We start from the raw sequence: 71,463 nt of genomic DNA on the forward strand, positions 1-71,463 counted from the left end.
ACCAGGGGTCAGACCTGAGTCCCTGCGCTGGCAGGAGGATTCTTAATCGCTCTGCAGCCAGGGAAGCTCCATGACCTTTTTGAACCTCAGTTTTCCAGTTAAAAGATGCTGTGAGGATGAAATTAGATATTTTTTAAAAACTCCTTAGTACTCTTGTCTGATACACCCAAATAGTTATTGTCACATTAGCCAGTAATACTTTTTAACAAATATTTAAATGCCTGATACATGTGCCATGTTCTTCTAGATGATCCTGAGTTAGCTAGAGGACTAAGAAGACATGAAATTTATGTCAGATGAGTTTATTTATCTTCCTTGGTTCTTGTCTCATTGCAGCAAAAATTTGGAGCAATGGACCAAAAGGTATAGAACATCAGGCAAGTTACAGCTCAGTTCAGCTCAAGCGGACAGACCTTTTATTAGTAAGATACTCCCAAAGGAGCCCTCCTCATCTTCCCTGTGGATCCCTCTTGGTCCTCTTTTATGTGTCCAGTCTCCTCCTTTTGGACATGCCTGGTGCAGAGTAGGGCTTGTACCCGCCACCAATCAATGAGAGGAATGCAAATGGTCAAACATTCAAGGCCGATTGACAGTTTCAAGTTATATAACAGCAGGCTGTGTTGTTTATGCCTTCCCATGTGTCTTCGCCTAATGCCATCTTATAATTAGATGTAGAATATTCATGAGCCCTTAATGGTCCCCTAACTGCCTAAAGTTACTTGGAGAAGTCCCTATGGTGGTTTTCTGTCCACTGTGTGCCCAGGGCCCATGTGTTGAAAAGTCTCTGTGGTTATTTTGTAGCATCTGTGAGCTCTCATGGGTGTGTCTGGGATGGAGGTCAGAGATCAGTTTGCATCCCTTTCAGCCAGGCCTCCCCTTGTTTATGTCTAACTTCCTAGCTAACATTTACATTTTAAAGAAGACTGTTGACAGTCACTAAATACGCCTTCAATATGCTAAACAACAAAGACCCACCAGCTTCTGAGTCTGTGCCTTGTTTCAGTTTTGAGCCTTAAATACAGTGATTTGAGTTATAAGATCAGTTCCTATCAGTTAGCCACTTGTTACCATGTTGGCTCTTGACTTTGGCTTCCCAAGAGTATTTTGCCAGAGTTCAGTCTTAAAACTTGATAGCAACAACTTGGCCCTATTCTCCTTAACGTTTTTCTCACTCCAGTACCATCACTAAAATTAGCTTATTCATTTGAGCACTTTTAGCACCAGATCTTGATTAAATAGGCCAATTTATTGAAGATTAATCAGAAGAAATAGCATCTCCCTCTGTCCCTTGTTCCCTTGCCTTGGTCCTGGTGGGTCCTGCAGGTGCTCACCAGGGATCATTAAAAAAATAGGATCAGATCTCATGTTTTTGCTAGTGGTAATACCCAGCCTGTGGAAGGGGTTCAGGATTTCTGCACTGCTTTCTCCTGCTCCTGTTGTCAAAAATGGAAGGGAGAGGGCAGCTTCTCAATGGTCAGCACCTCTGCCCCAGGTTGGCACATCGTAACCAGGAGCTGGCTTCTTCCCATGAATTCCCCCACTACTGAGGTTGCCGCAGCAAAAAGTGAAGGCTTATTCTTATTTTTTAAGTTGCTTCTCAGTAAAGAATGGAAAGTTTAGCAAGAGTAGAACCTTCCACATACATGCATACTTATTCATCAAGAAAATACAATCAAATAGAATTTTAAAGTATTAATAACAGAGTCAGAGTGGGGAATGACTCGGTAAGAGTGAAGCCCAGAAGCTGTAATAAAAAATATCCTCATATTCAAGTGAGTCACTGAGAAAATATATTTATAACTGACAGAGTACTATCATTCTTAATACAGAAGAGGTCCTATAAATAAGAAAAAGTCACAGAAAAGGAAATAAAAATGGGTTTTAAACTTGGAAAAATGCTTACACTTACCTATACTAAAAGAAATCAAATTAAAACCATAGTGAAAAAAAAAAAAAAAAACAACAAACAAACCCATAGTGATAGGGAATTCCCTTTTGGTCCAGTGGTTAGGACTCTGCACTTCTAATGCCATGAGCTGGGGTTCCATCCATGGTCTGGAAACTAAGATCCCACAAGCTGTGCAGTGTGGCTGAAAACAAGGAAGTCCATAATGATATACCATTTTTTAAACCCTAGAAATGTAAAAGAATCTAAAAGGTTTGATGAAGCATTTATATTGTCAAAGGTGGCAGAAGCATAAATTGGTACAATATCTAGTAAGGACAGTAAGTTAAAAGTTTACATATCCTAGGAATTTGTCATCTACACATGCTTGCATATTTGTACAATGAAGTTATATATAAGTATATTCAATGAAGCACTGTTTATAATAGCAAAAGATTAGAAAGACCCTAAATGCCCTCTAACATAGAACCAGTTATTATTTATTCTTTTATGGATTCATAAATATCTTTGCAGCTAGCAAAAAACCACATAGGACCTTTTTATATTCTGGTACAAGAATGATCTCCAAGATAGACTTTTAAGTGGTAAAAAGTTGTAAGACAGCACAGATAATAATATGCTATTATTTATGTTTTAAAATGTACATGTACATATGTACACATATATTCTTTCATTTTTATAGAATGTCTCTGGAAATAAATATAAGAGAATAATAGTGGTCGCTTAGGGAAGGAGTCACAAAAAAGGACATAGATCATATACTTCTTGTACCTACTGATTTTTTCCTCTTAACCCTTTATTTTGCATTTATGTTTATATTGATCAGATACAGAGTATTGATATAGAATATTGATATAGGTTGTTATTGAGGACATCATCGATTGGGTTGTCAGAAATTATGTAACAAGTTCATCTTCAGATTCCAAGCCTAAGAAAATGTCTCTCTCCCTCAGAACAACCTCCTGTTACCACACAGTGATAATATATTTCTTATTTTGACTAATAAGAAGCTGAAAGCTACGTGCAATAGTTCCCTATACTCTAAATTTATTTTTTGCATAATTACTGCTTTTCTTTGCTCCTTTATTATACTTTTTATTCTTATATTTGAGTTTTATTAAATCTATACTTTTAACTGTATACCAACATCAAATTCGTAGACTCTAAATGTGAAGAAAGCATTTGGTTGAAATGTAAATATTCTAGTAAGAATGGTTGCCATCTTATTTAGCTGAAAAAGTTTAAAACTTTTAATATTCAAATTTTAATGACTGTAATCTAAGTCCCACCTTCAGAAATCTAAAATTAGTCAAATTCTCACTTATTTATTATATTACTTTAAATAGAAAACATTACAGTTATAGCTTATGAGAGTTGCTGTTATGTGCTCCATATTAGCATTGTGTAAACTTAACTTTTTTTTGAAAAACAGATCATTGCTTCTTGCTGACCTTGACAAAGAAGAAAAGGAAAAAGACTGGTATTATGCTCAACTTCAGAATCTCACTAAAAGAACAGATAGCCTTCCTTTAACTGAAAATGTAAGTAACTTGACAAAATAACTTATTTTTATATCTGAAAGTGTATATAAGTTTATAACTATATAGTTATTTGTAAACTGTAATATGTTTTATCCAACTTCAACATAAATATATAGTCAATGAATTTTGTATGTAGAGATGATAAAACTAAAAGATTCAGGATTCAACTAGGTGTTTTATTATTTGACGTGTTGAATTACCAAAGATACTCTGTAGAAATGTTTACTACCATCTGTCTGTTTTTTGAACTATATTACAGGACTTGTGCCAGATGGTTTTTGCAGTGAAAGTATCTTTGAGATAACCTGAGTCCTATTCTAGTTATTGTAAATGACAGTAGCTGTTGGCACAGATGTTAGAGCTTTTTGCAAGCACTAAAAGTTGTTTGTTTTGCTAATATAACTATGTAAAAAATAACTTAATTCTGTCAGCCTCTCCCTCCCCACCCAAGCTCTCCAAGTCAACTGTTCTATTCATGGGGTGACACGTATAAGAACATTTCTGAAATACATTAATAATTTTAAATAAGACTTTATTTTAACTGTTACCCATAAATTTTAAAACAATTTTTTAGAAATAGGCCAGTTAAAATTAATCTTCAACTCTTAGCTTAGATTTTTCATTTTCTAATAGTTTTGAGAGGACATTATAAAAGAAGAAGTAACAATGAAGGAAAAACCTTTTCCAGAACACGCAGTTAATCACATTCCTGCATGGGTGGGCATTGTCTGGCGGGAGCTAGAACTAGAAACTTCAGTGGTCAGCCTCCTGAGCACAAACTTATCCAGGTTGTGAGAGGGAAAGAATCTCCCTTCCTGACAATGTCGTTAACATCATTTTGGGAGCTAAGGAGACACCACAAGTGAAAGAACAGTTCATAGAGAGTGTGGACGTATGAGGATTAGGAACTCAGTAGGGTTTGAAGGGATCGTTGCTCTTAATATTAAAGCACTGTTTTGCTTAACATTCACTTTGGTAATTAAAATGTACAGTATTTAGAGTCTAGCTGTCTGCATGCAGTTGTGTATGAAACAGTTCAAGAGCAATTGGTTAATACCTGAAACAAAGATCAGTTGTCAGCTCATTCCCATATTAATTTACCATATAGTCAGTCACATTTATTTAAGAGGATATGTAAGACATTATAGACCATTAGGCAACATTAGCAAATGTAAATTGCTTATATTTCATAAATATTTTTAAATTCACAAAATTTTTATTTTATATTGGGAAGGCAGGTTAAGAATGCTTTCATATAGAAATACTTATCAGGTTACCAGGCATTGCTTAAAACATCAAATATAAACCACGTTATTGTAATATAATGTGTCATCTTCAACCTTTTGCGCAAGGGATTTTTGGAAGTGGAGGACAAAAAGTGTAGTTATAACATGACTCACAGCATGGAGACTATTTCAACTGTGTTGCAACACATAATGTGGATATGCCTATAGGAACGCATCCTGCATATGTCGTCTGTATATTGCAAGGGGAAAGGGTGAAAGCTTCTCTAACTTAACCTGACAACACATTTTGGGATTCTTAGGCCTACAGAATGCTCTTCTGAGTCAGACACATACACATGCAGCTTTTGTCTGTCTGTGTGTGTGTGTGTGTGTGTGTGTGTGTGTGTGTGTATGTAGGATCTTAGTTTCTGATCAGGGATCAGACCTTCACCCTTGACAGTGAGTGTGTGGAGTCCTAACCCCTGGACCTCCAGGGAATTGCCCACATGCAGCTTTTTATTGGACTTACAGAGCATGAAGAATCTACAGCACTTCCTTATTCCCTTCGTGGTCTGTTATAACTGTCACTCATTATTTTGTCCAGCTGTTCTTTTAGCCTTGGAGCATGTCTTTGTAAGTTTCTTTGCCTTCTCCTTTTTTCATTTTTTATACCTAGCAGTTACCACAACATCTGGAATTGTAGTTAAGAGGGCTAATAAAGTTTTGAATGCACTAACACCCACTCCATGAAGAAGTACTTTTTTTGGTTTGTTTCAACTTTGGTTCATATTTATATTTTTACCAAAAAGTTTGTGCTATCTTGCAATTTATTTTTATATAAAAGCTTTTCTTTATTCTGTCTTCTTTACTTTACATGTGGGAAAGTTCTCTCTATTTAGTCTCCATGTACATAAGAATCCTGAAGTGAGGTATAAACTTAAGGATGATGGACCTGATCCTTGATTTTTCTATTTTGTCCACATTAATATTCTAATTTTTAACAGTTCAAAGTAGTGCTTCTTCAGGGCAGAAGAATTGTAAGGTAACTGAAAATAGGCTTACCTTAACTGGATAAATATATATATTTTAAAGAGCTAGTACAATTTAATTAAAACTATTTGTGACTGTGGGGCAGTAAAAGTGTTTCAACTCTTCACTTCACATCAGAAAGCCAGGCTGAGCCTAGCAGTGATCATCAAGTTTTAGGACTTCTTAGAGTAAAAAATAACTTTCTTATGATAACTTATGTATTTGTTTATTCATTTTCTTTATGGATACTTATATGCTTTTTTATTTTTACTGATAAACACAAGATATTAACATTTCCATTTTACTTGTGGTTTTAGTTTTCCTTACAAACAGATATGACCAGAAGGCAGTTGGAATACGAGGCAAGGCAAATCAGAGTTGCAATGGAAGAACAACTAGGTAGTTGCCAGGATATGGAAAAACGAGCACAGGTAACATATTTATTATTAAACTATGAAACAGTAGTAGCTAGATTTCTATGAAGAATCTAATGAATTACAGCTCTGTTAACTTTGGTTAAGTTTTATTCTTAAAGATTTTTTAAAGTCTATCTTTACTTTGGCACTAGTTCAAAATAAGAATAGTTTACTATGGCTGCTGGGAAGCATAACCAGTATTCACATAATTCTGCCTTCATATTTCAATTCTCGGATACTGTTCTGCTATGCCTTGGAATTATAAGAGGGAAGAAGAATTCAATTCTGGTCATCTTATTAGTTGCTAGCTAACTTCAGTTATCCTTTGAGATTTTTACTTCTGTGTTTGTGTAATGAAAAAAGGAAAGTCTCATTCGAGGAGAGAAACATATAAAAAGAACCTTGGGAAGAGAAACAAATTGAATGGAGAACATTCTCATGTTTCTACCCTCAACTATGTAAAGAAAGAATATTGGCATAAGAAAGGATTTCTTAAGACATTAGACTAATTATAAAGACTGGTAAAATTCTACTATTTTAAAATTAAGAATTTATCTTATATTAGGTACCTTAAAGAAAATGAAAAGGGGAAAAAGCATGTTTGGGAATTCCCTGTCTGTCCATTTGTTTGGACTCAGTGCTGTTACTGCCAGGCCCTGAGTTCAGTCTGTGGTCAGAGAACTAAGATCCCGCAAGCCAAAATGGCACGGCCAAAAGAAGAAAATAAAAAGGTGAAAAGATAAGTTACATATTGGGAGAAGGTATTTATCACCATATAAGTGGTATGGAATCAAGAATATATAATGAATTTCCAAAGATACTTTAAATTATATGATACAATTAATACAGATTTAGTATTTGTAACAGTTGGTGTTTTCATGAAATTATTTTAAAATACCAGGCAGATTTTGTTTGTTGATAGAAAAACTATGAGAAATTTTACTCTGGTTTATATGAATTTGCGTTTTTAGAATGTGAATTTATGGAATACTGTATACATGTTTTTCTATATCTGTTAATGTGTTTGCTTTTAGAGGTTCTTAAGAAATGAGATGTTGATATGAAAATGTCTGTATTAATGTATAAATATAAATAAGTATATTCCAGACAGCTTACTCTAGAACAGGTTAACTTGAGTTCTTTCTTGGCCATTTTGTCCAGATATGTGCAGATGTATTCATTTTAATTTTGTTCTGGAATATAGTGTTCTTTTGCTAGTTAATATTCTAAGGAATTTTTAGTCCATATTTTATAAATACAGCAAACATTCATTTATTCTGGAAATATATTAAGCTTAGGGCTAAAGAGATATTGTACACAAAGCAAAAATGGAAGTATTTGCAGTACATATGAGGAGTTACTATCCCTAATATACAGGGAGCACCGACAAATCAATTGAAAACAAGACAACCAAAGAGGAAAATAATCAGAAGGTATGAGTAGTCCCATCACAAAAGTACAAGTGGTTAATAAATCATTGTTAAAATATACTTAAACGTCACTAGTTATCAGGGAAAAGTAACATACAATAATGTTGTTTTTTGTTTGTGGTGGTGGTTTCTTGTTTGGTTGGTTAATTTTCTGCCTATCAGGCTGGCAAAAGCTTTAAAGTTTAGTGTCATGTAATACTGGTGAGATTTTGAGAGATTGTAATATGAAGCATCGTTGTCTGCCTGTTGTAAGAATAAACTGGTACAGTCCTGAAGGACTCTGTAGCACTACCTGTCAAAGTTAAAATGTTTGTACCCTCTGACATAGTAATTCTGTAAGACTCTCAGAATATGTCCTCCAGGAATGTCGAGTTAAAGCAGCAAGAATATAAGTATGGATTTTATGCTATTCATCACAACACTGTAAGACAGAGAGAGAGAGACGATTGCAGTGTCCACCATTTGGGTAGTTATTAAATTATTACATTAGTAGTATGCAACTCTTACAAACACTAATAATTAGGTAATGGGAATAATGAAAATAATTGTCCATAGTAATTCTCTCCCTCATAACTCTGCTTGAGTGACTCAGCACGTAAGACTAGAATGGTCAGCTAACGAACATGAAAGTGAATTCCAAGAAGGCCTGAGGCCATGAGAAAAAAATGTGTTACCTCCTTTGCAAGGAAAAGATGGATAAAAATTCCAAGTAAAATAAAAATAGAGTGAAAGTTTTTTTTAAAAACAATTATGTACCAGAAACAGAAGCCAACATTATATTAGATTGAGAAAATAGAGAAATAATTAGATTATTACCTTTGCAGTCATTAACATGGTTTGCCGCTTGCTCTCATCACTATTACTTAACTTTGTTTGGAGGTTCCACTAATTCAGGTAGAAAGAAAACAAATTGTTTAACTACTGCACTATTTTCCAACTAGAAGGGAAGAGAGCAAATAATTGTCATTTGTAAACTACATTGTTGTCTACCTAGAAAAACCATGGTGAAGAGCCAAAAAGTTTTTCAGCTAATGAGAGAACTCAGTAGGGTGGCTGGAGTTAAGATACATTAGGGTTTCTCTATTAGCAATGACTACCATTTGGAAATGGAAATTGGGTAGAATGATCTCTTCATAATGACAGGAAATTTTAAAATACCAAACACAGACCACATGAAGAAAAATATAAAATTGCTAAAGGACACACTATGGGGCCCTAGAAGTAGAAAAGCCTGTGTGGCTCTCTGCATTGTATTTGTGTTATCTGGTTGCAGCGATGCCAGGGATATCACAGAAGAGGGGCCAACTAAGATTGTAAGGTCCTGCAGGGTATGGAGGAGTGAAGTGAGTAGTCAGACCACTCTTGCTGTCTGTACATCCTGTGAATGCCTGCTTCCCCTGCACCCTGCATACAAGCCTGACCTTCCCACACACTTGCCCCTGGCCCCAGCTATTGTCTGTGCTGATCACTGGGGCAGTGAAGGGCATTCCCCCTCTGTGGCTTTCCCTGGTAACTGATGAGCCAGCCTGACATCACTGTGTAACTGGCACTCTCCCCTTCCACCCAAGAGGGAAGCCTGCTGCGTGTCCTGCCTGCCATCCGTCACACATGGTAGGGTATCACTCCAGGACTTTGTTTCAGGTGTGTAAGATCCCCCTTCCATTAAACCACTGATGTCTCTGTTGCTAAAAATAAATAAGATCCCTGGGTGAGAAGATTTTAATATCCTAATAATGTCTTTCTTTAAAAAGTTGATATAGAAATATAATATGATTCTAGTCATAATCTTAATTTTTTTAGAGCCCGGAAAAATGATTTTTAAGTTTGTAAAGTAAGAATTTCCAAAAGTATTTAAGAAAATTATAGTGAGTGAGGATTTGCCTTACCATTTGGTAAAATTTGCTGTAAAGGTGTTGCAGTAATCACAGTATGATATTAATAGCACAGGAATAGACATAGGCAAATAGAACAGAATAGAGACTAGAAAAAGATGTAAGAAAATCTGGAATCTTTTAATGATAGAAGTTGCAAGTTTGGGTGGGGGGGAATGGTAAATAACTCAGTGAGAACATAGATGATAACTGGGAACCTTTCTGGTGGTGGTTGTTTTTTAGTCACTAAGTCGTGTCCGATTCTTTCGTGACCCTGTGAACTGTAGGCCGTCAGCCTTCTCTGTCCATGGGATTTCTCAGGCAAGAATACTGGAATGGGTCGCCATTTCCTTCTCCAGGGGATCTTCCTGACCCAGGGATTGAACCCACATCTCCTTCATTGGCAGGCAGATTCTTTACCACTGAGCCACCAAGGAAGCCCTATCTAGTACATGAAGAGTTACAGGTGAGTTAAATATCTAAATGTAAAAAATAAAATTAATAGAAGAAAATATAGGACAAGAGAGATCTTAATTAAGAATGGAAACTCAAAAGCAATAGGAGGGGACAGGATTTATTTTGTAAAATTTTAAAGCATTCATCCTGCAGGAAAAAAAAAATACGGGAAACTATTTGTGACACATCAAGGGGGAAAGGTTTAATATCCCTGTACTGTAAGAATTCTACAAACTAAGAAGAAAAAGACAACTTTTTATATGGGCAGAGGATGTAATCATTCAGTTTATTGAAAAGAAAATGCAGATGACCAATAAAACACATACAAATGACTGTGGAACAGTTTTGGGGAAATTGAAACAAAATCCACTCTTGCCCATGCCTATTTGAATTAGTCTCTGCCTGTCTCCATTAACAGTTTGGTTATTTATTTATTTGTTTCTTTATTTGTTCAACACAAATTTGGGCTCATAGTATGGTGCTCCCTACTCTCCTCTATGCGTGTAAGAAAAGGTTGGATAAATGTACATCAGCTTATTCATAAGAGCTTTTTCTGGGAGTTGGGGATTGGTAGAACGAAAGTTACTTATCCTTCTGTGCTGCTGTAATGTTTTATAAATACATGGATGACATAGTTCTGTGTAGCTTTACCTGTTTTCTGCTTGACATATATTTAGGTGATTTATAATTTCTCACTGTTGAAACAACTCTGATAAACATACTTATCCATATCCTATAAACGTGCACAAAAGTTTTTCTAGGTCAAGAGTCTTTTTCTTAGAGGGCTGTATGGTAAGTAGCTTAGACTTTGTCAGCCATGTGGTCTGTTGCAACTACTCAACTCTGCCTTTGTAGCAAGAAAGCAACCATAGACAACAGTATATGAGCAAATGAGCATGACTGTGTTTCAGTAAAACATGATTCATAAACAGATGACTGGCAAGCCTTAACTTGCTGACCTCTGCTCTGGTACACATACCTGAAAGCATAATTGCTGGTCCTAAGGTAGGAGTGTTCTGAATAGTGTTGGCCAGATTGCCCTCAAAATGATTTTATCAGTTTGCGTTTCTCCCAGGAGTATATGAGAATTCTGTTTCCTTTGACTCTTGTTTTCTTTTTTTCCTTCAGAAATTGTGAGTCAAACTTTATAATTAACAATCAATGAGCATATGAAACATTATCTTGTCATTTAGTTTATACTTTCATGAGTACTACTGAAGTTGAATATCTTTTCATATATGTATTAGACTTTTAAGATTTTCTTTTTGCTGTTTTTTTCATATTGTTAGATGTCTTATTCATTTATATTTGAGAGATATTTTAATATACTCTTAATACCCATCTGTTATACATGATGTATTTCATAACTGTTCCCTGCCAAATCTGTTACCTACTTTTGCTTAATGATAACAAAAAATTATTTTTTATTGTAATGCTAAATTAGTTATATTGTCGTATTTGTGCTTTCTTCAACCTATTTTTACATCTTTTCCTATCTTTAAATATACCCTATTTTTTTCTAGTAAGTCTAATGTTTTATTTTTCAATTAGATCGTTAATTCATCTCAGATTTGCTATTATATATGTTTTAGAGGTCAGTAAGTCAGTTCAGTTGCTCAGTGATGTCCGACTCTTTGCGACCCCAAGAACCGCAGCACGCCAGGCCTCCCTGTCCATCACCAACTCCCGGAGTCCACCCAAACCCATGTCCATTGAGTCGGTGATGCCATCCAGCCATCTCATCCTCTGTCATCCCCTTCTCCTCCCGCCCTCAATCTTTCCCAGCATCAGGGTCATTTCAAATGACTCATTTCTTCACATCAGGTGGCCAAAGTATTGGAGTTTCAGCTTCAATATCAGTCCTTCCAATGAATACACAGGACTGCTCTCCTTTAGGATGGACTGGTTGGATCTCCTTGCAGTCCAAGGGACTCTCAAGAGTCTTCTCCAGGGAGGTGGGAGAGGGGATCGGGATGGGGAATTAAAAAAAAAAAAAGAGTCTTCTCTTTTGAACACCACAGTTCAAAAGCATCAATTCTTCGGCACTCAACTTTCTTTATAATCCAACAATCCATACATGACCATTGGAAAAACCATAGCCTTGACTAGACGGATGTTTGTTGGCAAAGGAATGTCTCTGCTTTTTAATATGCTGTCTAGGTTGGTCATAACTTTCCTTCTAAGGAGTAAGTGTCTTTTAATTTCATGGCTGCAATCACCATCTGCAGTGATTTTGGAGCCCAAAAAAATAAACTCAGCCACTGTTTCCCCAACTATTTTCCATGAAGTGATGGGACCAGTTGCCATGATCTTAAGTTTTCTGAATGTTAAGCTTTAAGCCAACTTTTTCACTGCCCTCTTTCACTTTCATCAAGAGGCTCTTTAGTTCTTCACTTTCTGCCATAAGGGTGCTGTCATCTGCATATCTGAGGTTATTGATATTTCTCCTGGCAGTCTTGATTCCAGCTTGTGCTTCATCCAGCCCAGCGTTTCTCATGATGTACTCTGCACATTAGTTAATTTTAGCATATGTGCTGCCAAAGCGAGCACTGCACTTTAGTTAAATAAGTAGGGTGACAATATACAGCCTTGACGTACTCCTTTTCCTATTTGGAACCAGTCTGTTGTTCCATGTTCAGTTCTAACTGTTGTTTCCTGACCTGTATACAGGTTTCTCAAGAGGCAGGTCAGGTGGTCTGGTATTCCCATCTCTTTCAGAATTTTCCTCAGTTTGTGGTGATCTACACAGTCAGAGGCTTTGGCATAGTCAATAAAGCAGAAATAGATGATTTTCTGGAACTCTCTTGCTTTCTCGATGTTCCAGCGGATGTTGGCGATTTGATCTCTGGTTCCTCTGCCTTTTCTAAAACCAGCTTGAACATCTGGAAGTTCACAGTTTATGTATTGTTGAAGCCTGGCTTGGAGAATTTTGAGCATTACTTTACCAACGTTTGAGATGAGTGCAATTGTGAGGTAGTTTGAGCATTCTTTGGCATTGCCTTTCTTTGGGATTGGAATGAAAACTGACCTTTTCCAGTCCGATGGCCACTGCTGAGTTTTCCAGATTTGCTGACATATTGAGTGCAGCACTTTCATAGCATCATCTTTTAGTTTTAGAGGTAGGAATCTAATTTTATGTATATATATATATATAAACACTCATGCATATGATTTTTAAATGTGTGTATATAGTATATGTTATATGCAGTATAATTTCTATTCAATAATTATATAATTAGTGATATATACAGACATACAGATACACACAGATAGATATATATTTATGTTGTTAACAGAATTTTCCATTAACATTTATTGGATGCATCTCTGTTTCCCCATGGATTAGTAATGCTGTTTTGGGCATTTGAGAAGTTGTATTTGCTGAATATTTGTGAACTCTGTTCCATTAGTCTGTTTTAGCTTCTCTGGATACCACACTTGTTTTATTTGCTATAATTTTATTAATCTTAAGTCTTGTAGTATGAGTCCTACTTATTTACGTCTGTAAAAATGTGTTTATATTCTGTTTCATTACTCTTTTATTTGAAATTTAGTTATCAGCTTATTTTCTTCAAGGAAAAACCTTATTGACTTTTGATTAGTTATACATTGAATTTATAAATTAATTTCAGGAGAATTTATATCTTTACAGTATGAAGATTGGATCTTGGTTGAAAGATTGGTCTCTGGATTCTAATTCCGTGTCACTTATCAGCACAGTGATCTTGTTTAAACTCTGCCTCAGTTTTCTCATTGGTAAAATGTAGAAAATGATTCCCTGTAAAAAATGTAAGGATTAAATGAGTTAATATGCATAAAACCCTTGGAGTTTAGCAAATTCCAAGTAAATATTAGGTACTGTTACTCGTTTTGTATCTCATTCATTTGGGTCTTATTCTATGCCCTTCAGAAAAGCTTTATAACATTCTTCATAAAACCCTTGTTGTTCAATTGTTAAGTCATGTCCAACTCTTTACAGCCTCATGGTCTACAGCATACCAGACTTCCCTGTCCTTCACTTTCTCCCACAGTTTGCTCAAATTCATGTCCAGTGAGTCTGTGATGCTATCCAAACATCTCATTCTCTGTAGTCCATATTCTTCATGATCCTCTTACACATCTTTTTTTTTTTCATTTATTCCTAGATATCTTAGTTTTTGTTGCTATTGTGAATGGAATTTTCTCTAGTTTACATTACTAAATTTGATGTATCCAGGAGTCTTCCTGAACTCTTTTGTTAGATTGTCTCAGTAGTTTAAGATTTTCTTGGATTTTTTCATTTAGATGTTAAATTGTCTCCAAGTAATGACAGTTTTGTCTTTTCCAGTCCTTTTTTCCCTCTTTGTATTATATAAGAAATGTAATACATCTTTGAATAAAGCAATGATAATTGGTCTTCTTCATCTCACCTTGGCTTTAAAGAGAATTCTGAAATTTCACGATTAAGTATGCTGTTTACTTAAGGTTTTTGGTACCATTTATCACGTTAAGGAATTTACCTTCTATTCCTAATTTCTTGAGAGCTGTCCTGAATTCATACTGAACTATTCAGTTCACTTCTGTTCAGTGGCTCAGTTATGTCGGACTCTGCAACCCCATGGACTGCAGCACACCAGGCCTCCCTGTCCATCACCAGCTCCCGGAGTTTACTCAAGCTCATGTCCATTAAGTCAGTGTTGCCATCCAACCATCTCATCCTCTGCCGTCCCCTTCTCCTCCCGCCTTCAGTCTTTCCAGCATCAGGGTCTTTAAATGAGTCAGTTCTTCGCATCAGGTGGCCAAAGTCTTGGAGTTGAATCTTCAGCGTCAGTCCTTCCAATGAATATTCAGGACTGATTTCCTTTAGGATGGACTGGTTGGATCTCCTTGCAGTCCAAGGGACTCTCAAGAGTCTTCTCCAACACCACAGTTCAAAAGCATCTATGCTTCGGCACTCAGCTTTCTTTAAGTCCTACTCTCATATCCATGCATGACTACTGGAAAAGCCATAGCTTTGACTAGACGGGCCTTTGTTGGAAAAGTGATGTTTCTGCTTTTTAATGTGCTGTCTAGGTGGGTCATAAATTTTCTTCCAAGGAGCAAGCGTCTTTCCTTTCACGGCTGCAGTCACCATCTGCAGTGATTTTGGAGTCCCAAAAAATAAAGTCTGTCACTGTTTCCATTGTTTCCCCCATCTATTTGCCATGAAGTGATGGGACCAGATGCCATGATCTTAATTTTGATGTTGAGTTTAAAGCCAACTGTCTCGCTCTCCTCTTTCACTTTTATTAACAGGCTTTTTAGTTCTTCTTCACTTTGTGCCATAAGGGTGGTGTCATCTGCATATCTGAGGTTATTGATATTTCTCCCAGCAGTCTTGATTCCAGCTTGTGCTTCATCCAGCCCAGCATTTCTCATGATGTACACTGCACATTAGTTAAATAAGCAGGGTGACAATATACAGCCTTGACGTACTCCTTTTCCTATTTGGAACCAGTCTGTTGTTCCATGTCCAGTTCTAACTGTTGCTTCCTGACCTGTATACAGATTTCTCAAGAGGCAGATCAGGTGGTCTGGTATTCCCGTCTCTTTCAGAATTTTCCACAGTTTGTTGTGATCCACACAGTCAAAGGCTTTGGCATAGTCAATAAAGCAGAAATAAATGTTTTTTTTCTGGAACTCTCTTGCTTTTTTGATGAGTCAGCAGGCATTGGCAATTTGATCTCTGGTTCCTCTGCCTTTTCTAAATCCAGTTTGAACATCTGGAAGTTCATGGTTCACATACTGTTGAAGTCTGGTTTGGAGAATTTTGAGCATTACCTTGCTAGCATGTGAGATGAGTGCAATTGTGTGGTAGTTTGAGCATTCTTCAGCATTGCCTTTCTTTGGGATTGGAATGAAAACTGACCCTTTCCAGTCCTGCAGTCATTGCTGAGTTTTCCAAATTTGCTACCATATTGAGTGCAACACTTGCATAGCATCGTCTTTGAGGATTTGAAATAGCTTAACTGGAATTCCATCACCTCCACTAGCTTTGTTCGTAATGATGCTTCCTAGGGCCCACTTGACTTCGCATTCCAGGATGTCTGCTCTAGGTGAGTGATCATATCATTTTGATCATCTGGTTTGTGAAGATCTTTTTGTACAGTTCTTCTGTGTATTCTTGCCACCTCTTCTTAATACATTCTGCCTCTGTTGGTCCATACCATTTCTGTCCTTTATTGTGCCCATCTTTGCATGAAATATTCCCTTGGTATCTCTAATTTTCTTGACGAAATCTCATCTTTCCCTTTCTGTTGTTTTCCTCTATTTCTTTGCATTGGTCACTAAGGAAGGCTTTCTTATCTCTCCTTGCTATTCATTGGAACTCTGCATTCAAATGAGTGTATCTTTCCTTTTCTCCTTTGCCTTTCACTTCTCTTCACAGCTATTTGTAAGGCCTTCTCAGACAACCATTTTGCCTTTTTGCATTTCTTTTTCTTGGGGATGGTCTTGCTCCCTGTCTCCTGTATAATGTCACGAACCTCCGTCCATAGTTCCTCAGGCAGTCTTGTCTATCAGATCTAATCTCTTGAATCTATTTCTCACTTCCACTGCATCGTCATAAGGGATTTGATTTAGGTCATATCTGATTGGTCTGGTAGTTTTTCCCTACTTTCTTCAGTTTAAGTCTGAATTTGGCAATAAGGAGTTCATGATCTAAGCCACAGTCAGCTTCCGGTCTTGTTTTTGCTGACTCTATAGAGCTTCTCCATCTTTGGATGCAAAGAATATAATTAGTCTGATTTCAGTGTGGACCGTCTGGTGAAAACCATGTGTAGAGTCTTCTCTTGTGTTACTGGAAGAGGGTGTTTGCTATGACCAGTGTGTTCTCTTGGCAAAACTCTATTAGCCTTTGCCCTGCTTCATTCTGTACTCCAAGGCCAAGTTTGCCTGTTACTCCAGGTGTTTCTTGACTTCCTACTTTGCATTCTAGTCCCATGTAATGAAAAGGACATCTTTTTTTGGGTGTTAGTTCTAGAAGGTCTTGTAGGTCTTCACAGAACCATTCAACTTCAGCTTCCTCAGCATTACCGGTCGGGGCACAAGCTTGGATTACCATGATACTGAATGGTTTGCCTTGGAAATGAACAGAGATCATTCTGTCATTTTTGAGACTGCACCCAAGCATTTCGAGTGCTTTTGTTGACTTATGACATTTCTTCTAAGGGATTCTTTCCCACAGTAGTAATAATGGTCATCTGAATGAAATTCACCCATTCCAATCCATTTTAGTTTGCTGATTCCTAAAATATTGACGTTCACTCTTGCCATCTCCTGTTTGACCACTTCCAGTTTGCCTTGATTCATGGACCTAGCATTCCTATGCAGTATTGCTCTATCAGCATTGGACTTTGCTTCCGTCACCATCACATCCACAACTGAATGTTGTTTTTGCTTGGCTCCATCTCGTCAGTCTTTGTGGAGTTATTTCCAGGAGCATAGTGGGCACCTACCAACCCAGGGAGTGCATCTTTCAGTGCCCTGTCTTTTTGCATTTTCATGTTGTTGTTGGGGTTCTCAAGGCAAGAATAGTGAAGTGGTTTGCCTTTCCCTTCTCCAATGGGCCATGTTTTGTCAGAACTCTCCACCATGACCCATCCATCTTGGTTGACCCTACAAGGCATGCTCATAGTTAGATTGAGTTAGACAAGGCTGTGGTCCATGTGATCAGTTTGGTTAGTTTTCTGTGATTGTGGTTTTGAGTCTGTTTGCCCTCTGATGGATCAGGATAAGAGGCTTATGAAGCTTCCTGATGGGAGAGACTGACTGAGGGGGAAACTGGGTCTTGTTCTGTTTGGCGGGGCCATGCTCTGTGAACCTTTAATCCAATCCTCTGTTGAAGGGCAGGGCTATGTTCCCTCCCTGTTATTTATCTGAGGCCAAAGTATGGTGGAGGTAGTGAAGATAATGGCGACCTCCCTCAAAAGGTCACATGCCTGCACTGCTACATCCAGTGCCCCTGACCCTGCAGCAGGCCACCGCCGACCCCTGCCTCTGCCAGAGACTCCTGGACACTCATGGGCAAGTCTGGGTCAGTCTCTTGTGGGGTCACTGCTCCTTTCTCCTGGGTCCTAGTGCACACGAGGTTCTATTTGTGCCCTCCCAGAGTCTGTTTCCCCAGTCCTGTGTGAGTTCTGGCAGCTCTATGTTGGGTTAATGGTGACCTCCTCTGAGACAGCTTATGCCATACTCAGGTCTACTGTACTCAGAGCCCCTGCCTCTGCAGCAGTCCACTGCTGACCCACATGTTCACAGGAGACACCCAAACACAGTTCTGTCTCCGTCTCTGTGGAGTCTCTGGGTCCTGGTGCACATAAAGTTTGTTTGAGCCCTCTGAGTGTCTCTGGCGAGTATGGGGTTTGATTCTACATGGTATTTCAATATATATATCAAACTATATTACTAAATAATTTTTATATCAGTTTTTCAAAAGTCATACCATGTCTATATGCCTGAACAATTAAGCATGTTGCATTTTATTTAATTTCATAAATATTCAAGATTGTCATACAGAGAATGGAAAGAAGTGCTACTGACTTCTTCCATTTTATGTTGAGTAACGAAAGCACAAATGTTATTGTGGAAGCAGTCATCAAGGTGCAGACTTGATTACAGGGTCTAGTGACCTAATAGCAATACAGAAATACAGTTCTGTGAAGAGGAATGTTAGGTATATTTTCCTGTTTTCACCCTCTAAATATTAAAAATTTTGACTTGGGACTTTATTGGTGAGGGGGAGCTGGTTATATAGAGAGAGGAAAACAATGAAATATTATGAAACTAATAAGTGTAGATAGTTTTGTTGTTTCTGTAATGCCAGGATGTATTTGGTGTCTGATGTAGAAGTAATCACTCATCTCTGCAGAATCTTTAGAGAGCTACTAAAAGTATTTCTTCTTCAGCATGTTTTCATGGTGAAAATTGGACATGGTAAAATGTCTTAAATAGAAAATATTATTTACCTTCAGTTCAGTTCAGTCGCTCAGTCATGTCCAACTCTTTGCGACCCCATGAATCACAGATCACCAGGCCTTCCTGTCCATCACCAGCTCCTGGAGTTTACCCACATTCATGTCCAGCGAGTCGGTGATGCCATCCAGCCATCTCATCCTCTGTCATCCCCTTCTCCTCCTGCCCCCAATTCCTCCCAACATCAGGGTCTTTTCCAGTGAGTCAACTCTTCGCATGAGGTGGCAAAAGTATTGGAGTTTCAGCTTCAGCATCAGTCCTTCAATGAATATTCAGGACTGATCTCCTTTAGGATGGACTGGTTGGATCTCCTTGCAGTCCAAGGGACTCTCGAGTCTGCTCCAGTACCACAGTTCAAAAGCATCAATTCTTCGGTGCTCAGCTTTCTTCACAGTTCAACTCTCACATCCATACACGACCACTGGAAAAACCATAAGCTTGACTAGACGGACCTTTGTTGACAAAGTAATGTCTCTGCTTTTTAATATGCTATCTAGGTTGGTCATAACTTTCCTTCCAAGGAGTGAGCATCTTTTAATTTCATGGCTGCAATCACCATCTGCAGTGATTTTGGAGCCCAGGAAAATAAAGTCAGCCACTGTTTTCACTGTTTCCCCATCTATTTGCCATGAAGTAATGGGACCAGATGCCATGATCTTAGTTTTCTGAATGTTGAGCTTTAAGCCAACTTTTTCACTCTCCTCTTCCACTTTCATCAAGAGGCTCTTTAGTTCTTCACTTTCTGCCGTAAGGGTGGTGTCATCTCCGTGTCTGAGGTTATTGATATTTCTCCCAGCAATCTGGATTCCCGCTTGTGATTCTTCAAGCCCAGCATTTCTCATGATGTACTCTTCATATAAGTTAAATAAGCACAGTGACAATATACAGCCTTGATGTACTCCTTTTCCTATTTGGAGCCAGTCTGTTGTTCCATGTTCAGTTCTAACTGTTGTTTCCTGACCTACATATAGGTTTCTCAAGAGGTGGGTCAGGTGGCCTGGTGTGACCATCTGTTTCAGAATTTTCCACAGTTTTTTGTGATCCACACGGTCAGAGGCTTTGGCATAGTCAATAAAGCAGAAATAGATGTTTTTCTGGAACTCTCTTGCTTTCTCGATGTTCCAGCGGATGTTGGCAGGTTGATCTCTGGTTCCTCTGCCTTTTCTGAAACCAGCTGGAACATCTGGAAGTTCACAGTTTATGTATTACTGAAGCCTGGCTTGGAGAATTTTGAGCATTACTTTACTAGCGTGAGAGAGGAGTGTGATTATTTACCTTAAGTTCACTATTTTCAGAATTGTGATAGAGAATTAGCATAGTTGTAGTGATACAACTGAGGGACTGAGAGAGGAAGTTTTCTTTTTTGGTGAGCACATCTGTTTTGAACTTTTCCAAAAAACAGCAACAATAATGATTCCTACTATGGCAATAAAATCATAAGGACATTGTATTTAAACAAAACTATGTATGATTCAAGGGTAAGTTTTGTATGTAAGCTTTTTAGCTGTATATACTTAAAGCTATTCGTTATAATACTTTAATTATCTATTGAAGTATACATGCTCAAAAATCTTTCATTGATGGGTGCATAATCATAAAAAGTTTGCAAATCACTCCATCTATTTTCTGACACTTTTTCCTCATTGAAACAATTACTCTTACAATAGAGTTTCTTATACCAATGTTACAGTGTCAACTATGGAATTCTGGCAGTTGATGATAAAATATTGGCAGTACTTATTTTTAAAACATTTCCCACATTTTTCACTTCCACATTGTTTGATCTGTAGTTACTGCTTTGTGTTCACTTGAAGATCTCAGTATATGGGGGAAGCAATAACTCCTACCATCATTGTGATCTTTAGTGTTTGGAGTAATGTTTAGCTGAAGTATTTGGGAAAGCTAACTCTGAAAGGTACTGCTGACCTGTAATAGGAATAACTTTAGGGAAGATTGTTCTTATTGTTTACGTACTGGTGCTTCTTAAAAAAAACTCAGATGCTCTTTCTCTTTACAGGATGCCATACTTTACATAAACTCATTATACTGTACTGACATCTGAATTAATATAAAAGTTTAAATTCAGATGTAATTTTCTTTTTGAAAGTTTTTGAGAACAGCTTTTATATAGCAGTTTCACACTGTTATGTATCATGTGTTGTTCAGTTGCTCAGTCATGTCCAGGTCTTTGCTACTCTGTGAACTGCAGCATTGCCAGGCTTTCCTGTCCTTCACTGTCTCCCTGAGTTTGCTCAAACTCATGTCCATTGAAATCCATGATACCATCTAACCATCTTATCCTCTGTTGTCCCCTTCTCCTTCTGCCTTCAATGTTTCTCAGCATCAAGATCTTTTCCAGTGAGTTGGCTCTTCGCATCAGGTGGCCACAGTATTGGAGCTTCAGTTTCAGCATTAGTCCTTCCAGTGAATATTCAGGACTTTAGGATGGGCTGGTTGGATCTCCTTGCGGTCCACTGGACTCTCAAGAGTCTTCTCCAACACCACAGTTCAGAAGCATCAGTTCTTCAGCCCTCACCTTTCTTTATGGTCCAAGTAGATACATAACTTGCATTTGTGCAGTTTTCCTAAATTTAGGGATCTGTTTTATAAAGTTAGATATGTTAAAAAGTTGAACTGATGCACTGATGTCCTCAGTATATGAATATGTATATGTATATGTATCTAATTCTCACATAAGAATGACTTGGCATAGAAAAAAGAATGATTTGATATAATCCTACTTTTAAATGGTAACCATAGAATGGTTAATGTTAAATTAATATTAAAAACTAATGTTTTTTTTTAATAAAAATAGATCTAACTTGGTTACTTATTTTATTTTAGCGAAGAATAACCAGAATTCAACAAATAGAAAAGGACATACTTCGTATACGACAGCTTTTACAGTCCCAAGCAACTGAAGGTTAGTGAATTGTCTCTTTTGTTTGTAGTTATAATGATAGGTGGTTGTTCTAAGAAAAGAAAATATGTATAATTAGCATGGCGTCATTGAAATAGATGCTCTAGAGAATTGAGACACTTGATAAGCTTTTTCATTAAATTAAGTATAGATTTCAAAAATCTATACTAGTATGATTTCTTCATAACTTTTATGCAATTAAAGCTTATAGAGCCATAAATAGATACCTTACTTCAGTTATCTGTTTACATATAATTTGGCTACTAACAGTTTGTAAATAAGCTATCTCCTTGTGTAATCCATAGTAAAAGTTGATCATATACATTTATCTGTGCTTACTTTACAAACTTCATTAAAATGACAGTAAAAGGGTAAAATGAAAAAGCACAAATACCAGGGAAGGTGACAATAAAATTTGGAGAACTGCAAAGCAGATAAACAAATAATTCTTCTAGATTATGGTAGAGAGCTGACCCCAGAGTGAGCAGTAGGAGGTCACAAAGCAACTCATTTTACACTGTGGAGTCCTGAAAGTTTCCAGAGTTGGTTACACTAGGTACTTCTGGAAATGAGGATTAAAAAGGGGGTTAAAACCATATTTGTCAGCTCTTCAGCTGAAATTTGGTTTTGATCACTACACAGAAGGATGGGGTATAAAAAACCATCCCTTCAGCTATCTGTTTATAGCCCCTGAATTTGGGCACTTGTCACTTTGTTTATGGGTAAATAAAAAGAAAACCTACATGGAACTTAAATGAACTATTGCTGAATAAGGAAAAATAGCATGTGGGAGGCTCAGAGAAAATAAAGTATTTCTTCTTAAGTCAACTACAGGATGACCTGTCTCTCTGCAATAAGAGCAAAAAGTGTTGAATAAAAGTCCTCATTGAACAATACAGAATTGTTGCTAGGAAAAATTGGCTCAGTATTTGGGGATATACCAATGCAAAGTTTCTAATATGCAGCCAGATTGAGACTCACATTCCAGATCATACAGGAAAAAAGAAGAGAATGCAAAGAATGAAATATCAACCTAGTGCTTTTTTCTAACTATAATTACTAAAAACATGATGAAGTGCTTGTTGATATTTTAAAATGTTTATGAGATACAAAATAGTATGTACACTTTGATCCCATTTTTTAATATGCACAAACAGTCTTTCAGAAATAATATGAAAAGGCAGGTAACCACTGCTAATACCTCCTTGTTTTCTTAGTTTGGCCAGTTTTGTAATGTTTTTATAGTAGCTGCACAGCTTTTAGAGTGAGAGAAAACTTTTGTATGCGAAACAAATCTGACGTGTCCTTTCATCACCAGCATGCTTCCCAAGTAGCTCGATGGTAAAGAATCCGCCTGCCAGCCCAGGAGACGCAGGTTCTATCACTGGGTCGGGAAGATTCCCTGGAGAACGAAATGGCAACCCACCCCAGTAGTCTTCCCTAGTAAATCCAGTAGAAAGAGACACCTGGTGGACTACCGTCCATGGGGTTGCAAAAGAGTCGGACATGACTTGGCAAGTAAACCACAGCAACAGCACTTACTGCCAGCCCTGAGAATCTGACCGGATAATGAACAGTTCTGTTTGGAGGCAGAAACTTAGTGCAAGCCCATTTACACACAGAGAAGACAACTAATTCTAATGTCAAAAAGTATAATTTTGAAAACAGTGTCTTTTAAGACTCTGGTCATGCATGCCTTGCTTTTTAAATCTCTTAGAAGCTTTGGCTTCAGTACATTTGAATTTGAAATATGTAGAAACATGTACTTGCTAAGTAGTCAAGTTCAGTGTAATAGTCATATTGCTAAAAGTAGTTTAATCTGGATGTTTTAAGTCAGTATGAACCAAATATTTGTAATATACAGACTGTGTCCTTTTTGCAATATTAACTCTTCAGTACTGTTTTTTTCTTTCCAAAATAAAACAAAACTATCTCTTTACTCCTTTTTCAATGTCATTGGCATTGCTGTATGTGGCATTCTGGTTATTATGGCCCCTTTGGGTTTCCAGGGTAGTTTATCTGTGGTGTTTTGTTTTTTTTTCCCCTTGATCAAAATTACTATACTCTATTTTTAAAACTGTTTTTAGAGAGGCAACTTTTGTTTTTTATTGAGCAGCACTGCATTTATATTTTCTTTTTATATATATTTTTTCTGCTTTGAGTGTTTGCTGTTGTTTTTCTAGCTTCTTTAGTTATAGTCAGCTTTTATTCACCATCTTTCTTGTATTATGATTTTTACTGTTTGGCTGCATCAACAGGGTTGTTTTTTTTTTTAATTTCTAAATCAATATTTACACTTATTTTTTCTACTTGATTGACTCTTTCATGTGTGTTAAATAGCCTTCTTTGCTGTTAGTATTGCTGCACGGGGCTTCTTTTAGTCATCATTTGCCTGGTATAATATACTCACTGTCAGTACATTTCCAAACGTTACCAACATTCTGGCCTCTAGAAATTCCTAAGAAAAATTGTCATTTGTTAATAATAGTTCTCATTATCAGTACAATTATAAGTTTATTGCAGGTTGGGGGCTTGTTTGTGTTTTTTTATCTGTTCAAGATTTCATTTATATCATTGGATTTGGGACCAACTGTCTACCACCATAACCTAGTCTATTCTTGTTTCTTTTTGTTATAAAAATGGCCATATTTTTCATAGCCTTAAGTCGTTACATTTATTCAGTGAATATAAACTAAAAGAAGGTATCATGTCTTATTTAAGAAAGAAAGGTTTTTAATTTTACTGTTTGCTGTTTCTTTATTACTATCAGAAGGAGAAGCTAGAAAATGGAGAAAACTGGGGATCAGATACTCATAAATTAGTTCACATACAGTACTGAGAAGAAAAGATGTCTGCCAAATAATTTCTCCACCATGAAGCATCTTATAACACTATCTTTGCCCTACCTGCTAACAATTCTGGTTTAAGATCTAGATGCAGGATATAACTCAGATGATATAACTATTGCACTTGATTCAAATCTCAGAAGTTCCAAGAGGGTACATGAGGCAACCAGTCCTACCACTTTCTTTTGTATTCTATAGGTTATTTACTGACAACTGTATACCATTTGGGGGGGAGGGGCCCCAAAAGATGGGAGCTATAAGGAAAATTGTGGCATGATTTAATAGTCTCTAGAAAATAGCCAATGAGAAATAGTTTTTAAAATCCCATGCAGAGTACTCTTATAACTCATTAATAAAGAGACAACCCAACTTACAAATGGGCTAAAGATTTGAATACACATTTCACCAGAAAAATTCATAGGAATGGCTAATAAGCACATGAAAATAGGCTCGACATCATTGGATGTTAAGGAAGTCAAGTTAAAACCACAATGCTATATCACTCTATACTCACTAGGATGGCTGTAATCATGAGGAAAACAATAAGCATTGGTACGGATGTGGATAAATAGAAGCTGTCATATGTTGCTGATGGGAATGTAAAATGGTTCAGCCACTTGGAAAAGTTTGGCAGTTATCTAAAGTATTAAAGGTATAGTTACCATATGACCCAGCAATTCCACTTCTAGCTATCTAAGAGAAATGAGCACATATGTCCACACAGAGACTTTAATTTGAATATTCATGGAAGTATTATTCACAGTAGCCCAAAAGTAGAAAAATGCAAAAGTGTATCAACTGGTAAATCAATAAATAAAATGTATACCGTTACAATGTAATACTACTCGGCAATTAAAAGGAACAAATTGTTGACACACACTATAACTGAGGTGAACCTCAAAAACATTATACTGAGTAAAAGTAGCTAGACATGTAAGTCCGTATATTCCATTTACAATAAACGTACAGAAAAGACGAGTTTACAGAGCAGAGTCATAGTTACTTGGAGCTGTGAGTGGGAATGGGGATTACCTATAAATGAGCATGAAGGATCTTTTTAGAATGATGAAAATGGTCTAAAACTGAAATATAGTGATTCTTGGTAAGTTTATTCAATGTCATTGAGTTGTACACTTAAAGTGGGTGAATTGTCTTAAAGGCATTTTAAATCCAACGTAACCAAAGCACAACTAATGATGGTCTCCTCCTAAGTCCTCCTTGTGACCCCCACATCCTCCAAATCCTCCTTCTCCTTTAGTATTATCTGTCTCCATGAATGGTACCACCATTATTCAGCTGTGTGAGCTAAGAAACAGAAGAGTAGTTTGTGACCCCAGATCTCTTCTTCCACTCACTGTATCCAGTCTGTCATGCAGTCCTTCAGGTTGACCTCTGTCTCCAAGCATCAGTGCTTCCCTGGGTGTAAAGGACTGTCATCTCCCACTTACTTTAATATTTAGTCTGCAAGTTGATCTCTTGTGTTTCCCATCTTCTTAGACCATTCAAAATTTGAGTTTAAACGATCAGAATACATGCACCTTTTTCCTTTAGAGTATTGGTTATGTGGGGGCATGAGTGCCATCTGAGAATCACACTAAAATTCAACAAAATCATTAAGTTCCTTTTTTTAACCATCTCTCTGTTCTACTCTTCACACTGTAATTCTTTGATATCCTAGAGCAAACCACGTTTCTCCCATCACAGCTCCTTTGCATATGGTCTCTATTTCCCTAAATTTTTGCATGTGGTCTCTGTTTCCTTCATCCTCTGCCATATCCCGTTTCCTAGAACTCCTGTTTATATTTTAGATCTCAGTCCAAACAATACTTCCTAAGAGAGCACTTCCCCCGACTCCCACAATGTCTGATGTCCCTCTGTTATATATCCTTATAAGCAACTTGTGCTCTTTTTTCAGAGTGCTTGTCGAAGTGTTTAACTTTACTGTTGTTTCTTTCATTATTTGATAGCATCCCTGACTAGACTAAATCTGGAAGAGTGCGTTGAACGATGCCTGGGTTTGTCAGTACTGTGTTCTCCAGCCCTATTGCAAGTAACTGACATAGCACATACTCAATAATTACTTTTATATTGACATCTTCAGTGATGTCAGTGTCAAATCTTTGTAGATTTAGTGCTCGTTGATTCATTTTTTCTCTTCACTGACTTTGTATTCTCTGCTTTAGATGATTTTGTTGAATTTTATGGTATCACTTTCCCAAGGTACTGTTTTTTCTTGTTTCTGAATTATTGGGACTACTTCTCTTTTGCCTATGTATAACTTACACTTGTTTATTGATGGAAATAGTATATGTAAATTATTTTAAAGTCACATTTTAAATGGTCTAGGAAAGCTTTATGTTTAAATAAATTCCAGTGGAAGCCATTTTGTAACATAGTTTTCCATTATTATGTCACAATTTTTAATGTGTAATTTTTAATTTTGCCTATAATGTTCCTAGAGGAGGCACACTGGTAATTGTTTCTATAAAAGATACTTGATTATTTTCTTTCTTTGATTCTGTGGTGATAGTTTTCAAAGTGACTGCTTTGTACTAGATATAATCTGTCTTGAAATTACTGCTTTTACTGGATATAATCTTGCCCTTTCACTTTACCTAACAGATGGTGGTTACATTAGAAAAGGTTTTGGTTTTATTCATATTAGAATCTAAGAGCTTATCTGTTGGTTTCATATTACTTTTATTAGCAGATGTATATAAAAATATATGTGTGTGTAAGTATAAATATACTTACATAGAAGGTATTTATAAGCTATAGTAACTGCTATATTTGCAGCTCTATTAAATACCAGAACCATGTGACCTTGCGGAAAAGACAGTTATTTGCTCTAGTTGGGTTATGTCCCCGATAGTGATGTGAGCACAGCTGGTGGAGGATGGTGTTTCTGTGGGTCTCAGAAAACCCTTTGTCTTGTGCAGCCCTAGTGTTCGAGGGACACACTTCACTTTGCTGTGACCGAGACAGGCAGCTGACAGCCCGCTGGAGGCTATGGAGTGCAGCTCCGTGCTTTTGTGAACCTGTGTCATTGAGGCCTTCAGAGCTTTAGAGCAAGAAAGAAGGAAAGCTGTGGGCTGAGAAAGCATGCACCGTTTTTGTATGTATTGATGTTAACTCCATATTAACAGAGGTCATCTCAGAGCAAGCATGAAGCTGGCTCACATGAAGCCGAACGGCAGAATGATGGTCAAGGAGTGGCAGAAATCAACATGGCAACTGCGGGTAGCAGTCAGGTAAATAGATTATTTTATTAATTTCTTTTCTAGTTAACTATTTAAATATTTTAAAAGAAATACTGAGTGAGATGATTCTCACATGACCTGTTTCCTTCCTAAATGGATATCTCCAGAAGAATTCAGTACTAAAATGCTATGTCATTTTTCTTTATTATATTTAACTATGAAGCTTTCAAATTTCCAAGTATATTTTATAGCTCTAAAGTATGTGTCTCTGTTTTAGCCTAAAATGATTAATGTGAGTAGAGTTTCTTTGAAAAATAAATACTAAGCTGCATTTTGGTCATATGTGATTTGACCTAGTTATTACTGCTTGCATTGAATAGATTTGCTCTTTCTCTGTGGCATTCTAAGATATTTTTGTGTTTTTTAAAAAAATCATAAAGAGTTAATATTTTCATCTTCAGTTGTATTCCAGGATTATAGAAACCTAGCATTTAAATAAACAATTCTAATGCCCATTAAAATAAAAGTAAATAAATACCCTAGTCATATTTACTATTATCATCTTTAGGAAAATTATGGAAGACAATTTTTTAAAATGTAGAACATTATCTTGTTGTGCTGCCATCAGTTTTCTATTAGAGTTTGATTGGAATGTATCCTAATGAGTATTTTTCTTTGGAGTGTTCTGTATTCTCCACATTTTTTCAAGCAATATTTTATGTTTTAAATGAATGATTTTTTAAAATACAGTTTCAACTAAGTTGATTTTAAGGAAATTTTCTTACTGTTGATATAAAATATTCCTTTAGTGCCTATAGATTACTTTTAATGATACTATTTATTTGTTCTATTAGTTCATTAAAATTTAAAGCTTAAAATGTCTCATACTTAATTTAAATATTTAAATTTACCACATTTAAACAAAAATATACTTCATTTTAATATTACTGGTCCACATTGTACTGGATAATACTCTACAGATGGTAAATTAGGGCAAAAAAAATTATATTCCAATAGTACATTTGGGTTCTTTGTCTACTACTTAGGGAGTTCTCTGGGATTATCATGTGTTCCTACACATATGTAGAAAGAAGTTCTGTCTTCTTGACAAAAATCTTTTTTTTTTTGCTTTAGGATTAAGACCCACTATTAATACTTTGGGGTCATATTTCAATTATTATATCCTTTAAAGCCTCACCTAGCCAATAAGCTCAATATTTATTTTTTTAATTGAATTCTTATCTCATTTCTTATATCAGAATTTAACTCTGAATATATTAGATTTAATGTCAAAGATGAAAACTTTAAAAAACAGTTTACTTACTTACCTATGTTGTGTCTTAGTCGTGGCATGTGAGATCTTCTTCCCTGCGGCATGCGGGATCTCCTGTTACGCCGTGCAGGCCCAGAAGTCGTGGCCCTCGGACTTAGTTGCCTTGCAGTATGTGGGATCTTAGTTCCCAGACCAGGGGTCAAACTCGCATCCCCTGCATTAGAATGCAGATTCTTAATCACTGAATCACCAGGGAAGTCCCCCAAGTGAAAACTGTTAGAAATATTAAAAGTTAAGGAAATGAGCATAGAGTTTTTATAATCATGAAGTGAGTAGGAAACCATAAAAGAACCATAGGCTTCATTTAAAAATGTAAGACTTTAGTGTGCGATAAAATCATAACAAACTTACAAGACAAAAACCAAAATCACATTAATGACGCTACAGCTACGTCCAGATCTTAATGTAGATAAGAGGTGTGTCTGTGAGACTGTGATCCAGTTATGCCAAAATCCCTTTACCTGTCAGACTCTTGGGGTTTGTTCATTTCTTTTGTTATTTGCTCCAGAGACAAAACAGTTGACACTAACAAAACTGAAAATAATCTCTTTGACTTTCTCAGAATCACAGTAATATGATCCATCAAGCTCCTGCCCTAGTGCCCTTGGGGAAGGAAGTTCATTGTACCTCACCTGGTTTCCTGCCCACAGCCACTCTGCCAGAATGATCTTTCACGAGTAAATCACCCTCTTGGTAAAATCCTTTGTTGGCATCCATTGATTCTCAGAAAAAGACAAGCCTTACTACGACCTGTATAACCTGGCTCCTGCCTAAACTTGCCAGCGGTCTGTCACCCTTTGCTCTCAGCACGCCTGCCACGCTGGCCCTTCAGGACTTCCCCTTGACGGCTTCCTCTGCTGCAGCCTGCACACCATCTGCCCGTTCCCTCTTGTGCCTTCTCATCCCACTTCACTCAGTTAACAGCAGTTTGTGTGTGTCTGAACTTTAGCGTGATTTCTCTCAAGAGGCTTGAACTGTTCACATCCCATTACAGGCTGTCCTCGCTTGTTCTTCTCACCTTGAAGACCACATTTGCAGTTTTATATTTATTTATGTGGTTATTTCTGTTCTCCCTACTAAATTGTAAGCTCCAGAAAGACAAAGATTCTTTCCAGTTTTATTCATTTTTATATCCCCACAGTCCCTGATAAATAAATAGTAGATAATAGCAATGAATATATGTAGGTTGGAAGGGATAACTAACATCCCTTCTAGAAAGAGGGATTTTTGATCTGTGATTAATCTCCCTTGAATGTTAAATGAAAAGAGAAAGCTAGAAATAAATTATATGGGCTAGATCCCTACTTGCTTAGTATATAACTTTATGTGTAATTCATTTATGAATCGATCTCAGCTTTTCCATTTAATGTTTAGAACCAGATCTCTAGTGAGACAACCGGTAAGTAGTGATGAAGTTCAAACAAGACTGGGAAAGAGATGAAATGGTAGGAGAACCTTTTCCACTGCCAATAATATGTTTTTAAGCCTGTTATTATGGAAAATTTCAAATATATACAGAGGCAAACAGAGTAATAGAGTAATCTGCAGGTACCCTATATACTTTGTCCTCTGATTTTATTTTTGGAAAAGATCCCAGACATCATCATTTTTTGCTTAAATATTAAATACTTCACTGTGTATTTGCAGAATATAACATTTTTTTAATTGAAATGTAGTTGATTCCTAACATTGTTAGTTTCAGGTATACAGCAAAGTGATTCAGTTATATTGTATTTTTCCAATTCTTTTCCATTTTAGGTTATTACAAGATATTGAATAAAATTCCCTAGGGCTTCCCAGGTGGTGCTAGTGGTAAAGAACTTGCCTGCCAGTGCAGGAGACAAAAGAGCTGCGGGTTTGATCCCTGGGTTGGGTAGATCTCGAGGGCATGGCAACCCACTTCAGTGTTGTTGCTTAGAGAATCCCACGGACAGAGGAGCCTGGCGGGCTATGGTCCATAGGGTCACAAAGAGTTGGATGTGACTGAAGCGACTTAGCATGCACACATGCACATACTATAAAGTAAATCCTTGTTTATTTTATATATATCAAAGTGTATGTATCTGTTAATCCCATACTCCTAATTTATCCCTCCTCCCATTTCCCCTTTAATAACTATAAGTTTGTTTTCTGTGTCTAAGAATACTTTCTTTTAAATTGAAAATACAGTTGATTTACATTATTGTGTTAGTTTTAGCTCTACAGCAAAGTGATTCAGTAACATATACATATTTTTTGGATTATTTATATCTGTTGATCCCATACCTTTAATTTGTCCTTCTCTGTCATCTGTGGTAACCGTAAGTTTGTTTTCTGTGTCTGTGAGTCTATTTCTGTTTTGTGTGTAGATATAGTTGTATTATTTTTTAGACTGTACATATAAGTGATCTCATATAATGTCTGTCTTTGTCTGACTCCCTCACTTAGTATGGCATTCTCTAGCTCCATCCATGGTGCTGCAAGTGGCAGTATTTCATTCTTTTTTGTGACTTCTTAAACCATTGTATCTTCTTAAAACCATCATCTGTTGATGGGTACTTGGGTTCTTTCCATGTCTTGGTTAATATAAATAGTGTTGCTGTGAACATTTGGGTGCATTTATCTTTTCAGATTAGAGTTTTCATCCTTTTTGGATTTATGCCCAGGAGTGAGATTGCTGGATCATGTGGTAACTCTATTTTTAGTTTTTTAAGAAACCTCCATACCGGTTTTCATTGTGGCTGTACCAATTTATATTCCCACGAACAGTGTAGAAGGATTTCCTTTTCTCCACATGCTCTCCAGACTTTTTGCTTTGATGGTGGCCATTTTTAATTTGAATTTCTCAGTAATCAGTGATGTTGAGCATCTTTTCATGATTTGTTGGCTATCTGTATGCCTTTTGAAGGAATGTCTGTTTAGGTCTTCTGTCCATCCTTTGATTTTTGTTGCTTTTATTTTTTATTTTTATTTTTTTGATACTGAGTTGTATGAGCTGTTTGTACATTTTGGATATTGACTGTCAATCAAATATTTTCTCCCAGTCTGTAGGCTGTGTTTCTGTTTTGTTGATAGTTTTCTTTACTGGAAAAAAATCTTTTAAGTTTGACTAGGTCCCGTTTATTTATTTTTGCTTTTATTTGTTTTCCCTTGGGAGACTGATCTAAGAAAATATTGCTATAATTTGAGACTATGAGACTATTTTGCCTATGTTTTCTTCCAGAAGTTTTATGGTATCATGTCTTATACTTATGTCTTTAAAACAATTTGAGGGATTTTGGGGGCTTGTTTGTTTATGGTGTGAGGGTGTGTGCTGACTTCACTGATTTACATGTAGCTGTCCAGCTTTCCTAGTGTCACTGGCTGAAAAGACCGTCTCTTCTCCGTTGTGTGTTCTTATCTCCTTTGTCAAGGATTAACTGACTGTAGGTATGTGGGTTTACTTCTGGGTTCTCTATCCTGTTCTTTTGGTCTGTGTGTCTATCTGTCATGTTTCTGTACAAATGCCATGCTGTTTTGATTACTGTAGCTTGGTAGTATTGTCCGAAGTCCCAAAGCACTCTGCAGATTTAATGCAATTCCTGTCAAGATGCCTATGACATTTTTCACAGAACTAGAACAAATAATACTAAAATTTCTATGGAACTACAAAAGGCCCAGAATTGCTAAAGCAGTCCTGCAGCCAGAGGACACCTAGAATACATAACTATTATGCCATTATTACACTCCCAAAGAAACTAACAGTAGTTCCTCGGTAGCATCAGATTTCAAATTTGCAGTTGCTTCGTAAATGTCATAATTTTTAAATTTATTTGACACAAGGGCCAGATAAAGTTCATGCACAGAGATTGGTTAGTGTGTCTTTGAAGTTTCTTTTAATCTATAGATTTCTTCTTTGTCTCTTAGATTTTTGCTGTATATTTATTGAATAACCAAAGTTATTTGTCTTCTCAAGTTTTCCATAGTCTGAATTTTGCTAGGAACATCTGCATGGTGAAGTTTGATCTTTCTCTCTGTCTTCTGTATTCCCTGTAAATTGGTGTTGGGTCTAGCAATGTGATCAGATTTGGTCTCAGGCCCTCATTCTATGCCTGAGACTTTCATAGGTAGCATAGTGGTCTTCCACCAGAAAGCACATAACATCTTTTTGTGATATTCACAGCATTTATACTTAATGTCTACCTTTATTAATTCACTAAGGGTTGTAGAATTAGCTGTAGTACTTTAATAAAGAGAAACTTCTCATCTACTGTTGGGCCACTTCCGTGTACCATCTGTATGAAAAAAGGCAAGGTGAGGAGGGTGCTTGCTTCTTTTGCTTCTTCTCCCTCTTACACAGTTTCACAGAGAGTTGGAGACTGTTGCTACCTTTATGGTGAACTTCTTAGAGTCACTTTGTTTTGTTTTGTTTTCTCAGAAAAATACTGTTTTTTGAGTCCCTTCCTAAAGTGAGCAAGTAGATAATAGAAGAGGGATTTGTACCCAGCAAGTGTAGTTGAAATTGACTGTGTCCCAGCTGTACTGATTGAACTGCCAGGCATAGTCCTTCTTGGGCCCCTCGGCACACATTTGAGTGCCTCTGATGGCAGTGGATATTGAAAGGTGGATAAAGGAGGACCAGAAGATAGAGAAGTGCTTGATTCTAATGTGTGTTGAAAAGGAGATGCAGGTCAGAAGCAACAGTTAGAACCAGACATGAAACAACAGACTGGTTAAAAATCTAGAAAGGAGAACATCAAGGCTGTATATTGTCACCCTGCTTATTTAACTTATATGCAGAGTACATCATGAGAAATGCCAGGCTAGGAGACTCACAAGCTGGAATCAGGATTGTTGGAAGGAATATCAGCAACCTCAGATATGCAGATGATACCACTCTAATGGCTGAAAGTGAAGAGGAACTAAAGAACCGCTTGATGAGGGTGAAAGAGGAGAGTGAAAAGGCTGGCTTAAAATTTTTTGAAAGAACAGCATGTATATTATCTATGGTGAAACGGACCACCAGCCCAGGTGGGATACATGAGTCAGGTGCTCGGGCCTGGTGCACTGGGAGGACCCTGAGGAGTCGGGTGGGGAGGGAGGTGGGAGGGGGGATCGGGATGGGGAATACATGTAACTATATGGCTGATTCATGTCAATGTATGACAAAACCCACTGAAATGTTGTAAAGTGATTGGCCTCCAACTAATAAAATAATATTAAAAAAAAAAAAAAATTCAACATTCAAAGAATGAAGATCATGGCATCCTGTCTTATCATTTCATGGCAAGTCGATGGGAAAAGTGGGAACAGTGGCAGATGTTATTTTCTTGGGTTCCAGAATCACTGCGAATGGTGACTGCAGCCATGAAATTAAAAGACACTTGCTCCTTGGGTGAAAAGCTATGACCAACCTAGACAGCATATTAAAAAGCAGAGGCGTCACTTTGCTGACAAAGGTTCATATAGTCAAAGCTATGGTTTTTCTAGTAGTCATATACGGATGAGAGATTTGGACTGTAAAGAAGGCTGAGCAGTGAAGAATTGATGCTTTTGAACTGTGGTGTTGGAGAGGACTCTTGAGAGTCCCATGGACTACAGGGAGATCAAACCAGTCAATAGTAAATGAAATCAACCCTGAATATTCATTGGAAGAACTGATCCGGAAGCTCCAATACTTTGGCCACCTGATGCAAAGAGGCAAGTCATTGAAAAAGACCCTGATGCTGGGAAAGATTGAGCGCAAGAGGAGAAGGGGGCAAAGGAGGATGAGATTGTTGGATGGCATCACCAACTCAAAGGACATGAGTTTGAGTAAACTCCAGGAGATAGTGAAGGACAGCTTGGCATGCTGCAGTCCATGGGGTCACAGAGAGTCAGACTTGGCTTAGCGACCGAACAACGATAACCATTTCTTACAGGTTACTGCTTCTCTGGTCCCTCTGAAGGATGTTGGTGCAGACTTAATCATAATAAAAAGGCCCAGGAAAGATTCTCAAGACTCAAGTTCTGGCTTATAGGTAGTATGGGTATGGGAATGTTCTCTTGGAATCTCCTTATAATAAATCCATCTAGGTTTCTAGCTAGAGAGTTTGGGAGAGCAGAGTGGAGAGTGTCCCAAAATCAAGAATCTATATAGAAAGATACTAAGTCTGAAGCTTAAAGGTGATTGATGTCTACACTGAAATGAATGTCAGAGCATGTTTCATCGTAGACATGGGTTTTTCCTTGCTTTGTAATGTAACCTCTTGTTTCTCTTCTGTTTCAAACAATATGTTAGTTATCTATTGCTGCCTGACAAATTTAGCAGCTTAAATCAGCAACCATTTATTGTCTTTGTAGGTCAGGAATCCTGGTGCAGCTTAGCTGAGTGCCTCTGGTTCAGGGTCTCTCATAGGCTGCAGTCGCCATGTTGGCTGGGGCCACAGTCATTTCAAGATTTGATGATGGGAGGATCTGCTTCTAAACTCACCATATGACTGTTAGCAGGCCTGAGATGTCCAGGCTGTCGGCCAGTGGTATCATTTCTTGCCACCAAGGCCTCTGCAAAGAGCAGTTCATAGTGTAGTATCTGGCAATCCCTCAGAGAAGAACAAGAGAGGGTGTCCAGGATGGAAGCCACAGTTTTTGTAAACTTATCTTGAAAGTGACTTCTCATCATATCTATAGCAGTCTGTTCGCTAAAAGCCTTACACAAAATCTGGCCTACACTTAACCACAGGAGTAGTTCACAAGGTGGTGAATTCTAGAAGACAAGGCTCCTTACGGGTTGTGTTACATCCTCACTACCAGAAACAGTCAAAGTATTTAGATATCCTTAAAGACAGTATGCTTGCTTCAGCATAAGGAGTCATTCATTTCCTCCTGTAGATCAAAAGCAGCCCTTTGCCAAAATTTCCTTAAAAGTCTCCCACCTGCTCTCTTTATCTTGAGTCTTGGTCCCTCAACTCCATCCTCCTTATTGCAATCAGAAGAAGCTCTTAATCTCCAAGTGAGTCAGTTTCTCTGTGTCTCTCTCTCTCTCTCTCTCTCTCTCTCTCTCTCACAGGCACACACACACGTACACATTCTTTGTGACCTGTGCTTAGGGCCTCTGCCTCATCTGAGCTGCTGTGTGGCTGACCCTCCTCTTTTTTAAGGAGACACCTCTCTGTCGTTCACAGTCAGACAGCCCTTTACTCTACAATCCCGAGCTGAGTGCCCGCCACTCCTGTCTGCACACCTGCGCTCGTCACGGCACTGTGTGTTTACATGTTGAGCAACCTGTCCAGGCTCCATATGCAGCGAGGGTGGGGGTGTCTTACTCACTTACATTCCTACAGACTAGCATTGCACCAAGAAAGGACAGAAATGGTATGGACATAACAAGCAGAAGATGCTAAGAAGAGGTGGCAAGAATACACAGAAGAAGTGCACAAAAAAGACCTTCATGACCCAGATGACCACGATGGTGTGGTCACTCACCTAGAGCCAGACATCCTGGAGTGTGAAGTCTAGTGGGCCTTGGGAAGCATTTCATCACTCAATGGGGCTTTCTTCCAGCCAGTGTATATTTAGCTGAATATGGTTTCATGCCTTTTGATTTGGGAAAGAATATTACTCTTAGAATGTCTTCAGTGTTTGGTTTCTTCTACATTGTACTTTGTCTTTTACAACAGTTTTTTTTTTTTTCCTCCTTCAGTCTTTCTAAAATTCTACTCAAGTTTATAGATAAAAATACTCATTTTGAGCAGTTATAAATGTTCACACTTTAATGGTATATTTAGCTATTTACCCTAAAGACAGTTCATTTGGAGTATCTTAGCATGAAGCTAGCTATATTTATCTATAATCTAAATTATACTGTCTATAATTTGCTTAATTTCTAGGGGTCAAGTACACGAATAGATCATGAAACAGCCAGTGTTTTGAGCTCTAGTAGCACACATTAAGCTCCTTGAAGGCTGACCAGTCATCTGGGAACCAAGGTAACGGATTATAGAGTCTTGTCGCTAGAACTCTGAGTGCTCTACTAAAACATTCTTCATGCTTCTTTTAATTTTGGCTTAAGTATTCTTTTGTTTCCATCATCGCAGTCTCTTAAAGAAATGACAGCCAGGTCTCTGCAAGCATCCTGAGGTGCAGCCCACAGCTGGCTCGCCCCCCTGAGCTCTCCCCTCCCCGTGACTTTCTGCCTGGCTGCCCTGGCTGCAGTGGTGCAGCCCTCCACTTCCCACCCTGCTGCACAGTGACCCTCAGGGTCCTCGCCAGCCTGCAGAGCTCTTCTTGGGCTTTCCTTCTTTACAGAGCGTTTTCTGACCCAGGGCCCTCGCGCCTGCCCATGCAGTCTGTGTCTGCCTCCTTTGAAGCACTACATTTGGAGCACGGGGACTATTTTTTAAACAGTATATTTTCCATTACATCTAAATACTTCCTTGTTTTCATAGCATATTCTACATACTCTTTCTTTACTTTAGTAATATAATGGCTCTGAGGAAAAGCATTACATAACTAATGTCGATATAAGAAATGAATTTTAGAGTAGCAGTGATATTATTAATATAAAACTTAATCCTTTTAGTAACTCACAATAGTTACTACCTGGGATCACTAATATGCCAGTAACTGCTAAGACTTGTACGTAAACTATCTCTGATCTTTTCCAAAACCCTTTGAATGTATTATTCTTGCCCCTCTTTTAAGTGAGAATACTAAAGCCAAAAAGATGGTAATTAAATTAGAATTCCACCCCAGTCTGTCCAACATGAGTAGTTTTTACTGTAAAGAAAACCTTTAATATATAAGAGTACTATTGCTTGAAAACTGGCAGCTTGAATACCATTTCCTTTTGGAGTGATTTTTGCATGATAATATTAAGACCTTACTACATTTTTGAATGCCAGCTACTGTCCTGTATACATGTGTGACTTTAGTTAATCTTCACAAAGAAAACCCTATTAGGTAAATTACTCTGTTTGGCAGCTGAGACAGCTGGACCTCAGAGAACTCTGGTAACTTGCTTGTGTCACACAGCTCACTTGCAAATAGTAGGACATTACCAGAAGAGTCTCAAGGTGGCTAAAGTTGCCCCTGGTTTGGAACCACTAATTTATAGATATGATGCATTTCTATAATAGCCTCAACTTTCACACAGTAGCTCTTGCTTTTAAAAAATGCGGTTGATCACAGGACAGGATGACTGGGTGCTATTTCCTGTTTCTGATCTGCTTCTGAGTAAATTCTTGGAATTTACAGGAAGGGAGTAATGATGCTTACCAGCTGCTTAAAAAAAAATTAAATAAGAATATTGACTTTGTATCTCTATATGATCAGGGATCATCCCTATATGATCCCTTTATGACAAAATACTTTTACATGTATAAGGGAGATATCATAATTTTAACAATATTATAATCTGGTGACGGTTAGCAATTGCTTAGAACCAGTACTTATTTAGTAAATAGTAATTGCTAAAAAACATTTTCTCTTTACTGATTATGGTTGTAGATTTTAAAAAGTAAAATTTTTAATTGTGTAAAGAATTTTAGATAAACCACATTTCTTGCTCTGTATGTGTTGGTAGGTGTGTGTGTGTGTGGTGGGTGGGGGAGATGTGAGAAAGAGAAAAATCAGTTGACTGTCTTTCATTATGATAACAGATTTTCACCCACTGATCCAGATAATAGCAGTTTAGGTATGCAAGAACCTACTGTCTCCTTATGACTATATACTACCACTACTAATATTTACTCATAAAGAAGATGGTGATAATGATTATAGCAATATGGATTTTGAAATAACGCTCATTACTTCATCCTGGAAAGAGATTTTTGTTTTTGTTTCTGTTTTTGTTTGAGTTACAGCTAATATCCCATTCATCACTTCATTGGTGTTGGCTTCTGGCTATTAAAGTCATAATTTTGTTTCTAAACTCATTTGGCCCACAGGTGGAAATGGTGTATTCATTGTTGTCAATGCTTGGTACTCATGATAAGGATGATATGTCGTGAACTTTGCTAGCTATGTCTAGCTCCCAAGACAGCTGTATATCCATGCGACAGTCTGGATGTCTTCCTCTCCTCATCCAGCTTTTACATGGCAATGACAAAGACTCTGTGTTGTTGAGCAATTCCTGGGGCGGTAAAGAGGCTCTGGCCAGGGCCAGTGCAGCACTCCACAACATCATTCACTCACAGCCTGATGACAAGAGAGGCAGGCGTGAAATCCGAGTCCTTCATCTTTTGGAACAGATACGAGCTTACTGTGAAACCTGTTGGGAGTGGCAAGAAGCCCATGAACAAGGCATGGACCAGGACAAAAATCCAAGTATGTTCCATATGGTGCATGTGACAAAGCAAATGTAAAAGTTTTTGAAATGAAAAGTTTTTTAATTAGGACGGTGTCTTTATGAATCAGAGTGGGAAATTCATATTAGCCACCTGCACCGCTCACATAGTTTAAAGCTTAATTTCTCTATTTCCCTAGGAAAAAAAGTTAGCAAAGGGAAATGTTGTGTGCACTACAGTACAACCAGAAAATAACAGAAAATCAAAGTAGACTTAAACAGTCATAGCATAGTTGATCTAGAAAGAACTTGAGCGATTATGTTCTCCTTCTCTTGAGATTAAGCTCAGGAAAGTGACTTTACGTAAGTTCCTTCAGCTGTGAGTGACCAAGCCATTCTCTTATATTTGCATATCGCTTTACTCAGTGGATGCAGAGCTGTGTTATATCTGTTATTTGATCCTTAGAACAGCCTTGTGAAGTAGGAAGAGAAGATATTATCATCTTCATTTTACAGATGAAGAGACTGAGGTTCAGAGAGGCCAAAAGACTTGCCTGTGGCTTCACAGGTAGTGGGTGGGGGATCCAGGGCCAGAGGCCAGACCCCCTGACCCTCAGCCCAGTGTCCTTCCCACTTCACTGCCTGTCTTCAGGCCTTGGGGCCCCAGCTGCTGGGGTGATCAGCCACCCAGCTCTTTTCTCAGGGAGAAACCCTCTCCCCCAGGAGCAGGGATCATGGGAGTTGGGACCCTTGAGGAGATAAGTTACTTCATTCCTATAGGAAGAACCAAAAGCAGTAAGTATATAAGGGAAGACCTCCTTTCACCTGGTAAGAACCCACACATAGACATACACACAGCAAAGGACTATCGAGTCAGTATCTTGATTGGGGGAGCAGGAGAAAGACTGATGATGAGAACTTGATCTATAAAGATTTAGTAGATTTCTCTTAGGGTTAGGTATAAAGGTGAATTTATTTAAAATTAAAAAATTTTCAACAGTAAGAATATAGCAGAAATGTCCTTTCTGTTTGTCCTAGGGCTAGGGAGAATTAATAAGTTGCTTTACTGGGAGAACATTATCTTTCTGGATTGTTTTCTTTGGCTGTCCACAATTATGTAATGACTTGTATTGTGTGCTCTTAATACCTGTTCTCAGACAAGTTAAATAGAATAAATACTATTACTTCTGAAAAATAGACTTGGTGTTTCAATTTTTATTTCAAGTAACAGTTTTGAAACTTTATGTATAGCACTAAATGTGTAAGTACATTTTCTTAGACACTTTTCCTTTAAATTTTTATTTACTATCTGGTGTCTATATAATAAACTTTCTCTACTAGAGTTGCACTAGGTTTCTCTATACATTTCTATACAGCCATGTGCCTTTCAGCTTTGAAAATATAAATTATAAATAAATAGTTTTATACCAAAATGTTTTTATTATTTCAAATAACCAGTATAATTTTTAAGTTATTAGTTGAATTATAGCATAAACCTACATGGGAGTTAGTCCAGCAGACTTGGTGAAAGGCTGGTGAGGGGTAAACATTTTTACAGAACCAAGGAAAGCCCTTTACCTGTATTTTCCTTTCCATGTGTATAGTAGTTATTCATCTCTTCAGCAAATACTTGTTGATTCACTAAGCTACCATGCATGAGAAGTATATCTGCAAACTCAGTATTTTTTAGGTATAATAAACATCACTACTTTGAGAAAAGAAAGCATTATGGTTTATGTCAACTTTATTTTTCAGTGCCAGCTCCTGTTGAACATCAGATCTGTCCTGCTGTGTGTGTTCTAATGAAACTTTCATTTGATGAAGAGCATAGACATGCAATGAATGAACTCGGTAAGATAAAAATGTTTCTTAATGCCATAGAAGAATCCTGAAGATTTTTTGTCATTGTTGAATTAGGATATAAGGTCACTAACTTCTATTACCATCTGTTTCTTCCTTGTAGCAAGTGACTGGTTTCAAGAGAAGACAATGTCCTAAGTGACAGAAACTGCTACCCTTTTATAGCCTAACTTGGGTTTTTAAAATCTTAGCCAGAGATGGGTGAAAATAATTAAATAAATGGGCCACTCCTGCCAATATTGTCAAGGTAGACTCTGGGTGACAGTTGGTGGGAGGGTAATTTGAATCGTTTTGAGATGTGATGATGTGGAGCTTTGTAATTATTTTTGAACTCAGTCACTTCTGATGGACACAGGAAGGAATTATTATTAAGATTCTCATTTATCTTCATGGTCATCCGTACTTTACTGGATTTTCATGATAAGCAGTGTGTTTGGTATCTCTGAAACTCGTCAATAATGGAAAAAGCATTATTCTCTAATTTATGTTAGAAAGCATTCCATTAATTTTGGAAGGATTACTCTCAGTATGTATTCTCACATACTCTGAACCTTACAGAACCTGCCTCTGTGGCCCCCATTTTTCATGTGATGGTTTCTCTTTGGTTTCTAGGTTCATTTTGCACATGTGGTATTTGTAAGTTGCATCATGCTGAGCCATCTCATGTGAACCTGGATAGCTGTAGTCGTGCCACAAGCAAGAAGCACGCACTGAGTCTCCATCTTGGTGTAGCTGTGCCCTTGCTTTCTGTGCTCTTTATGTTACCTTTCATTCCAGGCCCCGCTTTGCATCTCTGCCACCCTTACCATTTTCATTCATCATTTATCTTAAAAGTGACAAAGTTGTGAGTTTCTTAAGACGCAGAGAACCTGAACGGCTGAGAATGAGAGCTGTCCCCTTGAGACCGTCATTTTGGGAGGCTGTGTGTACTTGGTCTCCGCCGGCCCCCAGCTGCACGTTTCTCCCCACAGGCCCTAGCCCACTTGATTCTCTTCCCTTGCTCCCCAGGTTCCTGTGAAATTGAGTATGCACTTGTGAGTTCTCCCCTCCTCAATACAATCCAGCATTGGTGAAATTTCAAGTTTGGGTGGTTTTTTTGGTTTTTTTTAACACTCATAATAATGAGAAAAATAATGAACAAACAGGAAAACTAATCCAGTTTTAAGCTCCCACAAATGTTTTCTCTAAATGTCCCTGTGTTCCAATGAACTGTAGACTAGGACTGACCCACATTAATCATCTGAATTTCCAAGTGAAATCTAGACTCAGTATTTGTTCCTCTTCCTTCTTCAGGTAGGAAGGCTACCCGGGGCATTTCATCCCAGGAGCTATGGCAGGGGCTTTCAGGTGAGGAGCAGGATGGGGCCTATGGGGGTGTTACTGTGGGGATGTAGCCACAGGGGATTACCTTCTCACTCCTAGCCTCTGACTTTGCGTTGGAGCCAAAGAAGAAACTAGGTGTGTAGACTGTGGATAGATGCAGTCAGGTAGCACAAGGGATCTGACAGTGAGGGATAGGAGGAAAGAAGTCCCAAGTAGATGAAGAAAAATTCCTAAGCCCAGTCAGCTAGGACTGTCTTTTGTAGATGCAAGAAAATTCTACAACCATTAGGGTCATTTAAGTTTGCAACTATTAGTGTTGCAAGTTTTAGACTATAATACCAGGAATGTACACATTTATTAATTTCCAACTCTGTCCTAGAAACTGTGCTAGGCACTAGATAACAAAATGAAATCCAGTAAGTGGCCCAGGTGATTCTTATGGGACTAAAAATGCCAAAGCTTCTCTCTTTCTGGCCTCTTAAAAAATACAAAGTCTTTTACACTAAATTTCATTCTGCTCAACAAAATAAATTATATGCTCTTGTTCAAGTTATTTGCTTATATCCTTACCCGATTAATAGAGTCTCTGGTGCTAAATATTCAGTTTTTGTTTTACTAGATACAGAAACCTCCACCATAAACTCCTAGTTCTATTAAAACAGACACTGGCCCTGCCTATATTTCTAGATACTTTAAACAATTTTTACAATCTTTTTCTATTAAACATATTATAAGTGTTCCTTATAATCCACAGACACGAGACATAGTCGAACGAGCACCTCACACACTAAAGTTACAAATAAAAAGAACTTAAAGAAAGGGGAATACACAGGAACACTGCTGTCTTCCTTATCCAGAGCAGACTTTACTAGATTCCAACATAAGATATTTTCTCAACCCATCACTATTGTTAATACAGCTTTATTCGTTTTAAAGTTTTTAAACCTGCCACAGGGAAATATTTTAACCAGGGCAGAAAGGCATTTCGAGGAACTGAAGGACACGTCTCTTCCCCTGCCCATTTGGTACCAAGACGGGTTAATGAAACAATGGAAATCTGGGAAACTAATCTTACAGGGAAAAGGATATGCTTGTATTTCCCCAGGTGGATCCAACAAACTTTTTCCTCGGAAAATTCGACCCAAGGGGGCCCCCGACATTCAAAATGGAAACAACAAAAGCTCCAAGAGGAAGACGTTCCAATACAGGCCATGGCTGCGCTAAAGATCTCCAGAAAGCACCACCCTCAGTGACATCTGTAAGGCATAGTTCCGGCCAGGCAGAAAAGGAGAGCCGACCTCAACAGAAGTAGGTTGCCTTTGTTCAGGCAAGGAGGGGCGACAGTCGGCCTAACGACAAGGCTGAGCACCGAGAGGGATCAGGGAGGCTTCATACTTATAGGGAGGTTTGTGGAAGCAATAAGGGAAACGTCAATCAGGCGGGATATTTTAAGTATTCTTTTGTTGAGATGACACTCTATAGTTGGGCAGAGGGTGATAAGTCTTCTGGGCGGGTGTAGGGGGTGGTAGGTTTCCGGACAGGGGGTGATAAGTCCCAGATAGATGCAACTGGCCTGGAGCATCAGGATGGAACTAAAATTATGCTTTGTTTTCTCCAAAGTTAGATGATTCAGCAAGGGGCCTTTGAGACTGTTGCTCTCTTTTCTAGGCCCAAAAGACTCCTTCATTCCAGACCCTGAAATCATAAAAAAAAGGGGGCGGGGGGGAGAAGGGCGCCTTATCTCTCTGGCTACTTCCTGCCGGATGGTGCGACGGTTTTGGGTCTGGAATGGAGGATCGTCCTAGGGCCCACAGTCTCCTTTTTTCTGAGCTTGAGGTGAGGCTCTCGAGAAGAAGAAAACAGTCTTGACCTGATCTCAAGAGATGGCCCGAATCCGTTCTTGGAGAAACCTTTGAAAGAGATTAAAGAGACAGGGTCCAGATAAGAGGAATAGAATGATAAATACTAATGGCCCCAGAAAGGGAGCAGCCAAGGGAGGATCTGTGGGAACAGGTTTTGGGGAATGTAAAGGTTTTCTAACTCTTTCTGCGGCATTCAATTCTGTCTCTAAGTTCTCTGACTCGACCCTGGACTATCCCCGTTTCATTAGCAAAATAGCAGCAGTCCTCTCCTAGGAAAAGGCAGGTCCCTCCCTTTTCTGCAGTGAGAAGGTCCAGGGCTCGCCTATTTTGTAGGGCCACAGAAGCCAATGAGTTAATTTGTTTTGGGATTGAAACGAAGGACTCTACTACCTGCTCCATGTCTTCATTAAGTTCTTGGGACAGCTTGTAATAGAAATGGGCAGAGGTCGAGATGCCTCCCATCCCGGTGCCTTAGGGCTGCTGCTATCTATGCCAGTCCCAACCAGGAGGCGGGGGGGGGGGGGGGGGGGGGCGATGACAGCTCATCTTTTTCTGTGGGAAAGTTCCCCTTGGGGGGTAAACTCTTTGTTCTAGCTCTCCCTCTTCGAGGAATGTTAGGCCTGGGGTCAGGAAGACCAAGATGCAGGGTCCAGGGGGGTCTAAGGGGAGGCATGAATATGCATAGGTCCCACAGAGAATGAAGATTCCTGGATTGGTGCAATTATTTGTGCTGTTCCAGAGAACCCAAGTGGAACAGAAGGAGGGAGTGGAGTTTGTAAGACCAGTGCAGTTGGGACTAGAGTAGTCAATACAGGTTAGGTTTGAAGAGGCTGAGAGTAAGGACATTGTCAGAGACTGGCCCAATGAGTTGTGTAGTTTTCTGTTGGGAAGGGGAAGTACAGTTGCCCTGTGACAGCCAGGTTGAGGGTAAGGGAATGGCTCTGTGTGGTGAGGGAGAGAGTGACATGCATATCCAACACTGGGATGTGTGTGGTGTGTACTGGAAGAATTGAAAGGAAGAGTTGAGAAGGCGGGGAAGGTGTTGGTTGCCAGAGGTAGGTTTTAGGAGAGGCCGTAATTGGGAAAGGAGGTCTAGGTGTTTGTAAGGCTCAGGGGTCAACTGTAACCGGGAAATTATGTTCTTTGTAACTTGTTCTTGTTTCTTTTCCCGATTTTGATCTAGTACCCCACCCCCGTCTGAGTACCCCCAGTGGGTAATGGGATAGAAACATATGTTTCTTCCATTTGGCTTATGGCAGGTACTCATGAAACTCCCTCTCTTTTGTACTTTGACAGTGAGTAGGGATTTGGACTTCCCGCCCCTGAGGTTCATGTCATGGTGCATGGTTTTGGAGCTGTATTGTAACATGAGGAATGTACGTAGGAATAAATGTCTGAGCAGGGGCAGGGAGTAGCCAGGAGGCTGGGGAGTGCAGCAAGGATAAGGAGCAGGGGAGTCATGGGGCTGTTAGTTAGACAGTACAGAGGAAATAGCACCCTAGGAGTAGAACCCAGCTAGCAATGTAGGCGATACCCACGGAAAGATGAAGAATAGGTGGCCAGTCCTGAGGGGAGACAGTTACTAGGCCTACAGCAAGGATTAAGATTAGGAGTGCAGCTATAGTTAGAGAGACAGGGAGAGGTCAGTCAGGGTGAGGGGCAGAAGGCCCCAAGTTGGTGGTGATTTGAATCTGAGGAGGAACAGTGCTCATTAGGATGTAGAATGATGTAGAGAATGAGAGTAAAGAAATCAATTTCGTCTGGAGTCAGGTTGTAGAAGGTTCCCTGGAGCCACAGTTGAGACACCAGTGCAGTCAGGTCTTTGAAGGAAGTTCCTGTTGGGGCGCTGATCCAGAGGTCTTGTAGTAGTTGGGTCAGGAGCAGTTGTAGGTTGAAGAGAGTCCAGGTCATTCAGTGTCCTCTCCGATAGTTGGCAGGGGTTGTCGCTGGGTGAATTTTAAGGAGGTGGGTGCTGTGCGGGAGACCTGATAGGTGTCATTTAAGGAGGGCAGCGCAGGATTGGAGGTGACCCATTTTAGACGAGAGAGGTGTACCCAGGAGGCGACCTTTTTGAGTTTAGCTGCAGTTGGGGCAAGGAGGATGACTTTGAATGGTCCCTGCCACTGTGGGGTTAGGTCACCCTGGGGATGATCAGACAGATAGACCATGTCCCCAATTTGTAAAGGGGGCAGGGAGGCTTGGGGGTCAGGGGCAGGCAGATTGTGACTGATGTATTTCCAGAGGGCATTGCGGAGTTGCGTCAGCAGAGGGGGGAGTGTAGGAAGCTTGGTATGGGAGGAGGCTCAGGGGGGAGTCCAGGAGGGAGCATGGGCCTTCCATACATCACCTCAAAGGGGCTCAGCCCCAGGGGCTTTCTGGGCAAAGCCTGTATTCTGAGGAAAACAATTGGTAAAAGTTTACTCCAATTCAGATGTACCTCGAGGGTTAGTTTGGTAAGGGTTTTTTTGATTGTTCTACTCACCCTTTCTACCTTTCCTGAGGACCGGGGAGGGTATGGAATGTGAAATTTCCAGGGTGTCTGTAAGAATTGAGGAAGTTGTTGGGTGCCCTTGGATGTAAATTCTGGGCCATTATCAGACTGTAGGGATGAAGGCAGGCCAAACCTGGGGATAATTTCTGTGAGGAGGATTTGGGCCACTGTGTGGGCTCTTTTGTCTGTAGTGGGAAATGCTTCTACCCATCCCGAAAAGGTGTCCCGCAGGAGGCTCCGAGGACCGCGGCCCCGGGCCAAAGCGACACACCTCCGGAGCCACGTGAACCCTGAGTAGCAAACGGGATGGTGGGGGGCGGTGGGGGGGGAGCGGTGCGGCGCCGCTCGCTGCCCCACCCAGCTCCCGCAGGCTCGCAAGGCCGCTCAGGTTCCCAGAAGCGCCCCGGGCCGGGCCAGGCGGGTGCTGGCTGGGGGTGGCGGTGTGCGGGGCTGGGGCGGCGTCGGCTGCTCTCCGAGCTGCAGGGCCTGGCCGGCCGGAGTCCAGTCACGGGTCGTGCGCCTGGCTCAAGTGCAGCGCGCGCCCCCCGTGGAGAGCTGCGGTTCAAGGCCCGACCAGCAGGTCAGAACAAAAAGGGAGGTGCAATGCAGGGCTCTTAGGGCGCCTGGCAGCTGCCTCGGTCTAAGGACATACCACCCTGAACGTGCCCTGTCTCCTCTGATCTGGGAAGCTGAGCAGGTTCGGGCCTGGTTAGTACTTGGATGGGAGACCGCCTAGTAGTTAGACAGTTTTTTGATTTTTCTGAATGCTTACTTCAGAAAGTTAGAATTGGATGACTGTAAACAATAAAACGAATAATATTTTCATAATGTTAAGAATACAGAGTTGGATATTCTTTTTCCTGTTCTACCACAGCTAACTGGAAGTCAGTTGTAGTAAGTGTATATATATATATATATATATATGTATGTATAATTTTTCTTCTTCTCTATATGAATTTGCAAAGAGGTTTCTCTTAAAATACTGTGTTAATGTGCTATACATTTACCCCAGACTCTGTCTTCAAGTTGGTTCTGCCTAAGACTCATATTCAGACTTGACAAACTGGTATGTTTACTCATGCAAATGTTCTCTTAAGTTATGTGAATGAAAGTGTATTTGCTAGAAAACCTGCCTTTCTTCAAGATTCATGTCAATCATTTTGTGGCCGGAGACAACTCACCCGGTGCTTAGGTTTTCGCAGAGTACATGTTGTAGGTGAGGGGCCTGGTGCTATTCTCTTCAGTTTTGAGACATTTCCTTTCTCTAATTAACAGACTGCTGGTAGTTATATGACATCTGGCCAAAGACTAGCAGGGGGACACTCTTTCCGCCCCCTTCTGATGCCTATGTCAGAGGCTTTCTCTATCTCCTTTATACTTTAATAAAACCTTATTACGAATAAGTCTCGATTTGAGAACACATTACCAACATATACTGGTTTCCAAATAACTTTTCTAAAATACTGTAGAAAAATTTCATATCATTATCCTTCTGGTAAGCTGTGAAATTTCTTCAAAAACACTAGATTTATTATTTCTCGCATTATCAACTCACAGCCTATACCACAAGCTGAGGTTTTTTTATATAAATGGGACTAAAAAACGCCGAAGCTTCTTTCTGGTCTGTTGAAAAATACAAGTCTTTTACACTAAATTTCATTCTGCTCAATGAAATAAATTATATGCTCTTATTCAAGTTATTTGCCTATATCCTTACCCCATTAATATAGTCTCTGATTCTAAATATTGAGTTTTTGTATTCCTAGATACAGAAACCTCCACCATAAACTCCTAGTTCTGTTAAAACAGACACTGGCCCTGCCTATATTTCTAGATACTTTAAACAATTTTTGCAGTATTTTTCTATTAAGAAAAAACGCCTCAGGGTGGTCCTCTCTCAGGGTCCTTGCCCCTGAGCCTGGGGGCCAGCGAGGGGCTCCACACTCCCAGGCCAAGGCAGAACCACATGCACACGTCTGTTCCTGCCCCCTGCACCGTCAGAGAGCTCGGGTGAGCCAGAGTCTGTCAGGCAGCTCCTGGGCAAGCCCAGCAGCACCGCCTGTTGCCGGGAGCCAACACATGAGACCCTACCCCTAAAAAGGCCATAGGGGAGAAATCCTGACAGGCAAGGCGAATCAGGTTTTCAGGGGTTTCGAAAAAGTCAGCTCACGAAACCCTACCCCTAACAAGGCCATGAGGGAGAAAACCTGACGGGCAAGACGAATCAGGTTTTCAGGGGTTTTCGAAAAGGCTAGTTCACAAGATCCCACCCATGACAAGGTCACGAGGAGAAAGCCTGACAGGCAAGGCAGATCAGGTTTTCAGGAATTTTGAAAAGCTGCCCCCGGCTCTAACCTTAAAGATGATATCTGTCTTTCTGATGCCTGCCTCAATGGACTACTCCCTAATTTCTCTGACACAGACAGGAAGGCCTTCCCCAATCTCTTCCCAAATAAGAATCAATTTAGAACTTTAATCAATAAGTTTCCCAGGTGGTAGTTTTTTATGAGATTATTCAGGGTGAAAGGAGTGTTTTAATTCAAACACCTCTGCTGGTAGTTTTGTTAGCCAAATGCATTTATGCGCTTGGTACTAATATGCATGATTGCTTATAATATCCTAATCATAAAATAGCATGAAGAACCTGATTCTATAAAAGCCCTAATAGACATAGAGCCCTTTTAAGGGGTAAAGGAGTCCTATTAGAAAACATAAGAAAATTATTCTATAGGTGGTTATTGGGTTGTGATTTGCTTGCTGTGTTTTGCTTGCTGTATTTTTGCCTTTAATGTGCTAAGGTTGTGTTATAAAAACCATTGTTAATATAGTTAAAGATCTAGACAAATAAGAACTTAGCCCTAGTGTGGTAACAATGAGACAGTTGTTAATTGTTAGCCAGGAATACTAGGCAGAAGCTGCCTCACTGAAGCCGCAGAGTCTGTATGGGGTAAACTTCTTAGATAAACGCAACTGACAACTTTTGCAGTAAGATTAATTTTTGTATTAACAAGAATATAATTCTACTCTGTACTGTTTCCCTATGACCCTGTTACCTTTCAGTTAAGGTCACCATAAAAACGGAAAATAGGTTTACAATCACTTGACCTGCATAAAATGTTAATAGCCTCAAGGCCAGAAGATCATGTGCTAAAAATTTCTATAGCATTAGAAAGCAAAAAAATCCTGCTTTTCCTAAAATTCAAAATGATGTAATGCTAATCCTGTGAAATCATGAGTAAACATCTTGTACCTTAAAAACATTCTGTGAAAGGGTATAAAACCGGTTGTCAGAAAGTAAAACACAGACTTGGGCCTATCAAGGCTAGTCTCACGTCTCTCTCTCTCTCTCGCCGACGCCGTTCATCCTGAGGGTACCCACTGGATCATGTCGAGGCTGGATCCCGGCAAGTGGCACCACGAACAGGGAACCCGAAGGTAAGCCCCCCCCCCATTGTTCAGTTTTCAGGACGGCTAGGACCCCACTAGGGTGCTGCAGGGCCCCCTGCATAAGATAGGTAGGGTGAGGAAAGTGGGTAGGCTTTAGGTTTCTTCTTTAAAACCCTACTAGGGCGCTACAGGCCCCCCTACATAAGAAAGGTAGGGTAAGAAAAGTGGGTACGTTTCAGTTTCCTTCTTCTCTAAATTAAGCCTCTTCCTTTTTTCTCTTTTTTTCTTCTTCTAATTAGCAACAAAAATGGGTAACAGTGAGTTAAAAGAAAGACAACTTTTTATTGGAATCATAATGCAACTTCTTAACTACAGAGGAATTAAAGTTAAAAAGACCAGTGTTCAGTCCTTTTCCCCCTTTGTCCAAGAGCAATGTCCTTGTTTTCCAGAAGACAGCAGTTCTCCTGGGTTCCCTTACCCTCCTGCCCTCCACCCCGGTGCTCTTTCCAATGAGATCTCTTGCTTTCTCAGCACATGTGTCTCCTCCGACAATTCATTTATAAGAGCTCAGTTACGGGCCCTAGAAGGGGTCCCCTTCCTGCAACTGGTGGGAACTCTTCTTCCCTGAGACTGACATCCTGACCACTCAGGGTACTCAGAGGCCAGCTTGCCTGCCAATGGACCAGACCCAGCGGCCGCAACTGGGGCCCTTTTGTCCCTGGTCTCCTCCTGACACAGACAACTGGCCAGAGTGCCCCGACTAGTAAGGAACAAGAGACTTTATTGACCTCTTTCCCCTTCCCTCTCTCTGTCCTCTCCTTAGCCCTTCCTATCCCTCCCGTTTTTCTAATCCCCCAGTAATTTGGTCGAAGGGCCTCAGCTTGAGCTGAGGATTGGAGACTGATCACCTCCTCTTGGCAGAGAACTCGAATTCCGGTAGGGCCGAGTTCCAGTCCTCCCTTCTCTGGATGCCTGGGTACCTGCAGGTGGCAGGAGACGTCTGTAAGGCCACCCTTTTTGCCCCCCCCCCCCTTTTCCGCCTCCTCCTCCTTCTCCTTTCCTCCTTAAAATCTTTGAAGACATCTGAAGTTCTGTGTCTATCTAGAAGGTTTTCTGAGAGACTGTATTCTTGTATTTAAGGGAGTGTCTGATGAGGACTGCCAGGTTTATATGTGTGTGTTTTAACTCTGTGTTCTGTGTTGTGATTTATGATGGCTATTTTGCTTTTTGTTAGAACTTGATTTTCTTTCCCTGTGCCTTGAGACCAGGGAACACTTATCTAGACCATCTCTAACTCCTGAGACTGAGAGAAAAAGGGGAAAAGCCTTTAAAAATTTTTATTTATTTCAACTTTTTTATAAACTAGTAAATTTTATATTATAATATCTAATTCATCACCAAACTTAAAATATGAAGCTAGATCTCGCACTGTGTCTGTCTAAATATGTCTTGGTATATCTTTGTCTTTGGGTAGTATTTTTTAGGTTAATTTGTAAAAGAGCTCTATTTAATTGGCTTAAAAAAAAAGGTAAGTGCTTACAAATCAAATAATTCTAAATTAAACAATAAATTCCAGGTTCAGGTAAACTAAAAAATATTCAATATTAAATACCTGATATTAATGTTTGTTTGTTGACCTATCTAATATAGACATGTCTTAGAGTAATTAACATCTAGTAAAATATTTTCATTATGCCTAGGTTTATTATAAGTTAAATGTTGTTATACTGTAATATCTGTTACAAGTTTGTCAGCAAGGAAAGTACCTCAAGTAAGAAACTTAAAAAAAAAGAAGGTAAGTGAGATATGAGCTTTTAAACTTTATTAAGATTAAAAATATCTGTCTAAAACAGTTTCTCTAGGTTTTGGTAACCTAAATTTCTAAAGTTGTGCTAAACTAATAGCAGAAGTTTATTAAATAGCTTGGTCATTTCCAAATAAAATAAGATTCTGAAACATTCATTACTGAATATTAACTTACAGAGAAACTAAAGATTTTAGACTATTAATAAATAATGTTTGATGCCATCCTGAGATGTTCATTAGAAATTTTTTAGAAATTATCACTGGTATTTATGTTCACCAATCTATAGAGTGCTAATATAAAGGTAAATTCTTGGTTGCTTAAAGAAAGTAGGATGTGTGTGTTCAGTAAAAAAGGTATAAAAAATAGTTACATTTTACGAAGGGAAAAGAAAGTAAGTCTGACTTACAGGTGGCTGTTTCAGGATGGGAGAACAAAGTAATGGGTACAAAAAGTGTTAAGAAGGCTTGATGGAAAGTACACTCCAAGGGAAGAGTTTTGTGCATAAATACAAGTTTTCTTGAGACGTTGAACTGCCTTTGATAATGGATTTTAAGTTTCTTTACCTCTAAAGTGGTCTGTTCTATGTTTACCTTTAAAATCTTTTTTACTTTGGCTAAGTAAATATATTATTTCACAGTGATCTATATGATTCTACCTGACAGAGTACTATAAACCCTTTTGATATTTATTGACAAAACTGCCTAAATAACTTGACTTCTAGCTGACTTTGGGATGCTTCAGAGGGCCCCTGAGACATCCCAAAGAGCTATTAAACTACCTGAGTTCATTTGACCTGTTAAATTGCATGGGAATTACTGTTGGAGGAGTGATAAATCTTCAGGTTATATTGTATGGTTGATGTTACTTATATAGATATCCTAGAAATTATGTGAAATTCATGAAAATCTGATATGTCCTGGTAAAATATTGTCAGTTATAATTTTAGCTATCACGTTAAAGTGTTAGAAGTCACAGCAATGACCAGGCTACAATTTAATTAGATTTTAAACATGCCTTGTATGGTTTCACTCTCATGCCTTTTAAAAAAATACTGCTAGTTCTTCAAGATTTATAAAAAGACTTTTCTAAGATTAACTAAAACAATTTGTTTGTTTGCTATCCAGTAAATTGGTAACAGACTGGAATTTAGTCTACTCTCTATGTTAAGAGAAAAAAGTTTTCTTAGAATGAATCTTTCAATAAATAAGTGTTATTTAAGATTATGGTACATATAAAAGCTCATTCTGCTTCTACCAAAAATAACCCCTCACTGTTAGACTTGTGCTATCTTAATGTCTTAAAACTGACAACACCCCTGCTTACACTTCTAAACCTTTTCAAGCTTGAATATTGGGGCAACGACATTAAACCCATTCATACCCTTCGTCCCGTCACAGAACTCATCAGAGCAACCCCAAGCAGTGCAGGACTGGACCTCTGTTCCACCGTCACAACAATACTAACACCTGACTCCACCGCTGTGAAAGTTCCCACTGGTGTTCATGGCCCTTTGCCTAGAGAAACGATGGGACTATTAATAGGCAGGAGCCCCACATCCTTACATGGGATCACAGTGATTCCAGAAGTCATAGACTCAGACTATACTGGTGAAATTCAAATAATGGTGTCTCCCCCCACTAAGACTATTCAAATCTATAAAGGACAGAAAATAGCTCAGTTGCTGATGCTACCTTGTCATGCTGACACAAGAAAAGCAGCTTCAGCTGCCAAGTGTTGGGACAGGGGGTCTAATTCAAGTGATTATGCCTTTTGGGTTACACAAGTTACTCAAAAAAGACCTATGAAGACAATTCTAGTTAATGGTAAAAAGGTGACTGGCCTGCTAGACACGGGAGCAGACGTTTCCTGTATTGCGGGCAGTGACTGGCCCAGTGCTTGGCCAACTCAAACCACAGCTAATGAGTTGGTTGGCATTGGTAGAGCACCTTCAGTGACAAAGAGCTCACAAATTTTACTTTGGTATGTAGGTAAAGACTGCCAGGGACATTTTCAACCTTATGTAATTCCTTCATTGGGAGAGATATTTTTGCTCAGATGGGAGTTTTGCTGTATTGCCCAGATGAAGAGGTGGCTGCACAGATGTCGCAGATAAGTTATAATCCTTTTATGGGTCTGAGTAAAGATCAAGAGAGACAAATTGAGCCAGTTGTCCCAAAAATAAGAAGAGAGAGACAAGGCTTAAGATATCCAAATTTATAAGAGAGGCCATTGTTCTCGCTGCTGACCCCATAGTCTGGAAATCTCCTGATCCGGTGTGGGTGGAACAATGGCCCTTAAATTCAGAAAAACTTTCAGCAGCACGACAGTTAGTGAGAGAACAATTAAAGGCTGGACATATAGAGTCTTCAAATAGTCCATGGAACATGCCAGTTTTTGTAATAAAAAAAAAATCGGGGAAATGGAGACTCTTGCAAGATCTAAGAGCAATAAATGCCACTATGTAAGATATGGGAGCCTTACAGCCTGGCCTTCCCTCCCCTGTGGCTGTTCCCCAAGGCTACAATGTTATAGTGATTGATCTTCAAGATTGCTTCTTTACTATTCCCTTAGACCCTCAAGATAAAAAGAGATTTGCCTTTAGTCTTCCCTCAGAAAATTTTAGACAACCTCATCAGAGATTTCAATGGAAGGTTCTTCCCCAGGGTATGAAAAATAGTCCCACATTGTGTCAAAAGTTTGTGGACGCTGCCCTACAAGGTATCAGGGAGAAACATCGGGATGTCTATCTAGTCCACTATATGGATGATATATTGCTAGCACACCCGGATAGGGTTTATTTACAGTAAGTTTTGATTAAATTGCAAGAGACTTTGAATCGCTGGGGCCTAAAAGTGGCCCCTGAAAAAATCCAAGTGAATATGCCTATAACATATGTGAGAAGAATCCTAAATAATGAAACAGTTACTCATGTACCTTTGCAGCTTAGAAAAGATAATTTGGTTACTTTAGATGATTATCAAAAGTTGTTAGGGGATATAAATTGGATTCGGCCCTTTTTAAAGTTGACTACTTCTGATCTTAAGCCTTTCTTTGACATTCTTCAAGGGGATCCAGACCCCACCTCTGCTAGAATGCTGACACCTGCAGCCAGGGAAGCCTTAATGAAGGTAGAAGAAGCTTTAGATAAAAATTATATTAAGAGACTTGATTATAGTATGGCATGGCAATTTATAGTGTTGCCCACAGCTGTGGCCCCTACAGGGGTGCTTTGGCAAGAGGGTCCCCTAGAATGGTTGCATTTACCTGTCACGGCCAAAAAGGTTGTGGCCTGTTATCCAGGACTAGTGGCTACTTTAATAATTAAAGGGAGACATAGAAGCATTGAAATGTTTGGAAAAGAACCATCTGAAATCATAGTGCCTTATAATAAAGAGCAACTAAATGCCCTTCTATCATTAAATGAAGACTGGCCGATTGTCATTGGTAATTATCCAGGACAAATTTTACACCATTTACTTGCTAGTCCTTTATTAAATTTCCTCTCACGACATCCGGTGATATTTCAAGAAAGGTGTCAAGTTTCCCCTATCGAGGGGGCAATGTTGGTGTTTACAGATGGGTCTTCTAATGGAAAGGCTGCTATTGTCACCCAGACTTCAAAAAGGGTTTTAAATACTGGGGAAACATCAGCCCAGAAAGCAGAATTAACAGCCGTGATAGAGGTGTTCAAAGAGTTTTTAGACCAGGCTTTTAATTTATTTTCTGACTCACAGTATGTAGTTAGGTTGTTCCCTCAAATTGAAACGGCTGTTTTACCGGAAAATAAAACCACAATTTTTATATTGTTATCTACCCTTCAACAGCAAATTTGGAAAAGGTCAAAACAATTCTATGTTGGACATATAAGAGCTCATTCTAATTTACCTGGACCCCTCCATACGTTTAACCAAGAGGCAGATTTGCTAACCCGAACCATAGTGGCCAGTGATTTTGAAGATGCTAAAGCCTCACATGCTATGCATCATCAAAATGCAACTGCCCTTCAATACCAGTTCCACATTCCTAGGGAATCTGCACTCGAGATTGTTAGAACATGTCAACTTTGCCCTACTTCAGTTCCCGCTTTGCTTTTTGGGGTAAATCCCCGTGGCTTACTACCTAATGTGCTTTGGCAGATGGATGTAACACATGTTCCTTCTTTTGGAAAACTATCCTTTGTGTATGTTACTGTAGATACCTTCTCCCATGTCATTGTGGCTACTGCCAGAATGGGAGAAGCCTATAAAGATGTAGTTCAACATCTTTTTGCCTGTTTTTCCTATTTAGGAATGCCAAAATCAATTAAGACAGACAATGCTCCAGTTTATACATCTAAGTCCTTTAAAAATTTCTGTGCCCAATTCGGTATATCCCACTCTACAGGAATTCCTTACAATCCCCAGGGACAAGCAATTGTAGAAAGGGCACATCAGACACTTAAAACACAAATTTCTAAATTACAAGAAGGGCAGTTCAAATACAGTTCTCCACACCACGTTTTGCAGCACGCCCTCTTTGTGCTCAATAACCTTAACGCTGATCAAGCCGGTTTAACAGCTATGTTCCGTCACTGGAACCCAGAACAAAAAGATATGAAACCTTTAGTAAAGTGGAAAGACCTCCTTTCCGGACTATGGAAGGGACCTGATCCCTTGCTAACCAGTGGGCGAGGGTATGCTTGTATTTTCCCACAGGGTGCTGACTCGCCAATTTAGATCCCAGACAGACTGATTTGCCATGTCGAAGTCCCCCAGACCTCCGGTTCCCTCGCAGCCTCAGCCACAAAAGAGGAAGAGCACTCCTCTGCCCTCGCCTCGGTCACTCACCCGGGAAGTCCAGCAGACTTGGAAATGACCGGCAACAGAGATCCCGGAGGAACCAACGGCGGATCCACCCACTAAACAGATGTCATGGCTTTGCATGAAAGATGGCGCCCAACCTCCTACTCCTTCACGTCGCAGAAGACCACCAGGACGTCCTGCGCGGACAACTCAACAAGCCTCCATACCCACATGGGGACAAATTAAGTCACTCTGTCATCAAGCACAGGGAATAGCTTCCCTGCAGGGATCTTCAGCCTCTCCTGAAAGGGTTTTTATTGCTATGCTTGCTTTACTGTCTTCTCAGGCAAGTGCTACCTCCTCTACTTCAGAAAAATACTGGGCATATTTCCCTGGTCCCCTGACCTTCCAAGTAGTTACTTGGAACAGCGACCCTATACGGGTCAACACAGACCAGCCTCATCTCTTGGGAGGATCCTATAGTTCTTATGATAAAGATCATTATCCCATCAATTTTAACTATACTTTTAGGGGATTAACAGATGACCTTCCCCTTTGCTTTAACTTCCCCCATAGTCATACAAGTGATCTCATCACTCCCTCTAAGGAGGGACGTGTTGGAGCCTCCAAAACAATTCTGACAGATTCTCCAGCATCAAAATTTTCAGACAATACAGGAGATCGGCTGGTTTGGATATTACAGGCTCATATGCCTGGGGTCCTTGACCCCTATAAATCTTTGTTCCTTAATGCTCCACCAAAATATCCAAATTGTATTGATGTTGCTCCGTCAGATGTCATATGGAAAACTATAGACAACCGCCTGGGATACCCAGTATGGAAATCTTGTACTTATAATTCAAACATAGATTATAGAATACCGGGAGGTGGAAACTATTCGGTACAAGACTGGAGCAATCCAAATCCAAGTCAGAATCTAGGAGCTGTCAGTAGGCTTAGCAATTAAAATAATGATTCCCTCCCTTGGCCATTGGTGCCCAGCAGATGGCATTATAATCAATTTGTTCCCCCCATGTTGTCCTATACAACTAAGGGTAAAACTTTTTGACAGCCAGAAATTTGGAGAGCCCTTGCTGCCACCTCCATTGTTACTTTAACTCGACCAGAAAACAATTCCACCTATTCTGTGCTGGCTTGTTTACCCTCCCCTTAGGTTTTTTTGTTTACTAATGATTCAAAAAGACTTCATATACAAATGAATCATTCAGGTGGACCAAATATAGTCTACTGTGAACAATGCATGCTTTCATCCTGTTTAACCCCTCAATGTAATATTTGTTCTTTTGTGGTACTGCAACGTCCACCTTATCTTATGGTGCCTGTCAGAGTGAACGCCTATTGGTATGACAATTGTGGTTTAGCCGTTCTGCAACACCTACAAGATTTAATGTGTTCCCAATGGTTTGTAGGACTACTTATTCTAGGGATTTCAGCTTTGATAACAGCAATTACCTCTGTCACTGTGGCAGCGATATCCTTGACTCAACAAGTACATACCACTCAATATGTCAATGATATTTCAAAAAATGTTTCCTTAACTCTAGCTATGCAAGAGATTATAGATAGGAAATTAGAAGTAAAAATAGATGCCCTGGAAGAAGCAGTCATGCATATTGGAACTGAGTTACAGGCTTTAAGGGTAAAGTTAGCGTTATCCTGTCACGCTGATTATCGGTAGATCTGTGTAATGCCCCCCAAAAGTAAATGATATGGATTACAATGGAGAAAAGATTAAAAATCATATTTCGGGTATATGGAATAGCTCCAGCATTACTTTAGATCTTGGAGAGCTTCACGGTCAGATAAAAACATTAGAACATTCCCGCCTGGACTTTATTACTACAGGAGCTGCTAACGATATTTTTCACAACTTTTCTAACTTTATTACTGAAAAAAATATCCTATCAACTATTTTCAGTTATGCAGCTGTAGCAGCACTAGTTTTACTATTCATTATAATCCTTCCTTGCATCGTCAGAACTCTCCGGCAGAGCACTCAAAAGCTTGCGACTCAGATCCATCTGGCTGTCTTAAAAAGTAAAAAAAGGGCGAGATGCCGGGAGCCAACACATGAGACCCTACCCCTAAAAAGGCCATAGGGGAGAAAACCTGATGGGCAAGGCGAATCAGGTTTTCAGGGGTTTCGAAAAAGTCAGTTCACGAAACCCTACCCCTAACAAGGCCGTAAGGGAGATAACCTGACAGGCAAGGCGAATCAGGTTTTCAGGGGTTTCGAAAAAGTCAGCTCACGAAACCCTACCCCTAACAAGGCCGTAAGGGAGAAAACCTGACGGGCAAGACGAATCAGGTTTTCAGGGGATTTTGAAAAGGCTAGCTCACGAGATCCCACCCATGACAAGGTCACGAGGAGAAAGCCTGACAGGCAAGGCAGATCAGGTTTTCAGGAATTTTGAAAAGCTGCCCCCGGCTCTAACCTTAAAGATGATATCTGTCTTTCTGATGCCTGCCTCAATGAACTACTCCCTAATTTCTCTGACACAGACAGGAAGGCCTTCCCCAATCTCTTCCCAAATAAGAATCAATTTAGAACTTTAATCAATAAGTTTCCCAGGTGGTAGTTTTTTATGAGATTATTCAGGGTGAAAGGAGTGTTTTAATTCAAACACCTCTGCTGGTAGTTTTGTTAGCCAAATGCATTTATGCGCTTGGTACTAATATGCATGATTGCTTATAATATCCTAATCATAAAATAGCATGAAGAACCTGATTCTATAAAAGCCCTAATAGACATAGAGCCCTTTTAAGGGGTAAAGGAGTCCTATTAGAAAACATAAGAAAATTATTCTATAGGTGGTTATTGGGTTGTGATTTGCTTGCTGTGTTTTGCTTGCTGTATTTTTGCCTTTAATGTGCTAAGGTTGTGTTATAAAAACCATTGTTAATATAGTTAAAGATCTAGACAAATAAGAACTTAGCCCTAGTGTGGTACCAATGAGACGGTTGTTAATTGTCAGTCAGGAGTACTAGGGCAGAAGCTGCCTCACTGAAGCCGCAGAGTCTGTAAGGGGTAAACTTCTTAGATAAACGCAACTGACAACTTTTGCACTAAGATTAATTTTTGTATTAAGAAGAATATAATTCTACTCTGTACTGTTTCCCTATGACCCTGTTACCTTTCAGTTAAGGTCACCATAAAAACGGAAAATAGGTTTACAATCACTTGACCTGCATAAAATGTTAATAGCCTCAAGGCCAGAAGATCATGTGCTAAAAACTACTATAGAATTAGAAAGCAAAAAAATCCTGCTTTTCCTAAAAATCAAAATGATGTATGCTAATCCTGTGAAATCATGAGTAAACATCTTGTACCTTAAAAACGTTCTGTGAAAGGGTATAAACCCAGTTATCAGAAAGTAAAACACAGACTTGGGCCTATCAAGTCTAGTCTCACGTCTCTTTCTCTCTCGCCAACGCGGTTCATCCTGAGGTACCCCCTGGATCATGTCGAGGCTGGACCCCGGCAGCCTCTGTGTGAAGAGGCAGGGCCGACCTAGGGGCACAGTGGGCCTCTTGCTCTCCCTGCTGCCCTGAGGCTGCTGGGCCAAAGAGGCCTTGGGCATCGACCCCCTTCCTGGCCTCTTCCCTCTGACCAGGCCGTCCAGGCTCCAGGCCCTTGCAGTGTGGAGAGAGCCCCTGCCAGAAACCTCCCCTTCAATTAGGCCTCAACTGAGGCCTAGGCAACAGGGGAAAGGCGCTAAGGGAATGAGCCTGGGGAGGCATCTGGGCATGCCTGGACACACTTCCCGCAGCCTGCCTCCTTGTGGGGCAGTACCCCCGGAGGCCAGGAACGTCTGGACAAGGCTGGCCTGGGGCAGGGTCCATGCTGGGACCTGTCCCTGGCCTGTGGGGCCTCTGAGCAGAACTGGCCCTCGCCGCTGGAAGACCTCCCCGGATGCCTCCAAAGGCCGGTTTGCAAGCACTCTCGCTGGCTGGCCGCCGCTCCCTCCCCGAGGGAGGCCCGCGTTTCCCATAAGCCACGAACTCTGCTCCCAAGCCAGGGAGAAAAGTGCTTCGGGGTGATCCTCTCTCAGGGCCCTTGTCCCAGAGCCTGGGGGACAGGTATAGGCTCCACAATCCCAGGCCAAGGCAGAATCAAATGGACACGTCTGTTCTTGCCCCCTGCAACGTCAGAGAACTCGGGTGAGCAAGAGTGTCAGGCAGCTCCTGGGCAAGCACAGCAGCAGCACCTGTGTGGGAAGGGGCAGGGCCGACCTAGGGGCGCAGTGGGCCTCTTGCTCTCCCTGCTGCCCTGAGGCTGCTGGGCCAAAGAGGCCTTGGACATCGACCCCCTTGCTGGCCTCTTCCCTCTAACCAGGATGTCTGGACTCCAGGCCCTTACAGTGTGGAGAGAGCCCCTGCCAGAAACCTCCCCTGCAAGTAGGCCTCAAATGAGGCCTAGGCACCAGGGTAAAGGCACTAAGGGAATGAGCCTGGGGAGGCGCCTGGGCATGTCGGGACACACTCCCCGCAGCCTGACCCGTCGTGGGGCAGTACCCCAGGAGGCCAGGAAGGTCTGGACAAGGCAGGCCTGGAGCAGGGTCCATGCTGGGACCTGCCCCTGGCCTGTGGGGCCACAGAGCAAATCCAGCACTCTGCCGCTAGAAGACGTCCCCGGCCGACACCTGAGGGCATGTTTGCAAGCACTATACCCGAGGAAAGCCCACGTTTCCCGCAAGCCGCGCACTCTGCTTCCAAGCACGGGAGAAATATGATTAGTGGTGGTCCTCTCTCAGGGCCCTTGCCCCTGAGCCGGGGGCCAGCTAGGGGCTTCACACTCCCAGGCCAAGGCAGAACCACATGCACACGTCTTTTCCTGCCCCCTGCACCGTCAGAGAGCTTGGGTGAGCCAGAGTCTGTCAGGCAGCTCCTGGGCAAGCCCAGCAGCAGCGCCTGTGTGTGATGGGGCAGGGCCGACCTAGAGGCACTGTGGGCCACTTGCTCACCCTGCTGCCCTGAGGCTGCTGGGACAAAGAGGCCTTGGGCATCGACCCCCATGTTGGCCTCTGTCCTGTAACTAGGCCGTCCGGGCTCCAGTCCCTTCCAGTGTGGAGAGAGGCCCTGCCAGAAACCTCCCCTCCATGTAGGCCTCAAATGAGCCCTAGGAACCATGGGAAAGGCGCTAAAGGGAATGAGACTGGGGAGGCGTCTGGGCATGTCTGGACACACTACACGCCGCAAGCCCCTTTGTTGGGCAGTTCCCCCGGAGGCCAGGAAGTTATGGTCAAGGCTGGCCTGGGGCAGTGTCCTTGCTGGGACCTACCCCTGGCCTGTGGGTCCTCTGAGCAGTACCAGCACTGTGCCGCTGGAAAACCTCCCCGGCAGCCTCCAAAGGCCGGTTTGCAAGCACTCTCACCAGCTGCCCGCCTCTCCCTCACCGAGTGAGGCCCGCGTTTCCCTAAAGCCATGAACTCTGCTCCCAAGCCTGGGAGAAATGCGCTTCGGGGTGTTCCTCTCTCAGGCCTTTGCCCCTGAGCCTGGGGGACAGCTAGGGGATCCACACACTCAGGCCAATGCAGAACCACATGAACACGTCTCTTCCTGCCCTCTGCACTGTCAGAGAGCTCGGCTGAGCCAGAGTCTGTCAGGCAGCTCCTGGGCAAGCCCTGCAGCAGCGCCTGCCTGTGAAGGGGCAGGGCCGACCTAGGGGCACAGTGGGCCACTTGTTCCCCCTGCTGCCCTGAGGCTGCTGGGCCAAAGATGCCTTGAGCATAGACCCCCTTGCTGGCCTCCTCCCGCTGACCAGGCGATCCGTGCTCCAGACCCTTGAATTGTGGAGAGAGCCCCTGCCAGAAACCTCCCCTCCAAGTAGGCCTCAAATGAGGCCTAGGCACCAGGGAAAAGGCGCTCAGGGGATGAGCCTGGGGAGGTGCTTGGGTATGTCTGGAAACACTCCCCGCAGCCTGCCCCTTCGTGGGGCAGTACCCCCAGAGGCCAGGAAGGTCTGGGCAAGGCTGGACTGGGGCAGGGTCCATGCTGGGACCTGCCCCTGTCCTTTGGGTAATCTGAGCAAAACCAAAACTCTGCCGCTAGAAGACCTCCCCGGCTGCCTCCAAAGGCCTGTTTGCAAGCACTCTCACCGGCTGGCCGCCTCGCCGTCACTGAGGGAGGCCCGCGTTTCCCGCAAGCCGCGCACTCTGCTCCCAAGGCTGGGAGAAAAGCACTTCAGAGTGTGCCTCTCTCAGGCCTTTGCCCCTGAGCCTGAGGAACAGCTAGGGGCTCCAACACCCAGGCCAAGGCAGAACCACATGCCCACGTCTCTTCCGACCCTCTGCACCGTCAGAGAGCTCGGGTGAGCCACAGTCTGTCAGGCAGCTCCTGGGCAAGCCCAACAGCAGCGCCTATGTGTGAAGGGGCAGGGCCGACCTAGGGGCATATTGGGCCACTTGCTCTCCCTGCTGCCCTGAGGCTGTGGCCAAAGAGGCCTTGGGCATCGACCCCCTTTGTGGCCTCTTCCCTCTGACCAGGCCGTCCGGGCTCCAGGCCCTTGCAGTGTGGAGAGAGACCCTGCCAGAAACCTCACCTCCAAGTAGGACTCAAATGAGGCCTAGGCACCAGGGGAAAGGCGCTCAGGGAGTGAGCCTGGGGAGATGCCTTGGTATGCCTGGACACACTCCCCACAGCCTGCCCCTTCATGGGGCAGTACCCCCGGAGGCCAGGAAGGTCTGGGCAAGGCTGGCCTGGGGCAGGGTCAAAGCTGGAACCTGACCCTGGCCTGTGGGACCTCTGAGCAGAGCTAGCACTCTGCCGCTGGAAGACCTCCCCAGGTGCCTCCAAAGGCCGGTTTGCAAGATCTCTTCCCAAGGGAGACCCACATATCTGGCAAGCCACGCACTCTGTACCCAAGTCCAAGACAATAGCGCATCGGAGTGGTCCTCTCTCAGGCCCTTGCCACAGACCCTGGGGGACAGCTAGGGCCTCCACACACCAGGTCAAGGCAGAACCACATGCACACATCTCTTCCTGCCCCCTGCACCGTCAGAGAGCTTAGGTGAGACAGAGTCTGTCAGGCAGCTCCTGGGCAAGCACAGCAGGAGCGCCTGTGTGTGATTGGGCTGGGCCAACCTAGCGGCATGGTGGGCCACGTGCTCACCCTGCTGCCCTGAGGCTGCTGGGCCAAAGAGGCCTTGGGCATCGCACCCATTGCTGGCCTCTTCCCTCTGACCAGGGCTCCCTGGCTCAAGTCCCTTGCAGTGTGGAGAGAGCCCCTGCCAGAGACCTCCCCTCCACGAAGGCCTCAAATGAGGCCTAGGCACCAGGGGAAAGGCACTCAGGGAGTGAGCGCTGCACCTGGAGAGGCGCCTGTGCATGTCTGGACACACTCCCTGCAGTGTGCTCCTTCGTGGGGCAGTAGCCCCGGAGGCCAGGAAGGTCTGGGCAAGGCTGGCCTGGGGCAGAGTCCTTGCTGGGACCTGCCACTAGCCTGTGGGGCCTCTGAGAAGAACCAGCATTCTGCCACTGGAAGACCTCCCAGGCTGCCTCCAAAGGCCGGTTGCAAGCACTCTCGCCGGCTGGCCACCTCTCCCTCACTGAGGGAGGCCCACGTTTCCCGCAATCCGCGCACTCTGTACCCAAGCCGTGGAGAAAAGCATTTCGGGGTGTTCCTCCCTTAGGCCTTTGCCCCTGATCCTGGGGGACAGCTAGGGGATCCACACACACAGGCCAAGGCAGAACCACATGCACACATCTCTTCCGGCCCTCTGCACCGTCGGCTGAGCTAGAGTTTGTCAGGCAGCTCCTGGGCAAGCCCAGCAGCAGCGCCTGTCTGTGAAGGGGCAGGACCGGCCTAGGGGCTCAGTGGGCCACTTTCTCTCACTGCTGCCCTGAGGTTGTTGGGCCAAAAAGGCCCTGGGCAAAGACCCCCTTGCTGGCCTCTTCCCGCTGACCAGGCAATCCGTGCTCCAGCCCCTTGCAGTGTGGAGAGAGCCCCTGCCAGAAACCTCCCCTCCAAGTAGGCCTCAAATGAGGCCTAGGCACCAGGGGAAAGACGCTAATGGAAAGAGCCTGGGGAGGCACCTGGGCATGTCTGGACACACTCCCCGCGACCTGCCCCTTCGTGGGGCAGTACCCCCGGAGGCCAGGAAGGTCTGGGAAAGGCTAGCCTGGGTCAGGGTCCATGCTGAGACCTGCCCCTGGCCTTTGGGTCCTCTGAGTAGAACCAACACTCTGCAGCTGGAAGACCTCCCCGACTGCCTCCAAAGGCCTGTTTGCAAGCACTCTCGCCAGCTGGCCGCCTCGCCCTCACTAAGGGAGGCCCGCATATCCCGCAAGCCGCGCACTCTGCTCCCAAGCCTGGGAGAAAAGCACTTCTGAGTGTTTTTCTCTCAGGCCTTTGCCCCTGAGCCTGGGGGACAACTAGGGTATCCACACACACAGGCCAAGGCAGAACTACATGCACACGTCTCTTCCGGCCCTCTGCACCGTCAGAGAGCTCGAGTGAGGCACAGTCTGTTAGGCAGCTCCTGGGCAAGCCCAGCAGCAGTGCCTGTGTGTGAAGGGGCAGGGCCGACCAAGGGTCACATTGGGCCACTTGCTCATCCTGCTGCCATGACGCTGCTGGGCCAAAGAGGCCTTGGGCATCGTCCCCCTTGCTGGCCTCTTTCCTCTGACCAAGCCCTCCGGGCTCCAGGCCCTTGCAGTGTGGAGATAGCCCATGCCAGAAACCTCCCCTCCAAGTAGGCCTCAAATGAGGCCTAGGCACCAGGGAAAAAACGCTAATGGAATGAGCCTGGGAAGGTGCCTGAGCATGACTGGACACACCTCCGCAGCCTGCTCCTTCGTGGGGCAGTACCCTCGGAGGCCAGGACGGTCTGGGCAAGGCTCTCCTGGGGCAGGGTCCATGCTGGAACCTGCGCGTGTCCTGTGGGGCCCCAGAGCAAATCCAGCACTCTGCCGCTAGAAGACCTCCCTGGCTGCCTCCAAAGGCCAGTTTGCAAGCACTCTCCCCGAGGGAGGCCCGCGATTCCCGCAAGCTGAGCACACTGCTCCCAAGCCCGGGAGAAAAGCGCTTCGGGGTGGTCCTCTCTCAGGGCCCTTGCCCCTGAGCCTGGGAGCCAGCTAGGGGCTCCACACTCCCAGGCCAAGGCAGAACCACATGCACACGTCTTTTCCTGCCCTTTGCACCGTCAGAGAGCTCGGGTGAGCCAGAGTCTGTCAGGCAGCTCCTGGGCAAGCCCAGAAGCAGCGCCTGTGTGTGATGTGGCAGGGCCGACCTAGGGGCACTGAAGGCCACTTGCTCACCCTGCTGCCCTGAAGCTGCTGGGACAAAGAGGCCTTGGGCATCGAACCCCTTGCTGGCCTCTTCCCTCTGACCAGGCCGTCCGGCTCCAGTCCCTTTCAGTGTGCAGAGAGGCCCTGCCAGAATCCGCCCCTCCAAGTAGGCCTCAAATGAGGCATAGGAACCATGGGCAAGCCGCTCAGGGAATGAGCCTGGGGAGGTCCCTGGGCATGTCTGGACACACTACCCGTCGCCTGCCCCTTCGTGAAGCAGTATCCCCGGAGGCCAGGAAGGTCTGGTCAAGGCTGGCCTGGGGCAGGGTCGGTGCTGGGATCTGCCCCTGGCCTGTGGGGCTTCTGAGCAGAACCAGCAGTGTGCCCCTGGAAGACCTCACTGGCAGCCTCCAAAGGCTGGTTTGCAAGCACTCTCGGTGGCTAGGCACCTCTCCCTCACCTAGGAACACCCGTGATTTACGCAAGCCACACACTTTGCTCCCAAGCCCAGGAGAAAAGCGCTTTGGTTGTCCATTCTAAGGGCCTTGCCCCTGAGCCTGGGGGACAGCTAGGGGCTCCAAACTCCCAGGCCAAGGCAGAGCCACATGCACACGAGTCTTCCTGCCCCCTGCATTTTCAGAGAGCTCAGGTGAGCCAGAGTCGGTTAGGCAGCACCTGGGCAAGCCCAGCAGCAGCGCCTGAGTGTGAAGGGGCAGGGGCGACCTAGGGGCACAGTGGGCCAAACCTCCCCTCCAAGTAGGCCTCAAATGAGGCCTAGGAATCATGGGAAAGGCGCTAAGTGAATGAGAATGGGGAGGCCCCTGGGCAAGTCTGGACACACTCCCTGCCACCTGCCCCTTCGTGGGGCAGTACCCAAGAGGCCAGGAAGGTCTGTTCAAGGCTGGCCTGGGGCAGGGTCCTTGCTGGGACCTGCCCCTGGCATGTGGGGCCTCTGAGCAGAACCAGCACTGTGCCGTTGGAAGACCTCACCAGCAGCCCCCAAAGGCCGGTTTGCAAGCACCTCCCAGGCTGGCCGCCTCTCCCTCACCGAGGGAAGCCCGGGTTTCCCACAAGCCGCACACTCTGCTCCCAAGCCTGGGAGAAAAGTGCTTCGGGGTGTTCTTCTCTCAGTCCTTTGCCCCTGAGCCTGGGAGACAGCTAGGGGCTCCACACACCCAGGCCAATGCAGAGCCACATGCACACGTATTATATTGCCCCCTGCTCCGTCAGAGAGCTTGCGTGAGCCAGAGTATGTCAGGCAGCTCCTGGGAAAGCCCAGCAGCAGTGCCTGTGTGTGATGGGGCAGGGCTGACCAAGGGACACTGAAGGCCGCTTGCTCACCCTGCTGCCCTGAGACTGCTGGGAAAAATAGTTCTTGGGCATCGACCCCCTTGCTGGCCTTTTCCCTCTGACCAGGCCGTCCGTGCTCCAGACCCTTGCAGTGTGGAGAGAGGTCCTGCCAGAAACTTCCCCTACAAGTACCCTCAAATGAGGCCTAGGAACCATGGGAAAGGCGCTCAGGGATTGAACCTGGAGAGGTGCCTGGGCATGCCTGGACACACACCCCGCCGCCTGCCCCTTCGTGAGGCAGTACCCACGGAGTCCAGGAAGGTCAGGTCAAGGCTGGCCTGGGGCAGGGTCCGAGCTGGGACCTGCCACGGTCCTGTGGGGTCTCTGAGCAGAACCAGCACTGTGCCAATGGAAGACCTCGCCGGCAGCCTCCAAAGGCCGGTTTGCAAGCACTCTCGCCGGCTGGCCACCTCTCCTTCACCGAGGGAGGCCCGCGATTCCCGCAAGCCACGCACTCTACTCACAAGCCCAGGAGAAAAGCGCTTGGGTGGTCCCGTCTCAGGGCCTTGCCCCTGAGCCTGGGGGACAGCGAGTGGCTACACAAACCCAGGCCAAGGCACAACCACATGCACACGAGTCTTCCTGCCCCCTGAACTGTCAGAGAGCTCGGGTGAGCCAGAGTCTGTCAGGCAGCTCCTGGGCAAGACCAGCAGGAGCGCCTGTGTGTGAAGGGGCAGGGCTGGCCTAGGGGCAAAGTGGGCCACTTGCTCTTCCTGCTGCCCTCAGGCTGCTGGGCCGAAGAGGCCTTGGGCATCGACCCCCTTGCTCGCCTCTTCCCTCTGACCAGGCCGTCCGGGCTCCAGACCCTTGCAGTGTGGAGAGAGCCCCTGCCAGAACCCTCCCCTCCAATTTGGCCTCAGATGAGGCCTAGGAACCTGGGAAAAGGCGCTAATGGAATGAGCCTGGGGAGGCGCCTGGGCATGTATGGACACACACCCCGCAGCCTGCTCCTTCGTGGGGCAGTACCCCCGGAGTTCAGGAATGTCTGGGCAAGGCTGGCCTCGGGCAGGGTCCATGCTGGGACCTGCCCTTGGCCTGTGGGTCCACAGAGCAAATCTAGCACTCTGCCGATAGAAGACCTCACCAGCAGCCTCCAAAGGCCGGTTTGCAAGCACTTTCCCCGAGGTAGACCCGCGTTTCCCGCAATCCGCGCACTCTGCTCCCAAGACTTGGAGAAAAGCGCTTCGGGGTGTTCCTTTCTCAGGCCTTTGCCCCTGAGCCTGGGAGACACCTAGCGGCTGCACACACCCAGGCCAAGGCAGAACCACATGCACATGTCGCTTCTTGCCCCTTGCAACGTCAGAGAGCTTGGCTGAGCCAGAGTCTGTCAGGCAGCTCCTGGGCAAACCCAGCAACAGCACCTGCGTGTGATGGCGCAGGGCCGACCTAGGGGCACTGAGGGAAACTTGCTTACCCTGCTGCCCTGAGGCTGCTGGGACGAAGAGGCCATGGACAACGACCCCCGTGCAGGCCTCTTCCCTCTGACCAGGCCGTCCGGGCTCCAGTCCCCTGCAGTGTGGAGAGAGGCCCTGCCAGAAACCTCCCCTCCTAGTAGGACTCAAATGAGGTCTAGGAATCATGGGAAGGCGCTAATGGATTGAGACTGGGGAGAGGACTGGGCATGTCTGATCACACTCCCTGCCACCTGCCCCTTCGTGGGGCAGTACCCCCGGAGGACAGGAAGGTCTGGGAAAGGCTGGCCTGGGGCAGGGTCCTTGCTGGGACCTGCCCCTGGCCTGTTGGGGCTCTGAGCAGAACCAGCATTGTGCCGTTGGAGAACCTCACCCGCAGATTCCAAATGCCGGTTTGCAAGCACTCTCGCCACCTGGCCTCTTCTCCCTCACCGAGGGAGGCCCGCGTTTCCCGCAAGCCGCGCACTCTGCTTCCAAGCCAAGGAGAATAGCAGTTTGGGGTGTTCCTCTCTCAGGCGTTTGCCCCTGAGCCTGGGAGACAACTAGGGTATCCACACACCCAGGCCAATGCAGAACCACATGCACACGTCTCTTCCGGCCCTCTGCACCGTCAGAGAGCTCGAGTGAGGCACAGTCTGTTAGGCAGCTCCTGGGCAAGCCCAGCAGCAGTGCCTGTGTGTGAAGGGGCAGGGCTGACCAAGGGGCACATTGGGCCACTTGCTCATCCTGCTGCCATGACGCTGCTGGGCCAAAGAGGCCTTGGGCATCGTCCCCCTTGCTGGCCTCTTTCCTCTGACCAAGCCCTCCGGGCTCCAGGCCCTTGCAGTGTGGAGATAGCCCATGCCAGAAACCTCCCCTCCAAGTAGGCCTCAAATGAGGCCTAGGCACCAGGGAAAAAACGCTAATGGAATGAGCCTGGGAAGGTGCCTGAGCATGACTGGACACACCTCCGCATCCTGCTCCTTCGTGGGGCAGTACCCTCGGAGGCCAGGACGGTCTGGGCAAGGCTCTCCTGGGGCAGGGTCCATGCTGGAACCTGCGCGTGTCCTGTGGGGCCCCAGAGCAAATCCAGCACTCTGCCGCTAGAAGACCTCCCTGGCTGCCTCCAAAGGCCAGTTTGCAAGCACTCTCCCCGAGGGAGGCCCGCGATTCCCGCAAGCTGAGCACACTGCTCCCAAGCCCGGGAGAAAAGCGCTTCGGGGTGGTCCTCTCTCAGGGCCCTTGCCCCTGAGCCTGGGAGCCAGCTAGGGGCTCCACACTCCCAGGCCAAGGCAGAACCACATGCACACGTCTTTTCCTGCCCTTTGCACCGTCAGAGAGCTCGGGTGAGCCAGAGTCTGTCAGGCAGCTCCTGGGCAAGCCCAGAAGCAGCGCCTGTGTGTGATGTGGCAGGGCCGACCTAGGGGCACTGAAGGCCACTTGCTCACCCTGCTGCCCTGAAGCTGCTGGGACAAAGAGGCCTTGGGCATCGAACCCCTTGCTGGCCTCTTCCCTCTGACCAGGCCGTCCGGCTCCAGTCCCTTTCAGTGTGCAGAGAGGCCCTGCCAGAATCCGCCCCTCCAAGTAGGCCTCAAATGAGGCCTAGGCACCAGGGTAAAGGCACTAAGGGAATGAGCCTGGGGAGGCGCCTGGGCATGTCGGGACACACTCCCCGCAGCCTGACCCGTCGTGGGGCAGTACCCCAGGAGGCCAGGAAGGTCTGGACAAGGCAGGCCTGGAGCAGGGTCCATGCTGGGACCTGCCCCTGGCCTGTGGGGCCACAGAGCAAATCCAGCACTCTGCCGCTAGAAGACGTCCCCGGCCGACACCTGAGGGCATGTTTGCAAGCACTATACCCGAGGAAAGCCCACGTTTCCCGCAAGCCGCGCACTCTGCTTCCAAGCACGGGAGAAATATGATTAGTGGTGGTCCTCTCTCAGGGCCCTTGCCCCTGAGCCGGGGGCCAGCTAGGGGCTTCACACTCCCAGGCCAAGGCAGAACCACATGCACACGTCTTTTCCTGCCCCCTGCACCGTCAGAGAGCTTGGGTGAGCCAGAGTCTGTCAGGCAGCTCCTGGGCAAGCCCAGCAGCAGCGCCTGTGTGTGATGGGGCAGGGCCGACCTAGAGGCACTGTGGGCCACTTGCTCACCCTGCTGCCCTGAGGCTGCTGGGACAAAGAGGCCTTGGGCATCGACCCCCATGTTGGCCTCTGTCCTGTAACTAGGCCGTCCGGGCTCCAGTCCCTTCCAGTGTGGAGAGAGGCCCTGCCAGAAACCTCCCCTCCATGTAGGCCTCAAATGAGCCCTAGGAACCATGGGAAAGGCGCTAAAGGGAATGAGACTGGGGAGGCGTCTGGGCATGTCTGGACACACTACACGCCGCAAGCCCCTTTGTTGGGCAGTTCCCCCGGAGGCCAGGAAGTTATGGTCAAGGCTGGCCTGGGGCAGTGTCCTTGCTGGGACCTACCCCTGGCCTGTGGGTCCTCTGAGCAGTACCAGCACTGTGCCGCTGGAAAACCTCCCCGGCAGCCTCCAAAGGCCGGTTTGCAAGCACTCTCACCAGCTGCCCGCCTCT

The 71,463-nt window shown here is 42.8% G+C and overlaps 1 protein-coding gene and 2 long non-coding RNA genes across 5 annotated transcripts in view; all 3 read left to right on the forward strand.

Annotated features, from left to right (window-relative positions):
• Positions 1-7,011, forward strand: part of LOC136155314 (uncharacterized) — a 10,240-nt gene extending 3,229 nt beyond the window's left edge. Inside the window, exons 3-4 of the long non-coding RNA XR_010660775.1 lie at positions 3,339-3,447; positions 6,020-7,011. This is a non-coding gene — a long non-coding RNA (uncharacterized lncRNA). The remainder of the gene's footprint in view (positions 1-3,338; positions 3,448-6,019) is intronic.
• A 2,605-nt stretch (positions 7,012-9,616) lies between these two features.
• Positions 9,617-44,271, forward strand: LOC136155308 (adenomatous polyposis coli protein-like). Of its 3 annotated transcripts, XM_065917126.1 has the most exons (9): positions 9,617-9,885; positions 21,711-21,789; positions 27,779-27,883; positions 29,728-29,858; positions 36,992-37,090; positions 39,050-39,428; positions 41,143-41,238; positions 42,541-42,594; positions 43,676-44,271. In XM_065917126.1, exons 6-9 carry the CDS (start codon positions 39,125-39,127, stop codon positions 43,792-43,794), a joined length of 573 nt encoding a protein of 190 aa, XP_065773198.1. In that variant the 5' UTR covers positions 9,617-9,885; positions 21,711-21,789; positions 27,779-27,883; positions 29,728-29,858; positions 36,992-37,090; positions 39,050-39,124; the 3' UTR covers positions 43,795-44,271. The 3 variants fall into 3 exon arrangements, with proteins under 3 accessions (XP_065773198.1, XP_065773196.1, XP_065773199.1); XM_065917124.1 differs by lacking the exons at positions 9,617-9,885; positions 21,711-21,789; positions 29,728-29,858 and having other exon boundaries at positions 26,041-27,883; XM_065917127.1 differs by lacking the exons at positions 9,617-9,885; positions 21,711-21,789; positions 29,728-29,858 and having other exon boundaries at positions 26,041-27,883; positions 39,353-39,428.
• A 5,785-nt stretch (positions 44,272-50,056) lies between these two features.
• On the forward strand, positions 50,057-58,158 carry LOC136155309 (uncharacterized). The gene is made up of 2 exons (XR_010660770.1): positions 50,057-50,358; positions 56,812-58,158. It is a non-coding gene; the product is annotated as an uncharacterized lncRNA (long non-coding RNA).
• Positions 58,159-71,463: the final 13,305 nt, after the last annotated feature.

Source organism: Muntiacus reevesi, unplaced genomic scaffold, assembly GCF_963930625.1.
Source record: "Muntiacus reevesi unplaced genomic scaffold, mMunRee1.1 SCAFFOLD_116, whole genome shotgun sequence".
Taxonomy (NCBI): Eukaryota; Metazoa; Chordata; class Mammalia; order Artiodactyla; family Cervidae; genus Muntiacus; species Muntiacus reevesi.

Excerpts from the sequence above, each read along its gene's own strand:
- LOC136155308 (XM_065917126.1), top strand. The coding sequence starts at position 39,125 with ATGTCTAGCTCCCAAGACAGCTGTATATCCATGCGACAGTCTGGATGT. Across the intron at positions 41,239-42,540 it reads ACATGCAATGAATGAACTCG|GTAGGAAGGCTACCCGGGGC; the intron begins GTAAGATAAAAA and ends TTCCTTCTTCAG. Across the intron at positions 42,595-43,675 it reads GCTATGGCAGGGGCTTTCAG|GTGGATCCAACAAACTTTTT; the intron begins GTGAGGAGCAGG and ends GTATTTCCCCAG.